The 72089-nt window shown below is 36.6% G+C and overlaps 5 protein-coding genes and 3 pseudogenes across 5 annotated transcripts; 3 read left to right on the top strand and 5 right to left on the bottom strand.

Moving 5' to 3' along the window:
* Positions 1–4786: 4786 nt before the first annotated feature.
* On the bottom strand, positions 4787–7712 carry LOC143558262 (receptor-like protein 6; annotated as a pseudogene).
* A 15471-nt stretch (positions 7713–23183) lies between these two features.
* On the bottom strand, positions 23184–24434 carry LOC143558286 (F-box/FBD/LRR-repeat protein At2g04230-like). The gene has a single exon (XM_077047141.1). It carries the CDS (start codon positions 24432–24434, stop codon positions 23184–23186), a length of 1251 nt encoding a protein of 416 aa, XP_076903256.1.
* Positions 24435–31242: 6808 nt separating this feature from the next.
* On the top strand, positions 31243–31686 carry LOC143558285 (uncharacterized). The gene has a single exon (XM_077047140.1). It carries the CDS (start codon positions 31243–31245, stop codon positions 31684–31686), a length of 444 nt encoding a protein of 147 aa, XP_076903255.1.
* A 3564-nt stretch (positions 31687–35250) lies between these two features.
* LOC143558284 (receptor-like protein 6) lies at positions 35251–38176 on the bottom strand (annotated as a pseudogene).
* A 14983-nt stretch (positions 38177–53159) lies between these two features.
* On the bottom strand, positions 53160–54406 carry LOC143558282 (uncharacterized). Its single transcript, XM_077047139.1, has 2 exons — positions 54306–54406; positions 53160–54180 (listed from the first exon to the last, which is right to left on the bottom strand). Exons 1-2 carry the CDS (start codon positions 54404–54406, stop codon positions 53160–53162), a joined length of 1122 nt encoding a protein of 373 aa, XP_076903254.1.
* A 5249-nt stretch (positions 54407–59655) lies between these two features.
* On the top strand, positions 59656–60561 carry LOC143558281 (uncharacterized). Its single transcript, XM_077047138.1, has one exon. The coding sequence runs from the start codon at positions 59656–59658 to the stop codon at positions 60559–60561; it is 906 nt and encodes a 301-aa protein (XP_076903253.1).
* Positions 60562–61223: 662 nt separating this feature from the next.
* Positions 61224–61682, top strand: LOC143558280 (uncharacterized). The gene has a single exon (XM_077047137.1). It carries the CDS (start codon positions 61224–61226, stop codon positions 61680–61682), a length of 459 nt encoding a protein of 152 aa, XP_076903252.1.
* Positions 61683–65211: 3529 nt separating this feature from the next.
* LOC143558279 (receptor-like protein 6) lies at positions 65212–68137 on the bottom strand (annotated as a pseudogene).
* Between the last annotated feature and the right edge of the window lie 3952 nt (positions 68138–72089).

The raw sequence follows: 72089 nt of genomic DNA, 5'->3' as shown, positions 1-72089 counted from the left end.
TCAAACGGGAGATTCTCAAGTTCTTCAGGGAGCATTTCTCATAAGCTCTTCGTGTTAGACCTACTCTTCGTTGTGATAACATTAAGAAGGCTCCTTTGGACTTTGTAGACGACCTTATTCAACCTTTCTCTAAGGAGGAAATAAAGGAGGCAGAGTTTTCTTGTGGTGCAGATAAAGCTCCTAGTCCCGATGGGTTTAATTTTAATTTTATTCGCAGGTTTTGGAGTTTTTTTGAAGAGGATTTCTCTGGTATTTTCACAGAATTTTTTGATACAGGTGTGATTAATAGAGGTTGCAGTTCTGCCTTTATTACTCTCATCCCAAAATGTAAGAAATCGGTCAGCCTGAAAGATTACAGACCTATCACTTTGGTTGGTATTATTAGTAAAGTGATCTCGAAGGTCTTAGAGGCTCGTTTGAAGAAGGTTATGGATTCAATTATTTCTGATACATAGTTGGGCTTTCTGAGCGGGCGCTTTATCTTAGACCGGCCCTTATTAATTAATGAGATTATGTCAAGAAGAAAGATAAAAAGGATTTTTTTGTTGAAGGTAGATTTTGAGAAAGCATGCGACAATGTAAATTGGGGTTTCTTGATCTCTATTCTGCAGCAGATAGGCTTTCCTGAGAGGTGGTGTAATTAGATAATAGGTGTCTTACATTAGGCAAGATCGGCCCTTCTTGTTAACGGTTCACCTACTTCTAAATTCCAAAGTGAAAAGGGGCTGCGTCAAGGGGATCCTCTATCTTATTTTTTATTTTTGGTTGTTATGGAGGCGCTTTCGTGCAAGATCTATAAGGCCATTGAAGAAGGGGAATTCAAAGGGTTAACTTTGGCAAAGGATGGTCCAGTTGTTTCGCACTTATTTTATGCTGATGATGCCCTAATTTGGGTGAATGGTCTCGTCTCAATGTGGCTAATATGGTGAGGATATTGAGGTGTTTTCATGCGTGTTCTGGCCTTAAGGCTAATATTCATAAGTCCAACCTTTTTGGGCTCGGTACGAGTGGAAATGAATTGGGGGAGATGGCTTCTATGATGGGCTTCAAGTCGGGGTCGTCTCCGTTTGAGTATTTGGGTATTTTAGTGGGAGCGAATATGAATAAAATAAGCAATTGGTGTAAGATTGTTGATGTCTTTGAGGCTCGTTTGGCTCTTTGGAAGGTTGTCGGATTCATGATTGATGACATGGATACCCTTACTCACCCAGGGAAACCTAGAAGTTAAGAAGCAACAATCACAAGCTGTTAGACAAAGAAGCTCAAAGCTTCCTCACCAAAGCTTCTAGATTGACCATGGAAGCTCCTCGCTACAGTAAACCTCATAAAAGTCATCTCTGTTATGATATAAAGCTGAAACATACCATAAATTATAGATGTCGACATGGCAGGACAAAAGCAGAAAACAAGTTACTCTGAAATGGAAAACAAGTTACTCTGAAATGGTATTACTTGTCTGCATGTGTTAAAAGAGGAGTTGACCATTTCCTTTTAAGAAGCTTATGCTTCCCAAAAAAGCTTCTCAATGCCTATAAAAAGAGGACTTCACCCAATGGTAACATTCATTCACACTTATCCTATATCTCTCTACTCCATCTCCATACTTACCCTCTTATAACCTCTTGTATAATATAACTGATTCTCACTCCAGAGGTTGATCGCAGGAGACCCCTTTCTGCGGTGAGACTAACTAGTCATGTTTTCTTTGATCTTAGCAGGTTAGGGAGCTGTGTTAGTTTTTTACTTTTGGACCGCCATACCTTCAATTTTCGTTATACATGTTGTAGATCAATATCCATAAACAAATTTTAATTTACCAAGCTTAAATTTCTTTAAGGCATTTGCCCGGATAGCATGTTATTTCTCCGGTTGCATCCCAAGTTCACTCTCTAACATGAAATAACTTACTTCTTTGTTTAGGAAACTCAACCAATTTGTTGTCTATATTGTTGGCCCAAACTTGATCTTTGATATTGAATTAATAAAGAAATATGATGAACAATAAGATATGATCAACAATCTTTATTGATAACTTGAACTTAGATTGAATGATCTAAACGTTCTGATGCAGCCCCTATATATTTATAGATCACCAAAAGACATGATGATTAGGGTTGCAACCTTTCAAGAACCACAAAACAACATACACGTGTTTTGCAAGTTGCAAACTTTACATATGGACACTCTAACCCCAAGACTTTATACATACTTAAACATACTTTCAACTAATTACATCACGTCCCTTGTACTTATTGATGACGAGTGATTAATATACTACATGTATTGGATTAAAAAGAAAGCCGATAACCTTGTAGATCAATTGACTTCAAAGAAGAAAACTTAGACAAGAAAGGAGGCATGAATGAACTGTTGTCAATGCCTACACCTAAGAGATGCAGTTGTTCAAGACTAGTCAACTTTTGCAGCAAATCCTCAAAGCAAGGGCATTGAAGCTTTAATGGATTCCATGATAGATCTAACAAAGTCAACTGCATCAAGTGGGAGATTTCAATCGGGATTTTTCAGGTGAAGCCAACTGAGATAGAACAAGGCTTCTTAATTTCTTTAGACGAGCAATCTCATGATTTGGACGAAATACAAAACACATTATGATGAAAAGTATTTTGTAGATCCGATAAGTTTCAACCTGAGTAGATTTGCGGATCCAGTCCAAGCTTATGCTTTTATACCATTTGGTGGAGGGCCAAGGTTGTCATGCTCAGGCTACCAAAGCTTAATATTATTGTGTTTGTGCATTATGATGTAACACGATATAACTGGCTGGTGATATAGCCGATGAGCCTATTCTCATGGATCCGTTCCCGTTTCTTTCCAAAGGGATGCCTATAAAAATTTCTCCCGAGTCTGAATACTAGCCACATTGTAAATCTCAACTAGTTTGTTGTACTATTTATTTCCATCTTAATTCTTATATATGAATAGGATTTCAGTTTGCATCAACTGGTCTTAGATCGATGTTTATAGTTTGGAAATAGTATGTTATGTGTTACTCCCTCCATCCCATTAAAAGTTTCCATATTTCCTTTTTTATTTGTCCCATTATAAATGTTCACTTTCAAAATTTATTAGCCAATTCCAAGTTTACCCTTAAACACACACAACCAGCATTAATAAATAATATTGATAGACGCAATTTACAAGGGCATTGTTGTCATTTGGTAAGCGAAAAAGAGTAATCATTTAATCTATATTAACTTTGTATTTTTCAAACCATGACACTTCTAATGGGATGGATGGAGTAATTATTTCGAGATTGAATCATTTTGACGACTAACTAGTGTATTGAATATGTACTTTTCAAATCACCAAAACGACGAAACAATGCTTCGAAACGACAAAACAATGCTCCAAAACGACGAAACACTGCTTTAATTAACAAAACTCAAGTCGTTTGGATCACGTTTCAAGTTAAGTTATACATCAATCGACTCGTATTCTTTTTCTAATCAAAAGCCCTAAAACATTAGTTCGAATAGGAAAAAAAATATAATGTCAAAGTCCTTTTATTTGTGTGTGGGGGGGGGGGGGCATTGGCCAACTTTTTTAAAATTTGGGATCGCCATTTATGATAAAATGAATAAGGATTATTATCAGTCAATTCTATTCATTAAGGATTATTTAAATCTAATAAACCCAAATAAAATTTTTCATTAAATGATCCATTAAATTTAAATCAATGCGTAACCTTGACTCAGTGATCAATTTTTCATACATTAGCTTTTCATTATATAGTTGTTAATTTTTGTCAAACTTATAAACTAGAAAACTAATTAGTTATCATGTTTTATAACAAAATAAATACATTTAATGCATTATTATTATTATTATTATTAATAGACATATACGTGTATATAATATAAACTTACCGGACAAACTCAACAAATATCTACAAAGGATTAGGGATGAGATCGTACCGTACCTATACCCGAAAGTACCTGTACCTAAAATCTGGATACTCATACCCGAATTATATGGTACGGGTACAGGTACTTTGGGTACGGTACTCGCTTTATACTCCTTTGTTGTTTTTTTTTTAAATCTCCACTAAACTAGGTATCGGTAATGGTACGATGCCGACAATCAATTATCTATAATACCAAAACCGTAATACCAGAACTATAACCGTAATGCCGCAACCAAAACATAATACCAAAACTAAAAATGAAACAAATCAACCATAATATAAAATTCATTCAAAATCAAGTTATGAATACCAAAACATGCAAAGTATCAAATTTTTTTTATCAAAATCTATAAACCAAAATTAACTTATACAAAGAAAGTCAACATTCGTTTAATCTTCGCTAGTCATCTTTCCATTTTCCCTTTTTCCTTTTCTTTGTTTATTTTATCCTCAATTTCTATAGAAAAACAAGAGATAAAAATAATACATGTTATTTAATGATATACACAATTACACATACATGAAATAAAAATATACGAATACACAATATATAAATATACACATATAGATTGAGAATGAACTTATTCAACTAATATATATTATGTTTTGCAAATCTCGTTTGAAAGTTAAATCATGAGTGTTGGAAACCTAATAAAAGCCCCTGCATATTATAAACGGGTACCAACACCCGTAATACCCATACATGTACCCGAACGTACTCGTACCTATAATCAATAAATTTGGGTACCCATACCCGTACCCGATACACACGTACAGGTACGGATACAGGTACGGGTACGGGTTTTCAGGAAAAAAATCTCATCCCTTCAAAGGATCATCAAACCTCAATTGTGGATGTTGTTAGTTTCTCCTTGTGTTTCTTATTGGCTTTACCCATCTGTGCTTCCTCATCTCGTATGACTCAATGACCCAATCACCATGCTTACCATAAAGTAAGTTCCCCAAAACAATTCCAATTACAAACCCACTTCCAACTCCTAACAACATGATCACCCAATTAGTTTTATCACCTGGGAAGAAAGACCCACACTCAATGTTCTTCGGTGGAAGCGTTAGTGTCCTTAAAATTTGGCATTTCTTAGATAAAGGTGTTCCACACAAATCGGGATTACCCATGTAGGAGTTGTTCTCAAATGTAATTAATTGTTTCCCTTGAGGTATGGCCCCATGAAGATGATTGAATGACACATTAAAAACTTCAAGGAAACCAAGTTGTGACAATTCGTGAGGAATTTCCCCTGCTAGCTTGTTTTGGGAGAGATCCAAAGATTCAAGATTCTTTAAGATGGGAGGATACGACCTGTAAGATGGTTATTTGAAAGATTAATGGATTGAATCCCATGTAGATAATACAGTGATTCTGGGATCAACCCTTCAAATTTGTTACTAGAGAGATCAATAACTGTGAAGATGTTTAAAATACTAGGGTACTCCATCTTGACACCTTTGTTTGTTAGCGTCATCGAGTACCTCACTAGAAAATTAGACTTTGGGTCAATATGCAGATATATTTCCATAACAGAGGATTTTCTAACATTAAACGATTTCATTGCATTCCATGTTTGAAATAACTTTTGTTGCAGTTGTCCACTAAAACCATTGTTGGAAATGTCTATGATGCGTAACTTAAGGAATGGTGAGCCAATTGTAGCCGGACCTTGAATCACACCAAAAAACTTATTGGATTGTAAAATGAGAACTTGTAGTTTAGCAAGAGTTCCCAACCAAAATGGAAAGACGTCTTTGAAAGAGTTACCTCCAACATCGAGAAATTCTAATTTGGTGCAATTAGTCAATGATTTTGACAGTTGACCTGTAAATTGATTTTCACTCAAATCAATTTTCTTCACCAGACTTCTTTGAGTAAAGGCATTCATCATTGGCCCATGGAAGTTATTTCTTTTTAAATCCAAAACTTACAACAAACTGGCAAAGTTGCCTAAACATGGAGGAAGCATTCCAGTCATGTTGTTAGAAGACAAATCTAACACTTGAAGGGATTTCATTTCACATATCAGTGGTGGTATTTCACCGATTAGTTTATTGTTTGAGACATCGTAAATAACCGTGGTTAGCGGTGGAACTGGAATTCTTCCTTGTAGCTGATTATACGAGATCTTGAATTCTTCCAAACGAACCCATGGGAGAAAATGGGGTTGCCTATGAAATCCAGTGATTAAGTTGTTTGAAAGATCAAGAATCTGTAATGTTTCTTTGGTATTATTCAAAATCCACTCTGGGACAAGGCCGGTAATGTTGTTGTTGCTAAGAGTTAAGATTGCCAATTTTTTTTGGGAGTGCAAAAAGATTGGAAATTCTCTCAAGTTGCATGATGAGAGTCCTAGATAAATCAATTCTGGTAACACGGTCAGATTGGTGTAGTTGGTGTCGACTAATGATACTTTTTTATAACCTAACAACAAAACTCTGAGTTTGGTGAGTCCTACGAACGTACCAAGGTCCAGTCTGCCGCTAAAACTGTTATCTTCTAGGGTAAGCCATTCGAGACATTTGAAATTGGAAAACGAGCTTGAAATTTCTCCTTGTCTATGATAGTTAATTTGGTAAGGTTCATAAAAGAATATGGGATATGACCATAGATAGAATTTTGCCGCATTGTAACAGCACTAAGTTTGGTAAGATTCGAAAGAGAGGGCAGAATTTCATCATATATGTTGACATAAACTAGACTCAACACTTCAAGGTTTGTCAGTCGGCATAACCATTCATGTGTGCGTCCCTTTTCACAAACTTCCAAACCAACAGGGTTTGAAAGACGTCTTGGCAATGTAGGAACTAAGCCCATGAGCTCATCTTCACCAAGTATGAAGAGAGTCAGCCGGGTCATGTTAGAGAGAGAACGTGGGATGCATCCAGAGAAATAGCATGCATAAAGGGACAAGTATACCAAATGGTTTAGTTTGCTTATGGATTGTGGTATACTCCCAACAAAACTTGTGGCTCCCAGATCCAAATGCTCAAGTAAGGTGTTGTTTTGAAATTCAGGTAATGAACCAGTGAGGTTTGGGTTTTCGCTCATATCAAGATATTTGAGATTGGGTAAATGAAATATTTTTGACGGAAACCAATCTCGAAGCCGACAACCTTGAAGATCAATTGACCTCAAAGAAGAAAAGTTAGACAAGAAAGGAGGTATGAATGAATTGATGTCAACACCTGAGAGATGTAGTGTTTCGAGTTTAGTCAAGTTTTGCAGCAAAACCTCAAAACTAGTACTTGGAAGCTTTAGCGGATTCCATGACAGATCCAACAAACTCAACTGCATCAAGTGCGTGATTTTAATCGGGATTTGACCACTGAAGCTCGAATAAGATAGATCAAGGCTTCTTAGTTTCTTTAGACGAGCTATTTCAGATGGAATTTGCGATTCAACAAAGTCGTTCATAGAGAGATTAAGCATTTGAAGATGAACAAGGCTGAAGAGTGAACTATTGGACTTGATAGGTCCACGGAGAGAGCTTTGGCTCAAATCGAGCCCAATCACATGGCCCTTATTGCTACAAACTACACCATCCCACAAGCAACAATCAAAATCATGATCTGATGTGTTGCTTGTGATCTTCCTCCAAGAGTCAAGCTTTTGAAACCTTCCAGCATCAAATGAAGCATAAGGTCGATGTAGAAAGCTTTGCTTAAATTCAAACAATGCTGAACACTCTTTATGATGGCTTAATAATGAACTAATACACGGGCTAATGACTAATAAGTATACAAAGGAGATGATTTGCATGAAACTGAAAGCCATGAAGAAGTAGCTAGGTTTAATTTGATAACTTGATTATTTGTAGAAGTTACAGTTTTGTTTATATAGAGAGACTATTTTGTATATTAAACACTCAATCGTTACAAGATAAGAAATGAACGACGGAGAAAATGTGATGAAAGTAGTGGTGGGCTAGTAATTGATTGTGAACGATCATTCACTTACTTTGCTGAAGATTATTTTGTTATAATTGTAATTATATGTTGTATTTAATTTAGTTGTGGTTATAATACTTTGGTGGACTGATTCCAAACACTCTATGTGACTTCTTCCTCTTGTCTTTCTTGGTGTTTGAATATTATCAATCAAGATATCAATTGCAACTTGCTATCTAAAGTGAAGTGTCCATTTTAGCTCCTACGGATTATTTTTAACAGAACTTTTTTTATAAATAAACCTGGTCAATAAGAAAGTAGATACGATGAGACAATCGTACAAGCCAATCCAGAAAAGTAACCCCCAAAAAGTAAGTACAAAACTAGAAAAGAAAAACACACAGAAACAAATCACTCAAAGCAAAACAAAAAATAAAGTTGAAAATGAGTGAGACGATAGCAAACTCCCATGAACATGTCTCGTTTGTCCTGTTTGATTTGACTCATGATCTTGACCTTCTCGGTTTTCATAACCATCTTGGCCTTGATCTCCCCGGAACTTTTCTTGATCCATAGATGTGTTCTTCGGCTCCCCCGAAATCGACTATCTCTGTGACCCTGTCCCCGACCATTCACTCGGTCGTATGCAAACGCATTCCCACTCCTTTGGCTGCAATCCTGGTCATCTAATCGAGTGAGCATTAGTCATCTTGATCTTCTTAGTAAGCATCCTGTTCAATTCAACAAATCAAACCCTTAGGTCAGAACATAACTCGTTCAACAGAAAAAAACAAAATTCTGAATTAAATCCGCTTGTCCAACTCAATAAAAGAAGCAATCAATGGTGGTGGTCAAACCCTGCTTGGTTTGACTCTTGATAAACCCTAACTCGGTTACATCTAGATGAACCCTAACTCGGTTACATCTTGTTCACCCTCTATAATGCCTAACCACACTCGGTCGTATGAAAAAGCATGGGCGGATCTAGTTAATTGGGTATGGGTTCACAGAAACCCACTGAGTTTCGGATTTTATATAGAATGCCTATATAAAATATGATAGTAAACCCACATATAAATTGTAAGTGAACAAATAAGCAAAGTTGAACCATGGTTTAATGGTAAAAACCTTGCTTTATTATTGTGAGAACCCGGGTTCAATTCCCACTTGCAGTAGATTCTTTAATTTTTTTATAACTGATTACTTAGTCATTGGTATGTGTATCTTACTATCTTATGCTTGGCCCAACAACTTAGCTAGCATGCAAATCGGATTGCTATGTATTACATAGAAAGAGAGATAGGCTTAGCCTTTCTAAAAGAATGTTTTGGTCATTAATTTGAGGAAACAAATATGATCTTTAGTAAAATCCCATTCTTGGTACACTGAATCGACCTGAAACCGTCGAATTGAATCGAGCCATCGAAGCGACACGAGCAGTTAGAATGACCCGAACCGTAATACCAACCCGAACAGTGAACCCATTGAAAAATATTCCTAGATCTGCCACTGTGAAAACACATTACCACTCCTTTGGCTGCAATCCTGGTCATCTAATCGAGTGAGCATCAGTCATCTTGATCTTCTTAGTGAGCACCTGGTTCGATTCAACAAATCAAATCCTTAGGTCAGAAGATAAATCGTTCAAACCAAAAAAAAAAAACAAAACAAAACTCTGAATTAAATCCGCTTGTCCAACTCAATAAAATAAACAATCAATGGTGGTGGTCAAACCGTGCTTGTTTAACCAATAAAGAAATAAAACCTTTTTTTTCCTTAAATTGTCTCCTCACCAATCAAACCAACTTGTTTGATTTAATATTTCTTTTTCTTTCAATCGCAACATACACTTGTGTTTGACTTTTGTGTTTTCCCACTTTTTTCCTTATGATCGTAGAGCTACAAAAGTAAAACATCAAATTCCTTTTTACCTTTTAATAAATCCATACAATCACGTACTTGACCAAACCCTCCGCATCAATCACGACTTTGATTTACGTCTTGCCTCCTTATCAATCACAACTTTGATTGACAAACTCTAAGAGCGTAACCGCTCTGATACCAATTCAAGTCACGGATCGATAATCAACACACGAATTAAACGAATAACCCTCGTTTATATTAATCAAAAAATATAACTCTAAAAACTTATTACAACTTTCTCAAACCCTAACTCGGTTTGACTCTTGATAGACCCTAACTCGGTTATATCTAGATGAACCCTAACTCGGTTACATCTTGTTCACCCTCTATAATGCCTAACCATAACTCGGTTTATACAGGCTAACCTAACTTGCTAGTCAAGACATTACTAAATATTATAAAACCCTAATTCTTGGGTTGGGCCTTACACTTGGGCCAAACAACAATTGACCCAACAGTTTATACTTTGTGCTCGTGCTCTGCATCACTTATTATTTATGGCGAGTCTTCTAGACCAATCATGGGAAAAGACGCCAGAGCTCCGACAACGCGTACATCTCGTGTTTATAGAAATTTTTATATCGTAATATCCATTTCAATGAGAAATTAATATCGTTTTTGTTTCTTTTACATATTCAAACACATGTGCAAATTAATCATGTTTTGTTGTGTAAAAAACGTAAAAATTCCGTCTCCCGAATGGCAGAAAGTTTTCAACAAAATCTCTAGTGAAGCCTTAGTGGCGACAACTTAGATTGGCGGTGTCAATAAGGTATTAGTGACGCATTTGCATTAGCAGTGAATTTTCCGCTACTATTTCTCGAAAACTTTGTTCCATTTGAGGATATTAATTTATAGGGACATTTGAATTCCGTGGAAGTTCATGGAATCTAGTGGGTCAAAAGAGTCATTTTGATAATTTTCTCTAGTTTTGTATATATATGTTTGTATGTATGAATTTTGTTTCATAAACTTGTAGTACATTTAGTCTATTTATTTCAGATAGAACGTGATTTATATTTTTTTTAACATATATTGTTGGAAGTAATTTCAGACTCTAAGTCACAAGTCGGTGAATTTTAGGGACTAATATTGACAAGTTGGTCATAATTGGTTGTGTTTCCTAATTACATTATGTTTCCTAATTGTACTATAATTATAATAGGTAATGTCTTTGATAACAAGTTAGGTTAAGTCTATATAAACATGTCATGGTTAGACATTATAGATTGTAGTGGTGTGAGATGCAACCGAGTTAGGGTTCATCTAAGAGGCACACACGAGATGTAACCGAGTTAGGGTTCATCTATATGTAACCGAGTTAGGGTTCATCTAGATGTAACCGAGTTAGGGTTCATCAAGAGTCAAACCGAGTTAGGGTTTGAGGGTTTGTAATCAGTTTTTAGAGTGATATTTTCTGATTAATATAAACGCGAGTTATTCGTTTAATTTGTGTGTTGATTATCGATAAGGGACTTGAATTACAGTACTTGAATCGGTATCAGAGCCAAGTTCAAGAAATCGATAATCGAGTTAACTTTGATCGGCAGTTAGGCAGATCAACGGTATAGTGATTGGCGGCGATTGATGGCTTGAGAGGAGCTATCAATCGGCGAATATCGGACCAAGTTGGGTTTGTACCGATACATAGGAGCAGCGGTGTGGGTACTGTTACGGCGGCGCAACGATTAGGTTGTTCGTTCAGCAACATCTCAGAAACAAAGGGTTTCTAATCGGGATTCCGCTGTGGGAAAAAAAAATCTTGCATCGGAAACTAGTTTCTATAGTGATATGGTTTTGTAATTAAAGTATATTATTAAAGGTGTGAGAAGTGAAAAGGGCAAAATATTTGTGTGGTGACTACTGCTTCCTATCGTGAGGATAAAACAAAATTTAAAAAGTTTATTTTTTGGTTCACGAGGAGTTCAAGAAGGAAAAAAAAGGTGTTTTATTTTCTTTCTTTTGGTTCAACGGCTTGAACTTATTATTATAGGTTACATAAGACGGTTTGATCATTATTATTGGTTTTTATTTGTGTTGAACAGGACGGTTCAATTCAATGTTCATATTTTATTGGCTTAAACGAGTTAGGTATTAACCAGGGTTTGATATACTTTATTTTACGAGCAAGCGATTTCGGTTCTGAAAAGTTGTTCGGAATTGATTTGTTCATATTGTTCCGACGGACTGGAGCAAGGGGTTGGACAAGCGCGTTTAACTTGGAGTTCGATTTTACAAGGGTTAAACGAGTTATGTTTGGCCAATAGATTTAAACGATGTGCTTGTGGTTTGATTCAGGAACAGGAGATGATCAAGGAAGATTGTTGTCTGCTCGATTAGATGACCGAATCGTAACCAAAGGAGTGGTTATGCGTTTTCATACGACCGAATGAATGGTTGGGGACAGGGTCACAGAGGTAGTCGAGTTCGGGGGAGTCGAAGAACACATCTATGGATCAAGAAAAGTTCCGGGGATATCAAGGCGAAGATGGTTGTGAAAACCGAGAAGGTCAAGTTCATGGGTTAAATCAAACAGGGCAAAAGTGACATGCTCGGAGTTGAATGACCACTTATTTAGAGTCAGAAATTAGGGGGTGACTGTTGGAAGTAATTTCAGACTCTAAGTCACAAGTCGGTGAACTTGAGGGACTAATATTGACAAGCTGGTATAACTGGTTGTGTTTCCTAATTACATTATGTTTCCTAATTGTACTGTAATTATAATAGGTAATGCCTTTGGTAACAAGTTAGGTTAAGTCTATATAAACATGTCATGGTTAGACATTATAGATTGTGGTGGTGTGAGATGCAACCGAGTTAGGGTTCATCCAAGAGGCACACACGAGATGTAACCGAGTTAGGGTTCATCTAGATGTAACCGAGTTAAAGAGTCAAACCGAGTTAGGGTTTGAGGGTTTGTAATCAGTTTTTAGAGTCATATTTTATTATTAATATAAACGCGAGTTATTCGTTTAGTTTGTGTGTTGATTATCGATATGGGACTTGAATTACGGGACTTGATATATCACTTGCATTTTTAAAACTAGTTAGAATCTAAATTAAATCATGTTATCTAAAAGAGTTAAGTACCGGTTTAGTACCTGTGGTTTGGCCAACTACGCAACTTTAATACATATTATTTATTTTGTGCAAATGGCTACCTCAGTTTCTTGCATTTTTAGTTCTTCTTTTCTAACCCCGTCTATTTTTTCCGTTAAGTGAGAGATAATTTGGTAACTTCGTTATTTTCTTTGTCTTTTTCTTTTCTTTTAAACGCTTATATCTTGTAAACCCTAAATCCCGAAATCATAACATCAAAATCCAAATCCTAAATCCCCAAACCCTTTCTCCATATCATCATAGGGTTTAAATTTTTACGATATTTGGGGATTTAGGGTTTGAATTTTAATGTTATGATTTGGAGATTTAGGATTTACAAGATATAAGCATTTAAAAGAAAAGAAAATAACGAAGTTACCAAATTATCCCTAACTTAACGGAAAAATAGACGGGGTTAGAAAAAAGTACTAAAAATGCAAGTTTTTTGAAACTGAGGTAGCCATTTGCACAAAATAAAGAATAGGTACTAAAGTTACGTAGTTGGCCAAACCACAGGCACTAAAATGGCACTTAACTCTATCTAAAAATGATATCTCCAGGAACAGAATACTCAAATCTCATTAAAAATAAACTATATCACTTGCACATATCGCTACTTCCTTGCATAATATGACATTTAAAATTTTAAAATACAAACACCGACTATCTTATATTACCCAAAACCCTTAGAACGACAATAAGCGAGACTTTGGCTGTGAATAACGAAATCCAGTAATTAAAAGTCAATTTTTTCATGACACTACTTATATAATCTTTTCCCCTTATTCATTCTAAGTCTCATCAAAATTTTTGTCACCCAGATCAATCTAAATGGACGGTGAACAACAAATCATTCGATCTAGTAGACAAGAAGAGCCTGATTATGCCGATAGTCTGGAACCCGGCTATTGCTTTTGTCCGACGGACTACGATCTCATCGTCCACTATTTGAAAAAGAAGATACAAACTGGAAACCACCCTAAGTGCCGGTTACACGAGGTCAATCTTTACGACTACCATCCCCAAGAACTGTCTGGTTAGTAACAACTTCCCACCCTTTAATTAACATGTACATATGACCTTAAATAAGAGTATAATTAATCTTGATCGTTTCTTGTTTTGTATTTTTTTTCTTTTAACACAATTAATTTGAATGTTTTCTTGATGACAGAACGATACTTATCGCACGAAAACAAGTGGTACTTTCTGACATCTAGAGATAGAAAATATCCAAAAGGGGACTTACCTAACAGAAAAACCAAGAACTTTGGATCTTGGAAAGCATCACAGAGATATACAACGGTTTATAATAAAGCGAGAGAAGCGGTTGGAAGTAAAAGAAGTTTAGCTTATTATGATGACAAGGGGAAAAAGACGTCATGGCTAATGCATGAGTATACCACCAATGATCCGAATCTCCCTATCGGAAGCGATGGAAACAAGGTATGTATACGTGTGTAATTTCTTAACATGTCCGTCATATGATTCTAGCATGGCCAACTTTCCTTGTTTTTGTAGCTAAGTGATTGTGTGTTGTGCGAAGTTTACAAGAAGGCGCCGGTGATGATCCTAACTGATAACAATAAACAGTCCAGAAAAATTCAGAACAGACGGAATCAAGAACAAAACCAAATTGATGATGAACCTCCAACTAGAAAACGAAGAGTATCGGCAGGTAATTTACCTAATGGACCAGAACACTTCCCAGACTCGACAATAGATGTTGAGATTGCTACACCAGTGAGGTTTATGTCTACAACGTATCAGCAATCACTTAACAACATTGATGGGTGTGATCAGCCATTTCCTCCTCAAACTTTACCGCAACCAGTTAACAACATTGATGGGAGTCGTCGGCCATTTCCTCCTAAGCCATCACAGCAACCTGTTGACAACATTATGCACATGAGAATAAACTCTAACCTTAGGAGGTCAGGTAGAGCAGTTGAAACTTTTGTTCAACAATTTGCAAGAGAACACGCTGGGCCTTATTCGGACAACAACGGTGGTGATAACACGATGGGAACGGATCCATATACACCGACTTCAACAGACAGCCTTGATGACCCTACTGATCCAATGACTTGGGTAAACAACTTTTTCGAAGATCTACCTCCGTGATTCTTGACAGACTTTCCGCATGAAGATCCAACTCTAGTGACTTGGCCAGATAGTACTAATGAAGATCCGTCTTCCGAGACACAGCCATACTTCGGCCTTGATCAAGATATTGGGGTTTCTTGATGAACATGTTTTAAGATATCATTTGTCCAAACGTATTTCTTCATTTTGAAAATGTATTTGCATAACCAGCATCTAATTTGTTGATATACCTATGTCATAAATACTTTTTTAATATGTGTTGATCTATTTCAATTCCTTAGAATGTTTCTCTTCAGATGGGTGGAATATTTGATTTTCTTGTTATTTTATGCTTTTTTACTTGGGAGCCTTCCCTACATATTGTTCGTTTAGCAATAAGGAAAGTGGGAAGCCTAATGTGTGGGAAGTATCCTCATGGTCACGTAATGTGGCTAAACAAGCCTTTGTGTTTCAAGACGTTGCTTGCAATCCAAACCGCACCCAAAGCATTATGTCGATAGTTTGGAATCCAGCTATCGCTTTTGTCCGTATTGAAGTTTAATCATAAACTTAGATAACTTATTAGCATAGTCAGTGCTTAGAATATAATAATAGGTAGTTCGTTCAAAAGTTGTAACTTAACGAAGACAAATTAAAAGATGTGTCACATCCCGTTATTGAACCCACGCGATGGTACCAGCTCCTATAAGAGGCCTCAATGGTCAACACTTTATATTTAATTTCATTTTCGTGTCGATCATCCAATGTGAGCGTTAGATTAAATTAGACGCAATTTAACTCGTGTAGCTCTCGAATAAATATCAATTCATAATCTTCCTTAAAAGTTGTATAGTATGATATTGTTTGGCAATCCTTCACGTAGGTGATAATTCTATCTGTTTTTACTTTGTGCTCGTGCTCTACATGACCACTTATCATTTAATGTGATAAGTGATATATATATATGGTAGGTCTTCTAGACCAATATTGAGATTTGGTTATTATTTTATATAAGGAAAAGACGCCAGAAAAGAAAGTTCTCCCAAAATTCTTTGTAAAGTTGATGTGAGTCGTTTGTTAATAATAAAGAACTCAAAAAGGGTAACAAAGTATATTAATTATATGCTTGAGCTTTTTATAAAGTTGAATATACAATTTTATATTTGTTACGCGTTGGTTAAAGCTTTCCAGTTGAATAGCCTCCACGCCATGGATTCATCTATAAATACCTGAGATTCTTAACATTCTTGCTCATTCTTTTAACACCTTCTCCAAGTCCTCATAACACGAGAGAACGAGTCAATCCAAAACACAAATTTGTTAGCATCAGATCATCATTAATTTTCATAGAAATGGCCAAGGTAGAAACTTGTTCAGTTATTCAATTTGGTTATAACATTCTTGACCTCAATTTGTACAATTGATTGCTTATGCAGCAAAAGATTGTTGTGAAGATGGCAATGAACAACGAGAAGAAAAGCCGTAAGGCTCTGAAGATCGCTGTTGGTGTCCCGGGTAAGATGTTCAAAACATATTACTTATTCTTCCTTTACATAAGGTGAGATTTAAATCATCCGAAAAATTAACTAGACATGATTTGTGAATGGCTAAACAGGTGTGGAATCGGTGTCTTTCGTTGGTTCAGATAAAGATCAGATTGCATTGACCGGTGAGAAAATCGACTCAGTTGAATTAGCAACGTTGTTAAGGAAAAGTGTAGGTTACGCTGAGCTTGTTAGTGTTGGTTCGGTAGAGGAGAAGAAACCTGTTGCTCCTGCCAGTGCTGCCACAGGTCAGACACAAGCGCCCGTGTTGCCACCAATTTATACTCACCATTATAACTACAGTGTGCCGTATCATGTATACGAAGGCCCCTATAACAACGATCCCTCTTGCACAATCATGTGAGATTCATCAACTGATACAACGAGAGATCAAACCAGCTTATTATAAGTAATTTGATTCGGAATTTGTGTAATTGTAACATAATTTTGTCTGCATAAACATAAAATGAGGCTTCATGTCAATATTGTGATGTAACACAATTAACTTTATTTATTACTCTTACTTTCCTTTGGAAATGTCATTTCAAATTTTGTTTTCCAGCATGTTCGAGGAAACCCAACCTAATATTCCGGGATAAAACTAGTTTATTAAAGTGTTAGAGACCGATTTAAGATGGTCAATCTCAAGATTCTGCCTTATGTATTAACCAAACACTCCCGATATATCAGAGAAGTGAACGACACCTTGCTTCCAATTTACTGTATTTTCGTTACCTTGAATTTTAATCAAACAAACCATTTATAGGCTAATCAAATTAAGGAAACTACCAACTCTCCTAATAATAAGACACATTACCTAGAATTGGGAAATAATTTAATCAAACAAAGCAAACTGAAATTAACACTACCATGGTGCATGCATGAGAACATAGTTTGAGTTGCTCCATGAATTAGGAGCGTTGGTAGAATTGTATCATAGCTCAATTGTGTTAGTTAATCCCAATCTCGCTAATTCATTAGGGATTAGTTACTTTGTTAGAAAACTCACTTAGCCTAGAATGTAATCAATAGGTAGTTTGGGCAAAACTTGTAATTTAGCAAATAAAAACTAAGTGATGTGTCGCAAAGTTGAACCCCCTTGTTAAACCGACGCTGTGGTTGCCAAAACATCATTGGCGCCCATATATGAAAGGAATCACCGTCACCACTTCGTAATCATCATAATCACATTCAAATCGTTCAACAATCGTTTCCTTTATAGTATATATGTTTTTTTTTCTGAAATTGGTGGGTTTGCAAATAAATAAGTGGTTTTAGCTAACAGACTTAATATTATGTGATTTTAGGTAAGTTTATATCTCAAAAAATAATTGATTATGGTAACACCTTATCAACCTTTCAAAGTGGTGGTCAATATCATCAAAACTATGAACAGTCTTTCCAAAAAAAGGAAAATTGTTATATATCTCCTCTCATTATTTTACGCAAACTAAATAATGGAAGTTTCAAATATCAAAAATTTACGTGTGTATATATATGTGTGTATGTGTGTGCAGTCATTATAAGCGTTTTACAACTTATTCCAGTGATAAAAGCATGACCAAATTATGTAACTTGGGCAGTTTGTAGTTAGAACAAATATGAGTGGGTTTACTAGACCAATAAAATAGTGGATTAGTTTAATCCATATAACACTTATTATAGGAAAAGAAGCCAGAAAAGAAAGGTCTTAAGGGTCAATGATAAATTCACAAACTTTTTGGTCAATCAAACTTTTATAAAGTTTAATTATGAAAGTCCTGGGGTTAATAATAAAGAATTCAAAAAAGGTAATGCCAAGGCAAACAAAATATTTTAATGTAATTTTTTTTAAATATGAATGTACGATTCATATACTATAAATTATAACTAATATGCTTCAGCTTTTTATAAAGTATAATGATTAGTTATAATATGTATTACGCGTTGGTTAAGCTTTCCATTAGGATGGCCTCCACGCCATGGATTCATCTATAAATACTGGATATTCTTAACGTTCTTCAAGTCCTCATAACTCGAGTGAGCAAGTCGATCTAAAACACACACGTGTTAGCATCAGATCATCATCAAGTTCATAGAAATGGCCAAGGTAGAAACCTATTCAGTTATTCAATTTGGTTATAACATTCTTGACCTCAATTTGTACACTGATTGCTTATGCAGCAAAAGATTGTTGTGAAGATGGCGGTGAACAACGAGAAGAAAAGCCGTAAGGCTCTGAAGATCGCTGTTGGTGTCCCGGGTAAGTTGTTCAAAACATATTACTTAATTTTCCTTACATATTAGTTTAGATTTAAATAATCTGAAAAGTTAACTAGTCAAGATTTGCGAATGGCTAAACAGGTGTGGAATCGATGTCTTTCGTTGGTTCAAATAAAGATCAGATTGCATTAACCGGTGAAGGAATTGACTCAGTTGCATTAGCAACGTTGTTAAGGAAAAGTTTAGGTTACACTGAGCTGGTTAGTGTTGGTTCGGTAGAGGAGAAGAAACCGGCTGCTCCTGCCAGTGCTGTTGCGAGTCAGACACAACCGCCCATGTGTGTGCCGTATCATGTATACGAAGGCCGCTATAACGACGATCCCTCAGCTTGCTCTATCATGTGAGAATTAACTCATCAAAACAAAGAGAATTTCGGTTGCTTACAATACAGATGCTTCATGCTTGAAGAAACATGGATCTACTCCCCTTAACGGGTCCTAGATCCGATGAGCCAACAGGGTAGGATACGGTTAACTGCTGATATGACACGCCTTGATCTTCCTCTCCGGTTGCTCAGATCTGTCATAGAAAAGTGGGGGAGTGGAGGTGACTGCTAAGAGAATGAACTCTTGTTTACAGACACAAAAATATGTGCGAGCCAAGGGTCCAAGAGAAGGCCCTTTTCATGTATGATAAAGGCTCCTTATATAGGGACTCCATGGCTACCATCATGAACCCTAACCTTTATTGGGTCCGGCCCGGTTAGGGGTTACCTCCACAACCCCCCGGCCCAATAATAATTAGTAGACAATAATAATAATAATAATGTAATAAACATAATATATTATGTAATAAATAAAAGGTCGTACCGGGTTTGACGTACCCTACACCTACAAGTCCCCCAGTCCAGTGCTTCTCCTAGGCGTGCAAGCGGTTTGGTGAAGTGTTCGACTTATAAGGAATGCTCAGGAGTGAGGAGTAGTGCTTTTTTGACCCAATGCTTTCTATATGGACCTTTTTGCATGTGCGTCTACTTTGTTTCGGGTTGTAAAAGGTTTTAAATCATGATGGCGATTTTGGCGCGTGGGCCTTTTTATCATAAGATGACACGTGGCCATACGGGTGTATTATAAGGTTCTCATCCTCAATTTGGCGCGTAGCCATGTGGGTTTTTTTACAAGGGTCCCAAACCTTTATGTTTGGCGTTAGCCGTTAGGGCTGGCGTTGGCGTTTAGCCGTTAGCACTGGCGTTGCCGTGGCGTTGGAATTAGCCTGTTATTTGGACGTCCTCCATCCAAAGATGACAAGCTTGTCACTTTCGGCGCGCACATCGGGTATAATAGGATGTCTTCCATCCTCGGGCGAATTATGAGGTGTGCCCAACCTTATATTTGGATGTCTTCCACCGCGCTAATGTAGTGGTGATATACCATGATAGTCCCCCAGTTCATTGCTGCTAAATAATGTTAGTAGCATTGAACTTGTAATAATAAACTTGTTATTAATGTTTTCAATCACATGCGCGGATGAGTATGAACAACTTTTTATATCATGACAAAAATGATATTTGTTGATTTAATATGCTACATGAGATTAAATAATTTCTCATAGTCGTTATTTACTAATAATCGTTTTAAAGATTTGGTAATACTCACGTTTATTAGTAAAGTCTATGACATCTCCATTTCATTTCATAAAACTATTATGCAATATTAGTTTATTAATAAAAATGGAAATTGTGTCAAGACATGACTTGAGTCTCCGCGCGTTTTATAACGGTATGTTGTTTAAAATGTGAAGAGATTCACTTACATTGTTGAGAGGATTCCACGCCTCTGACGCGAGACATCCTTGTTTTGTTTTTGTAGACCATAAAAAATGTCTCAAAACTGGAGGGGTTGATGTGAAACTTTAGGAATTAATTCCCAATCTTCCCACATGCTACGGATCATGTCTAATGAGTGTTAGCTTGAATATTTAATGATTTCATTTGCCTCCTATCGCTTCCCCATCGAATAATTTGATTACACCATCAATATGTCTGACGGCTTGTACAAATTGAATTAAGGCCTTCACTGGAATTTGTGTGTTTGAGAAGATGACGAGGACGACATAACACCATGGAGTGATAACGCAAGTTACCCGCGGTGATCAGTTTTCTTTGTGACCTGCGGAAGCCGAGTTTGACACGCGGTTGTTCGGAGTTCATTCCTCTCGAACATGTAAGTGATCCGCGGTTTGCCTGCAAGGGCTTTCGATTGACCCGCGAATGTTCCGGTTAAGTTTTATACTTGATCCGCGTGGCGGAAGTGACCCGCCGGAACTTGCACGGAACTTTTTTGTTGATCCGCGGAAGCTAGAAGATATTACCGCGGAAGCCATAAATGACCCGCCATTGTTTTGTTTGGAGTTTTTCACGGGTCCACGGAAGCTGAAAACGACCCGCCATTGTCTTCCTCGGAGTTTTTTAGGTGATCCGCGGGAGCTAGAGGATATGACCGCGGAAGCCATAAATGACCCGTCATTGTTTTGATTGGAGCTTTTCACGGGTCCGCGGAAGCTAAAAACGACCCTGCCATTGTCTTCCTCGGAGTTTTTTTAGGTGATCCGCTGTGACGTGTTGACGGAAACCAACATGCAGGCAGCTAGGCGGTTTTTCTTAAGAAGGTATTGTCGTCATTTCTCAGCCTTCTCTTTTATGTGGAAAAGACAAACAACCACTTCTTTCTTTTATACTTGGAAACTTGAATTAATTTTTTAGATTGTGCAAATTGGTCCATAATTAGTCTAGATCTGTACAGAGTAGACTTTGAGTTGCATTAAATTTATTGATAGGTTTAGATCTTGTTTATAGACCATCATATATATGATTCCAAAGATGAGGGACCATTATGAAAGTTGAGAATTAATTCACTTTCTTGGAAATCCTTTTCACGTGCACATGTTGCATTTTTGCGACATGCGATTGTCTAGCCGAAGCTTCTCACTAGGGCCCATGGTGGCCAGATTTGATCCGCGGTTGCTCGTTAGTGATCCGCCAAAGCTTTTTCGCGGCCCGCAGAAGCCAAAAATTGGTCCGCCAGTGCATGCATGAAACCGCGAAAAGCATAATTAACTCATCGGAGTTTGTATGTTGCTAAAGATGACACCTATATCATAAATTTGGCGCGTGGCCATATGTTTTGCATTAATATAAGCACTTGAATCTTTGTGCATTTTTTAATGCAAATTTTATTTACTCAAACTTTTTGTTTTGTTTGATTTTGTTTTGTTGGATATATCAAAATCAATATAGGCACAAAAGTTTGAGATTTTTGAGAAACTTTTTTGGAAAGCCAACACTAATTATCGGTGTTGACCCGCAGGAGCAAGAATGAAGCTCGCGGTAGGGGGTGTTTGACCTGTGATGATAAGTGTTCGTGTTGACTGGTTGTTGTTCACCGGGGCGCAGATGTAGCCATCAAAAGCGGGTGTTGGTCCGCCAACATGCGGTAAGGACCCGCGGTTGACCTACCGGAACTTTGCTTATTGAAGGGTGACTGCTAAATGAAGATCGTAATTGACCTACCGGAACTTTGCTTATAGTCCGCGGAGGTTGTAGCTAACCCGCCGGAGCTCTGCTAATGGCTTGCGCACGATGGACATGACATGCGGGAGTTCGGTTAGCGGTCCGCGGAAGTTGTAGCTAACCCGCCGAAGCTCTGCTAATGGCTCGCGCATGATGGACATGACATGCGGGAGTTCGGTTAGCGGTCCGCGGAAGTTGTAGTTAACCCGCCGGAGCTTTGCTAATGGCTCGCGCATGATGTAAATTACATGTGGGAGATCTGTTAGCGGTCCGCGGAAGTTGTAGTTAACCCGCCGGAGCTTTGCTAATATTGTTGTGTAAACTGTAATACAATAAATTTTTCATAATTATTTAGTTATTACTGTTATTTGCCTTAGAATTTAGTTATTCCAAAGACTAACTTCGTCCAAATTTGGTTTTTAATTATTCCGCTTTAACAGTAGTTTGTTAAAACTCAACTAAATTCGGTTTGATTTATCTCAAAGTTCAAAGTGACTCATTCGGGTAAATTTTCATTCTCGAACTTCTTTGGAACGTGTTCTAATAGAATCACTCGAACAAAAGATGATCTAGCACCCATCAACTGTTAACCCAACCCAAATAATAATTAGCATAATCAATTTCCAAAGGCCAATGCTTATGAAATTCTCCCAAATAAAAGATAACACCTTTGACACTATAGGCACTTAAATGTACGATTAATTTTGATGGAGCATATGAAGATTATAAGTAAAAGAACTATACCACAATTGCTTTGCTTGGGGCGAAACAATCTTACTTAACATAACATAACAATAAGGAAATAGATATCATGTAACAATTATGATATATAAATATTAACAGTAGTAAAAAAGAAATAACTTTCATTAAATTGCAATAGTGAGGTTCACGGTTTACAAATCAATATCTCTAGCTAGTTCAATCATGGAATGTTTGCTAATCACAGTATAATTGTATTGAATGGCCTGCAAACGCATTTATGCGCGTTTGAACATGGAGAATGTAGACGTTGTGCTTTCTGCTCACCAGGATATCTCATAGTGCAATTGGCACCAGGTGACTTGTGTAACAAGTAACGTTTCACATCGAAAACATATCTAAAAGCTTCACCAAACGATCTGCAGTTGCCTTCAAACAACTTCTGCTGATAAAATAAACTAAAATCCACCCCCAAAGTCTTCAAATCCCGAAAGGGTGAACACCGATTCTCCAACTCCTCTAGAAACAACGAGAGCAGATGAACAACAGATGAGTAAATCGTAAGTGATTTCACGTTGCATAAAACCTCAAACACCATTATAAGATCATCAAACAGTGTCCTCTCTTCAAGTTTCTTGCAAAATCCATTGTACTTGATAATCGCCGTTTCAAGAACAGGGAGACCGAGTGTAACTTCAAACCGTGGGAAATTATTCCCCCGAAACTCGAAGTATTCAAGGTTTGGAGTGGTAAGATTACATCGGTTGACATATTTACTGTAGTACACAATTGTTAACTCCAAAAGACACGGAGCGTGTACCTTCAAAGTGTTTCCATCTGTTTGAAGATGACAACAAACCAACTTTAACTTCTTTAACGCGGGAAACCCTGAAAACGGATCAAGATCCGTAATTATCACCCTTTTGAGATACAAATTTGCTAGATTTTTGAACGATCCAGATCTTGGTCCAAAAAACGAGCAACACATGGGTTCGAGGCTGTCAAGCTTCAACCTTTTTAACGAATCCCATGAAGCAAGCGACATGTTCGGCCAACTCGTGTCTTTTCTAGCCCGGATAATATTTGCATCGAGTTCTTCAACACCTTCCTTAACCGCGTAATCAAAAACCTTTTTCAAGATCTTGGCACTGCATATTCCACTGCGTGTGAAGCTTAGTTTAACCAACTGAGTCGACCGACGAACAGATAACGCAGCGTAAACGAATTTATCGAAATCATTGAGTTTTTTAAACCTATAGGAACTGAATTTGAGAAAAGGAACATAAGTCCATTTAGAAGACCATGTTTTCGACAACAACGAGGTTTTAAACGCTTGTTCGGTTTCAAGAGATGAAAGAATTCGAAACTGTAGGTCTTCTGGTAATGCCGTAAGCCTATCCGCCATTGTTGTGTTGGTTTCTTGTTGTTCTTCATGTAATCTTTTCACCAAGGTTTTGGTTTCTTGTTCTTCACGTAATCTTTTGATCGCCATTCTTGTATGTAGTTATGAAAATATGTGATTATAGTCGGAGATGAAGATTAAATCAAGATATATTGATTTGTTTGACGGTGTATTTTGAACTTACCATATATATGTCTTAGGTAAGTAATTAAATTTATTACAACTTACCGACTTACCGTGTATATTTTTATTATATGATTTATGAATGTAAATCATAAAGTAACAAAATAGTTTCAAAATTCAAAATATGAATGAATTTTCAGTTTGTTATGATCGTGTTATTAGTGTTGTGTCAAATATTAATGATTCAAGGAAACCCATCCCGGAAAAGATTAACTCGATGGGCAGCCGACGGAAACCCATCCCGGAAAAGATTCAAGGTCGTTTAACAAAGTTTTTTGTCTCAAAATTGCCGAAGAAGTGCAGCGGTAACAATTTGGCTGATTTCGTTCGACAACATGGGGAGATTTTCGACTTGTATATTGCGAGGAAACGGGATAGATTTGGTAACAGGTTTGGTTTTGTAACCATGTTGGATGTGAAAGACAAACAAGAGATGGTGAGAATTCTTGTGCTATTCGTATGGGTGACTATTGGTTACACTACAAAAAAAATGTCGTATAGTGACATACAAAAAGTGTCATTAAATAACAAAAAAATGCCACTAAAGTCCCGAATAAGAATGTGCGGCAGACAAATAAAGTGTCATTAGAAGCGGTGACGCTAAAGCCTTTTAGAGACACTTTTTAGTTGTGTCGCACAAACTTTTTAAGCTTTTAGTGGCACTTTTTTTTTCCAATAAAAATATATTTTGTGGCAAAAATTTTGCGTCACTAATCATTTGTAGGTAAATTTCATACTAATTTTAGTGATAGAATTTCCATTAATCATTTATAGTATAAAATAAGAATAAAACCATAAAATGTAAAAACAAAATATTGTTACTTTAATTAAAAGTTCAATCGTCTTAAACTTATTCCAAATGTTTACAAACAATTTCCAATAAGTGCCAAACTAAGTTATCAAACATATAAACACAAAACGAACAAATGTTGCAAGATTAACTAGCAAAGCACTCATCGCTTCCAATGTGGTTTCTAGTCAGTCATCTATTGTTACTTTGTCACTTGTTCTCCCTAGAAAAGTAGAAGGCATCCCCAGGTTCATCAGCATGTTTAGCACTTGTCTTAACCGAGTCCCTTCTTACAAGGGTTGCAACACCATCTCTACCACCTTCCATTGTTTCCTATCAATCTGGATTATATAATTCTATGTTCACAAAATAAATTCAATACAATGTAGCTTACGGTAAGATAATTCCTAGAATAAGATCATCTCCTGTATTTTCAAAAACTCTTCACATAAGCATCAAATTGAGCAAAATCAAATATTAAAAATTAGCATCACCAAAATTATATAGAACAATAACTAACTCGTATATTTAGATAAAGGCGCCCAAAGTAAAACTCAGCATATAAACCTTCTAAATGCACTTTGGTTTAGGATTTGAAGTATTACTACAATGACAATTAACACATAATACATAAATAAAATTTTTGAGAAACCATTAACTCATACATTTACAAACCTTGAACTTTCTCTAGCGGGCTTGTCACACAGATTATTAGAGCCGAGAAATATTCATGACGCCTTACGTTGAAGATTAATGTTTGTCATTTTGCCACACTTTGAGGATCATATTCATAATAGCCTCTAGAAGACTTCAGCTTGCTCACACTAAAATCTCCGTAACACCATCAAAAGCAACTAAGCAATAGAAAAAATAATTAAAATTTCATTATCACAAACACCAAAATTTATTAAAATGTTTTAAAACACATTTCGTACACCTAAAACCGATGAGCTACAGTGAAAAGAAGTTTTCTCATCTCGTTCTTTGATAGGCCAAGCTCTTTGCTAAAAGACTATGTGGGCCTTCATCCTTACAAAACAAATATACAAGAATTATATATTTTACTACTTTTTAAACATATACGTTGACATAGTGGTGCGCATGAAACCAAAATAACCAATGTTAATCGAATGAACCAAACCCAAAAGGGAACGTTTGTGTTTATTTTCTTCACACCATTAAGTAAATTTAAGTGTAAAACGATAAAACCTTTAAAAAAAGGGTCACACAAATCATGTTACTAAAAAATTATTACATGGACAAACCCTGAATTGTCGAACCAGTGTTTAAGAAAAAAGATTCTTGCAATTATCATGAGGCCAGATGCAGTAAATAGTATGAAGAGAATGACTATTATATGGCATAACTAATTTGGTTCTAACCTTGATTTATTGTAATGGAGCATGCATTATTTTCATCTAATGATCCTTTCGACCACCACCATAAACTGTCTCAATGCAGCAACCAAAAAACAAAGGCACATAATATGGGGTCTGATTTATACAGCATGTGCATTATTAAAAAAATATATGTCAAACTAAAAATAAATTAAATTAAAAGTCAAAAACTCACCACAAAATTTTTCATAGATGAGAAACTGCAGGATGAATAGTTCTTGCCTACACAAAATAAAATTATACAGTTATCAAATCACCATAGTCAAAACTAGTAAAAAAACATGAACTCCAGTCTTAGGATTTCAAGCAATTACTCGATTAGGGTTGTGAATCTGTCAAGTTAAGGCGATTTGTGATTTAAAGCTAACAATATTAGGATGAAGAATATGTAGCTTAATTAGGATGTGTCGAACCTGTTGAATCAATTAGGATAACGAGACCATTGTGAGACTAAATTAGATTGTGAGGGTCGTCGAATGCCTTACCAATTGATCATGAGAGGACTTCACTGATTCCGGAAAGAAGAGGTCGTTGAAAAAAACTTTGGCGGCTCGGGATTAGGGTTTCTCGAGACATAAGAATGACTTCATCAACTAGTATTCAACTGGGTGATTTACAAAGGAGCGGGACATCAATAATTTTTTGGAGAAACAACGAGGGAAATTTGCAAATTCGAGCGGATATATTCAAATTCGGGTGAAAATATTTTATACTGAATTTTCGAAGGAGATAAATTTTTAATTTTAAAATTTCGTCTTTACTCGTTGGCTTATGTTTATGATCAAAATAACTAGACTTTACTCATCAATTATCACTAACATTTAGTTATCAGAATCATATTTATTTGGATATAAAATGATTTTGAAAATTACTTTAAATATTTCATTGTCAAATTTTTTGGTTATAGTAAAATAATTCTTGTTTTATAATTACTCAATAAGTGATCATAACAATTTCATAAGCATTTTAAATGTCACTAAAAATGTGTCATGATAAATACAAAGTGACGTTAAAAATATAAATTAGTGACACATAATTTAAATGCCTCTAAAACGTTTGTCAAACAAATATAGTATTCTCAAAGTGCCATTAAAAGTCTAAATTAGTGGCACAAAAAACAAAATGTCATTAAAAGTGTGTGTCGCTAAATGGCTTTTTATTTGTAGTGTTAAGAGCAAATGTAGCAAGGTTCACATTGGAATATGGTGAAATTAACATTGGTTACAAGGCTACCAATGACACACACGGTGGTTCTAAAAAGAAAGATGGGACAGATTTTTCTTCCGATAAGGGTATGACTACAATGTTCAATTTGGATGGAAGATCCTTTAAGGAGGCGCTCACCGGAAGGCTTGATTCTGTCAGGAAGTACCGGGTGGTTGTTGTTGAGGACCGGGTTAATGCGTATAAGAGTCTACATGGGAGAGCCTTATTGCGAAGATGATTGATTTGGACACCTTAAAAACATCAAAATCATTCAAAAGGAATTGCATCATGTCGAAGGTAAGGTTCAATATTTAGGTTGTATGATGGTGATGATATCCTATGAGGAAAAGGACTCGGCAACAACAGCGTTTGAAGCGTCCAAAGAGATTATTGGGAAATTAACGTCTGTCTATGTTTGGGAGGGCACTTTGGGTTATGAACGTCTTGCATGGCTAAAGTTACAGGGGTTCTTCAATTGCTTGCAAGTGAAGTTATAGACAAGGTGAGTGAGGTGTTTGGGATGATTCGGACCTATCTTATGAATACATTGGAGTGTTAACAGGCGATGTTAAGCGGATGGCAGAGTAGATTATACTTCAATGGCGCGACAAGAGTTTTCAGGTTTGGGTGTCGGAGGAGAGGGAGACTGGGACGTGTCGGAGGAGGTTGACGGCGAGGGAATGGATGTTGATAATTGTGAAGCAGAGGCTGAGGGTGGAATCAAAGGTGGCGACGGTGATGATCCGGAGGATGGTGTCAAAGCTGACATGGCCGGCCAGAAGGGTAACGGTTCCGTTAGTCCGGAAACGGAAGGCTCTTTAATGCAGAATATTGACCCTTCCGTAATTGTTGGGAATTTAAAGGAAGGTATTAATGAGGAGGTTTTTATTTTCGGAGACAAATTTGATTTTGATAAAGTGGAGGTTCATGAGTTTCTAGAAGACTTAATTTGCAATGTGAACAAACGTAAAAAGAAACAGGTTTTCTCAGGTGTGGGCCGACCCAGCCCAAGCTACTCTAGTAGCTTAGAAAAGAATAAGATAGGGAAAAAGCCCAAAGGTGTTGACCCTTTTGGACTAGATTAACTTCTTGGGCTTAATGAGGAAGGGATTCAAATTCAAGAGGATTATGATGGTGGAGCTCAGAGGATTATGATGAGGGGCATGCTTTGGGAACAGAGGAAGAGGAGGGTCGGTCTTCGGTCGGAAAGGGGTTTCCTTTATCCTCGGGTAACAGTGATTTTAATGCAAAGAGTGTCATTGAGGCGGAGACACAAGCGACAATTGTAGTGGGTGTTAAGCTAGGCGCTCAAGTTGAGGTCTGTGAAGATTTCATTAAGGAGAATATTGCTAAGGAAGGTGTACAAGCAGGTTTGGAATGAATATTTTATCCTTAAATACTAAAGGTGTTGGGGTTGTTGGGAAAGATAATTGGGTTAAAAAGTTAAAGGAGGAAAATGGTGTGTCTGTTATTGCATTGCAGGAGACTTTGTGTAGTCATGTTAATAATTTTAAACCTAATCGATTTTGGGGTAGAAAAAATTTGAATGGGAAGGTGTTGACTCATTAGGCAGATCTGGGTTTGTTGATGGTGTGGGACCCTAGTGTTGTTTTGAAAGATTGCTCTGTTAAATATCAGAACTTCATGCTTGTGTTTGGTCGCCTTAAAGAAGATGACACCAAGTTAAATTTTCTTAATATTTATGCTCCTAAAAAACGGTGGATAAATGTATTCTTTGGAGTGCTTTACTATCTGTTATGAGGGGTAGGGAAGGCCTTTGGTGCCTTTGCGGTGACTTTAATGCTGTTCGAAATGAAGATAAAAAAGAAATTCGAAATTCAATCAGTCGAGTGCTTCGGATTTTAATTCTTTTATTGATGAAGCTTGTCTCATGGAGTACGGGATGAAGGGTAAAAGATTCACTTTTTTGACAGGCGCGGGGAATAAATGTAAAATGAGTAAACTGGATAGATTTCTTGTGTGTGGATATTTTTTAACAGATGGGCTGAGGCTTGTTGTCGAGCACTTCCTAGGAACCTTTCAGATCACTGCCCGATTCTTTTGTCTTTGGTTAATAAAAACTTTGGTGCGAGACCTTTTCGATGGTTCAATTCTTGGCTCGATAGGGATGGATGCGAGGAGATGCTGGTGAATGCTTTGGATCGTTATCAGTCAGCGGGTTCTCGTGATGTTGCTTTATCTAACAAGTTTCGGTTTCTTAGGAATTTAGTTCGGAATTGGAAGGTTAGACAGGACGTCACTGAAGGAGAAGAGTCATGCACTTTGAAGGTGGAGTTAGAGAGTCTTGAAGCTACTATGGAACACAGAGATCTGGTTGAGGAAGAGGAATGGGTCTGGGCTGAGTGTAAAAATGGGTTGGAAGAGTTGGAACTACATAGATTGAAATATTTGAAACAACGGTCTCGTGTTCGTTGGGTTATGCATGGGGATGACAACACAGCTTATTTTCATGGTGTGATTAATGGTAGGAAGGTTGTTAATGCTATTCAGGGGATTTTGGTGGATGGTGTTTGGGTTTAAGCCTAGCTTAGTCAAACGGGAGATTCTCAAGTTCTTCAGGGAGCATTTCTCATAAGCTCTTCGTGTTAGACCTACTCTTCGTTGTGATAACATTAAGAAGGCTCCTTTGAACTTTGTAGACGACCTTATTCAACCTTTCTCTAAGGAGGAAATAAAGGAGGCAGTGTTTTCTTGTGGTGCAGATAAAGCTCCTAGTCCCGATGGGTTTAATTTTAATTTTATTCGCAGGTTTTGGAGTTTTTTTGAAGAGGATTTCTCTGGTATTTTCACAGAATTTTTTTATACAGGTGTGATTAATAGAGGTTGCAGTTCTGCCTTTATTACTCTCATCCCAAAATGTAAGAAATCGGTCAGCCTGAAAGATTACAGACCTATCACTTTGGTTGGTATTATTAGTAAAGTGATCTCGAAGGTCTTAGAGGCTCGTTTGAAGAAGGTTATGGATTCAATTATTTCTGATACTTAGTTGGGCTTTCTGAGCGGGCGCTTTATCTTAGACCGGCCTTATTAATTAATGAGATTATGTCAAGAAGAAAGATAAAAAGGATTTTTTTTGTTGAAGATAGATTTTGAGAAAGCATGCGACAATGTAAATTGGGGTTTCTTGATCTCTATTCTGCAGCAGATAGGCTTTCCTGAGAGGTGGTGTAATTAGATAATAGGTGTCTTACATTCAGCAAGATCGGCCATTCTTGTTAACGGTTCGCCTACTTCTAAATTCCAAAGTGAAAAGGGGCTGCGTCAAGGGGATCCTCTATCTTATTTTTTATTTTTGGTTGTTATGGAGGCGCTTTCGTGCAAGATCTATAAAGCCATTGAAGAAGGGGAATTCAAAGGGTTAACTTTGGCAAAGGATGGTCCAGTTGTTTCGCACTTATTTTATGCTGATGATGCCCTAATTTTGGGTGAATGGTCTCGTCTCAATGTGGCTAATATGGTGAGGATATTGAGGTGTTTTCATGCGTGTTCTGGCCTTAAGGCTAATATTCATAAGTCCAACCTTTTTGGGCTCGGTACGAGTGGAAATGAATTGGCGGAGATGGCTTCTATGATGGGCTTCAAGTCGGGGTCGTCTCCGTTTGAGTATTTGGGTATATTAGTGGGAGCGAATACGAATAAAATAAGCAATTGGTGTAAGATTGTTGATGTCTTTGAGGCTCGTTTGGCTCTTTGGAAGGTTGTCGGATTCATGATTGATGACGTGGATACCCTTACTCACCCATAGGCCAGGGAAACCTAGAAGTTAAGAAGCAACAATCACAAGCTGTTAGACAAAGAAGCTCAAAGCTTCCTCACCAAAGCTTCTAGATTGACCATGGAAGCTCCTCGCTACAGTAAACCTCATAAAAGTCATCTCTGTTATGATATAAAGCTGAAACATACCATAAATTATAGATGTCGACATGGCAGGACAAAAGCAGAAAACAAGTTACTCTGAAATGGTATTACTTGTCTGCATGTGTTAAAAGAGGAGTTGACCATTTCCTTTTAAGAAGCTTATGCTTCCCAAAAAAGCTTCTCAATGCCTATAAAAAGAGGACTTCACCCAACGGTAACATTCATTCACACTTATCCTATATCTCTCTACTCCATCTCCATACTTACCCTCTTATAACCTCTTGTATAATATAACCGATTCTCACTCCAGAGGTTGATCGCAGGAGACCCCTTTCTGCGGTGAGACTAAGTAGTCATGTTTTCTTTGATCTTAGCAGGTTAGGGAGCTGTGTTAGTTTTTTACTTTTGGACCGCCATACCTTCAATTTTCGTTATACATGTTGTAGATCAATATCCATAAACAAATTTTAATTTACCAAGCTTAAATTTCTTTAAGGCATTTGCCCGGATAGCATGTTATTTCTCCGGTTGCATCCCAAGTTCACTCTCTAACATGAAATAACTTACTTCTTTGTTTAGGAAACTCAACCAATTTGTTGTCTATATTGTTGGCCCAAACTTGGTCTTTGATATTGAATTAATAAAGAAATATGATGAACAATAAGATATGATCAACAATCTTTATTGATAACTTGAACTTAGATTGAATGATCTAAACGTTCTGATGCAGCCCCTATATATTTATAGATCACCAAAAGACATGATGATTAGGGTTGCAACCTTTCAAGAACCACAAAACAACATACACGTGTTTTGCAAGTTGCAAACTTTACATATGGACACTCTAACCCAAAGACTTTATACATACTTAAACATACTTTCAACTAATTACATCACGTCCCTTGTACTTATTGATGACGAGTGATTAATATACTACATGTATTGGATTAAAAAGAAAGCCGATAACTCTGTAGATCAATTGACTTCAAAGAAGAAAACTTAGACAAGAAAGGAGGCATGAATGACTGTTGTCAATGCCTACACCTAAGAGATGCAGTTGTTCAAGACTAGTCAACTTTTGCAGCAAATCCTCAAAGCAAGGGCATTGAAGCTTTAATGGATTCCATGATAGATCTAACAAAGTCAACTGCATCAAGTGGGAGATTTCAATCGGGATTTTTCAGGTGAAGCCAACTGAGATAGAACAAGGCTTCTTAATTTCTTTAGACGAGCAATCTCATGATTTGGACGAAATACAAAACACATTATGATGAAAAGTATTTTGTAGATCCGATAAGTTTCAACCTGAGTAGATTTGCGGATCCAGTCCAAGCTTATGCTTTTATACCATTTGGTGGAGGGCCAAGGTTGTCATGCTCAGGCTACCAAAGCTTAATATTATTGTGTTTGTGCATTATGATGTAACACGATATAACTGGCTGGTGATATAGCCGATGAGCCTATTCTCATGGATCCGTTCCCGTTTCTTTCCAAAGGGATGCCTATAAAAATTTCTCCCGAGTCTGAATACTAGCCACATTGTAAATCTCAACTAGTTTGTTGTACTATTTATTTCCATCTTAATTCTTATATATGAACTAGGATTTCAGTTTGCATCAACTGGTCTTAGATCGATGTTTATAGTTTGGAAATAGTATGTTATGTGTTACTCCCTCCATCCCATTAAAAGTTTCCATATTTCCTTTTTTATTTGTCCCATTATAAATGTTCACTTTCAAAATTTATTAGCCAATTCCAAGTTTACCCTTAAACACACACAACCAGCATTAATAAATAATATTGATAGACGCAATTTACAAGGGCATTGTTGTCATTTGGTAAGCGAAAAAGAGTAATCATTTAATCTATATTGAACTTTGTATTTTTCAAACCATGACACTTCTAATGGGATGGATGGAGTAATTATTTTGAGATTGAATCATTTTGACGACTAACTAGTGTATTGAATATGTACTTTTCAAATCACCAAAACGACGAAACAATGCTTCGAAACGACAAAACAATGCTCCAAAACGACGAAACACTGCTTTAACTAACAAAACTCAAGTCGTTTGGATCACGTTTCAAGTTAAGTTATACATCAATCGACTCGTATTCTTTTTCTGATCAAAAGCCCTAAAACATTAGTTCGAATAGGAAAAAAAATATAATGTCAAAGTCCTTTTATTTGTGTGGGGGGGGGGGGGGGGCATTGGGCCAACTTTTTTAAAATTTGGGATCGCCATTTATGATAAAATGAATAAGGATTATTATCAGTCAATTCTATTCATTAAGGATTATTTAAATCTAATAAACCCAAATAAAATTTTTCATTAAATGATCCATTAAATTTAAATCAATGCGTAACCTTGACTCAGTGATCAATTTTTCATACATTAGCTTTTCATTATATAGTTGTTAATTTTTGTCAAACTTATAAACTAGAAAACTAATTAGTTATCATGTTTTATAACAAAATAAATACATTTAATGCATTATTATTATTATTATTAATAGACATATACGTGTATATAATATAAACTTACCGGACAAACTCAACAAATATCTACAAAGGAGTAGGGATGAGATCGGGACCGTACCGTACCTATACCCGAAAGTACCTGTACCTAAAATCAGTAAATCGCATACCCGAATTATTTGGTACGGGTACAGGTACTTTGGGTACGGTACTCGCTTTATACTCCTTTGTTCTTTTTTTTTAAATCTCCACTAAACTAGGTATCGGTAATGGTACGATGCCGACAATCAATTATCTATAATACCAAAACCGTAATACCACAACTATAACCGTAATGCCGCAACCAAAACATAATACCAAAACTAAAAATGAAACAAATCAACCATAATATAAAATTCATTCAAAATCAAGTTATGAATACCAAAACATGCAAAGTATCAAATTTTTTTTATCAAAATCTATAAACCAAAATTAACTTATACAAAGAAAGTCAACATTCGTTTAATCTTCGCTAGTCATCTTTCCATTTTCCCTTTTTCCTTTTCTTTGTTTATTTTATCCTCAATTTCTATAGAAAAACAAGAGATAAAAATAATACATGTTATTTAATGATATACACAATTACACATACATGAAATAAAAATATACGAATACACAATATATAAATATACACATATAGATTGAGAATGAACTTATTCAACTAATATATATTATGTTTTGCAAATCTCGTTTGAAAGTTAAATCATGAGTGTTGGAAACCTAATAAAAGCCCCTACATATTATAAACGGGTACCAACACCCGTAATACCCATACATGTACCCGAACGTACTCGTACCTATAATCAATAAATTTGGGTACCCATACCGGTACCCGATACACACGTACAGGTACGGATACAGGTACGGGTACGGGTTTTCAGGAAAAAAATCTCATCCCTTCAAAGGATCATCAAACCTCAATTGTGGATGTTGTTAGTTTCTCCTTGTGTTTCTTATTGGCTTTACCCATCTGTGCTTCCTCATCTCGTATGACTCAATGACCCAATCACCATGCTTACCATAAAGTAAGTTCCCCAAAACAATTCCAATTACAAACCCACTTCCAACTCCTAACAACATGATCACCCAATTAGTTTTATCACCTGGGAAGAAAGACCCACACTCAATGTTCTTCGGTGGAAGCGTTAGTGTCCTTAAAATTTGGCATTTCTTAGATAAAGGTGTTCCACACAAATCGGGATTACCCATGTAGGAGTTGTTCTCAAATGTAATTAATTGTTTCCCTTGAGGTATGGCCCCATGAAGATGATTGAATGACACATTAAAAACTTCAAGGAAACCAAGTTGTGACAATTCGTGAGGAATTTCCCCTGCTAGCTTGTTTTGGGAGAGATCCAAAGATTCAAGATTCTTTAAGATGGGAGGATACGACCTGTAAGATGGTTATTTGAAAGATTAATGGATTGAATCCCATGTAGATAATACAGTGATTCTGGGATCAACCCTTCAAATTTGTTACTAGAGAGATCAATAACTGTGAAGATGTTTAAAATACTAGGGTACTCCATCTTGACACCTTTGTTTGTTAGCGTCATCGAGTACCTCACTAGAAAATTCGACTTTGGGTCAATATGCAGATATATTTCCATAACAGAGGATTTTCTAACATTAAACGATTTCATTGCATTCCATGTTTGAAATAACTTTTGTTGCAGTTGTCCACTAAAACCATTGTTGGAAATGTCTATGATGCGTAACTTGAGGAATGGTGAGCCAATTGTAGCCGGACCTTGAATCACACTAAAAAACTTATTGGATTGTAAAATGAGAACTTGTAGTTTAGCAAGAGTTCCCAACCAAAATGGAAAGACGTCTTTGAAAGAGTTACCTCCAACATCGAGAAATTCTAATTTGGTGCAATTAGTCAATGATTTTGACAGTTGACCTGTAAATTGATTTTCACTCAAATCAATTTTCTTCACCAGACTTCTTTGAGTAAAGGCATTCATCATTGGCCCATGGAAGTTATTTCTTTTTAAATCCAAAACTTACAACAAACTGGCAAAGTTGCCTAAACATGGAGGAAGCATTCCAGTCATGTTGTTAGAAGACAAATCTAACACTTGAAGGGATTTCATTTCACATATCAGTGGTGGTATTTCACCGATTAGTTTATTGTTTGAGACATCGTAAATAACCGTGGTTAGCGGTGGAACTGGAATTCTTCCTTGTAGCTGATTATACGAGATCTTGAATTCTTCCAAACGAACCCATGGGAGAAAATGGGGTTGCCTATGAAATCCAGTGATTAAGTTGTTTGAAAGATCAAGAATCTGTAATGTTTCTTTGGTATTATTCAAAATCCACTCTGGGACAAGGCCGGTAATGTTGTTGTTGCTAAGAGTTAAGATTGCCAATTTTGTTTGGGAGTGCAAAAAGATTGGAAATTCTCTCGAGTTCCATGATGAGAGTCCTAGATAAATCAATTCTGGTAACACGGTCAGATTGGTGTAGTTGGTGTCGACTAATGATACTTTTTTATAACCTAACAACAAAACCCTGAGTTTGGTGAGTCCTACAAACGTACCAAGGTCCAGTCTGCCGCTAAAACTGTTATCTTCTAGGGTAAGACATTCGAGACATTTGAAATTGGAAAACGAGCTTGAAATTTCTCCTTGTCTATGATAGTTAATTTGGTAAGGTTCATAAAAGAAGATGGGATATGACCATAGATAGAATTTTGCCGCATTGTAACAGCACTAAGTTTGGTAAGATTCGAAAGAGAAGGCAGAATTTCATCATATATGTTGATATAAACTAGACTCAACACTTCAAGGTTTGTCAGTCGGCATAACCATTCATGTATGCGTCCCTTTTCACAAACTTCCAAACCAACAGGGTTTGAAAGACGTCTTGGCAATGTAGGAACTAAGCCCATGAGCTCATCTTCACCAAGTATCAAGAGAGTCAGCCGGGTCATGTTAGAGAGAGAACGTGGGATGCATCCAGAGAAATAGCATGCATAAAGGGACAAGTATACCAAATGGTTTAGTTTGCTTATGGATTGTGGTATACTCCCAACAAAACTTGTGGCTCCCAGATCCAAATGCTCAAGTAAGTTGTTGTTTTGAAATTCAGGTAATGAACCAGTGAGGTTTGGGTTTTCGCTCATATCAAGATATTTGAGATTGGGTAAATGAAATATTTTTGACGGAAACCAATCTCGAAGCCGACAACCTTGAAGATCAATTGACCTCAAAGAAGAAAAGTTAGACAAGAAAGGAGGTATGAATGAATTGATGTCAACACCTGAGAGATGTAGTGTTTCGAGTTTAGTCAAGTTTTGCAGCAAAACCTCAAAACTAGTACTTGGAAGCTTTAGCGGATTCCATGACAGATCCAACAAACTAAACTGCATCAAGTGCGTGATTTTAATCGGGATTTGACCACTGAAGCTCGAATAAGATAGATCAAGGCTTCTTAGTTTCTTAAGACGAGCTATTTCAGATGGAATTTGCGATTCAACAAAGTCGTTCATAGAGAGATTAAGCATTTGAAGATGAACAAGGCTGAAGAGTGAACTATTGGACTTGATAGGTCCGCGGAGAGAGCTTTGGCTCAAATCGAGCCCAATCACATGGCCCTTATTGCTACAAACTACACCATCCCACAAGCAACAATCAAAATCATGATCTGATGTGTTGCTTGTGATCTTCCTCCAAGAGTCAAGCTTTTGAAACCTTCCAGCATCAAATGAAGCATAAGGTCGATGTAGAAAGCTTTGCTTAAATTCAAACAATGCTGAACACTCTTTATGATGGCTTAATAATGAACTAATACACGGGCTAATGACTAATAAGTATACAAAGGAGATGATTTGCATGAAACTGAAAGCCATGAAGAAGTTGCTAGGTTTAATTTGATAACTTGATTATTTGTAGAAGTTACAGTTTTGTTTATATAGAGAGACTATTTTGTATATTAAACACTCAATCGTTACAAGATAAGAAATGAACGACGGAGAAAATGTGATGAAAGTAGTGGTGGGCTAGTAATTGATTGTGAACGATCATTCACTTACTTTGCTGAAGATTATTTTGTTATAATTGTAATTATATGTTGTATTTAATTTAGTTGTGGTTATAATACTTTGGTGGACTGATTCCAAACACTCTATGTGACTTCTTCCTCTTGTCTTTCTTGGTGTTTGAATATTATCAATCAAGATATCAATTGCAACTTGCTATCTAAAGTGAAGTGTCCATTTTAGCTCCTACGGATTATTTTTAACAGAACTTTTTTTATAAATAAACCTGGTCAATAAGAAAGTAGATACGATGAGACAATCGTACAAGCCAATCCAGAAAAGTAACCCCCAAAAAGTAAGTACAAAACTAGAAAAGAAAAACACACGGAAACAAATCACTCAAAGCAAAACAAAAAATAAAGTTGAAAATGAGTGAGACGATAGCAAACTCCCATGAACATGTCTCGTTTGTCCTGTTTGATTTGACTCATGATCTTGACCTTCTCGGTTTTCATAACCATCTTGGCCTTGATCTCCCCGGAACTTTTCTTGATCCATAGATGTGTTCTTCGGCTCCCCCGAAATCGACTATCTCTGTGACCCTGTCCCCAACCATTCACTCGGTCGTATGCAAACGCATTCCCACTCCTTTGGCTGCAATCCTGGTCATCTAATCGAGTGAGCATCAGTCATCTTGATCTTCTTAGTAAGCATCCTATTCAATTCAACAAATCAAACCCTTAGGTCAGAACATAACTCGTTCAACAGAAAAAAACAAAATTCTGAATTAAATCCGCTTGTCCAACTCAATAAAAGAAGCAATCAATGGTGGTGGTCAAACCCTGCTTGTTTAACAAATAAATAAATAAAACCTTTTTTTTCCTTAAATTATCTCCTCACCAATCAAACCAACTTGTTTGATTTAATATTTCTTTTTCTTTCAATCACAGCATACACTTGTGTTTGACTTTTATGTTTTCCCACTTTTTTCCTTGTGATCTTAGAGTACCAAAGTAAAACACCAAATTCCTTTTTACCTTTTAATAAATCCCTGCAATCACGTACTTCACAAAACCCTCCGTATCAATCACGACTTTGATTGACGTCTTGCCTCCTTATCAATCACGACTTTGATTGACAAACTCCAAGAGCGGTTATACCAATTCAAGTCCCGGATTGATAATCAACACACGAATTAAACGAATAACCCTCGTTTATATTAATCAGAAAATATAACTCTAAAAACTGATTACAACTTTCTCAAACCCTAACTCGGTTTGACTCTTGATAAACCCTAACTCGGTTACATCTAGATGAACCTAACTCGGTTACATCTTGTTCACCCTCTATAATGCCTAACCACACTCGGTCGTATGAAAACGCATGGGCGGATCTAGTTAATTGGGTATGGGTTCACGGAAACCCACCGAGTTTCGGATTTTATATAGAATGCCTATATAAAATATGATAGTAAACCCACATATAAATTGTAAGTGAACAAATAAGCAAAGTTGAACCATGGTTTAATGGTAAAAACCTTGCTTTATTATTGTGAGAACCCGGGTTCAATTCCCACTTGCAGTAGATTCTTTAATTTTTTTATAACTGATTACTTAGTCATTGGTATGTGTATCTTACTATCTTATGCTTGGCCCAACAACTTAGCTAGCATGCAAATCGGATTGCTATGTATTACATAGAAAGAGAGATAGGCTTAGCCTTTCTAAAAGAATGTTTTGGTCATTAATTTGAGGAAACAAATATGATCTTTAGTAAAATCCCATTCTTGGTACACTGAATCGACCCGAAACCGTCGAATTGAATCGAGCCATCGAAGCGACACGAGCAGTTAGAACGACCCGAACCGTAATACCGACCCAAACAGTGAACCCATTGAAAAATATTCCTAGATCTGCCACTGTGAAAACACATTACCACTCCTTTGGCTGCAATCCTGGTCATCTAATCGAGTGAGCATCAGTCATCTTGATCTTCTTAGTGAGCACCTGGTTCGATTCAACAAATCAAATCCTTAGGTCAGAAGATAAATCGTTCAAACCAAAAAAAACAAAACAAAACTCTGAATTAAATACGCTTGTCCAACTCAATAAAATAAACAATCAATGGTGGTGGTCAAACCGTGCTTGTTTAACCAATAAAGAAATAAAACCTTTTTTTTCCTTAAATTGCCTCCTCACCAATCAAACCAACTTGTTTGATTTAATATTTCTTTTTCTTTCAATCGCAACATACACTTGTGTTTGACTTTTGTGTTTTCCCACTTTTTTCCTTATGATCGTAGAGCTACAAAAGTAAAACATCAAATTCCTTTTTACCTTCTAATAAATCCATACAATCACGTACTTGACCAAACCCTCCGCATCAATCACGACTTTGATTTACGTCTTGCCTCCTTATCAATCACGACTTTGATTGACAAACTCTAAGAGCGTAACCGCTCTGATACCAATTCAAGTCACGGATCGATAATCAACACACGAATTAAACGAATAACCCTCGTTTATATTAATCAAAAAATATAACTCTAAAAACTTGTTACAACTTTCTCAAACCCTAACTCGGTTTGACTCTTGATAGACCCTAACTCGGTTACATCTAGATGAACCCTAACTCGGTTACATCTTGTTCACCCTCTATAATGCCTAACCATAACTCGGTTTATATAAGCTAACCTAACTTGCTAGTCAAGACATTACTAAATATTATAAAACCCTAATTCTTGGGTTGGGCCTTACACTTGGGCCAAACAACAATTGACCCAACAGTTTATACTTTGTGCTCGTGCTCTGCATCACTTATTATTTATGGCGAGTCTTCTAGACCAATCATGGGAAAAGACGCCAGAGCTCCGACAACGCGTACATCTCGTGTTTATAGAAGTTTTTATATCGTAATATCCATTTCAATGAGAAATTAATATCGTTTTTGTTTCTTTTACATATTCAAACACCTGTGCAAATTAATCGTGTTTTGTTGCGTAAGAAACGTAAAAATTCCGTCTCCCGAATGGCAGAAAGTTTTCAACAAAATCTCTAGTGAAGCCTTAGTGGCGACAACTTAGATTGGCGGTGTCAATAAGGTATTAGTGACGCATTTGCATTAGCAGTGAATTTGCCGCTACTATTTCTCGAAAACTTTGTTCCATTTGAGGATATTAATTTATAGGGACATTTGAATTCCGTGGAAGTTCATGGAATCTAGTGGGTCAAAAGAGTCATTTTGATAATTTTCTCTAGTTTTGTATATATATGTTTGTATGTATGAATTTTGTTTCATAAACTTGTAGTACATTTTGTCTATTTATTTCAGATAGAACGTGATTTATATTTTTTTTAACATATATTGTTGGAAGTAATTTCAGACTCTAAGTCACAAGTTGGTGAATTTGAGGGACTAATATTGACAAGTTGGTCATAATTGGTTTTGTTTCCTAATTACATTATGTTTCCTAATTGTACTATAATTATAATAGGTAATGTCTTTGATAACAAGTTAGGTTAAGTCTATATAAACATGTCATGGTTAGACATTATAGATTGTGGTGGTGTGAGATGCAACCGAGTTAGGGTTCATCTAAGAGGCACACACGAGATGTAACCGAGTTAGGGTTCATCTAGATGTAACCGAGTTAGGGTTCATCTAGATGTAACCGAGTTAGGGTTCATCAAGAGTCAAACCGAGTTAGGGTTTGAGGGTTTGTAATCAGTTTTTAGAGTGATATTTTCTTATTAATATAAACGCGAGTTATTCGTTTAATTTGTGTGTTGATTATCGATAAGGGACTTGAATTACAGGACTTGAATCGATATCAGAGCCAAGTTCAAGAAATCGATAATCGAGTTAACTTTGATCGGCAGTGAGGCAGATCAACGGTATAGTGATTGGCGGCGATTGATGGCTTGAAAGGAGCTATCAATCGGCGAATATCGGACCAAGTTGGGTTTGTACCGATACATAGGAGCAGCGGTGTGGGTACTGTTACGGCGGCGCAACGATTAGGTTGTTCGTTCAGCAACATCTCAGAAACAAAGGGTTTCTAATCGGGATTCTGCTGTGGGAAAAAAAATCTTGCATCGGAAACTAGTTTCTACAGTGATATGGTTTTGTAATTAAAGTATATTATTAAAGGTGTGAGAAGTGAAAAGGGCAAAATATTTGTGTGGTGACTACTGCTTCCTATCGTGAGGATAAAACAAAATTTAAAAAGTTTATTTTTTTGGTTCACGAGGAGTTCAAGAAGGAAAAAAAAGGTGTTTTATTTTCTTTCTTTTGGTTCAACGGCTTGAACTTATTATTATAGGTTACATAAGACGGTTTGATCATTATTATTAGTTTTTATTTGTGTTGAACAGGATGGTTCAATTCAATGTTCATATTTTATTGGCTTAAACGAGTTAGGTATTAACCAGGGTTTGATATACTTTATTTTACGAGCAAGCGATTTCGGTTCTGAAAAGTTGTTCGGAATTGATTTGTTCATATTGTTCCGACGGACTGGAGCAAGGGGTTGGACAAGCGCGTTTAACTTGGAGTTCGATTTTACAAGGGTTAAACGAGTTATGTTTGGCCAGTCTATTGATTTAAACGATGTGCTTGTGGTTTGATTCGGGAACAGGAGATGATCAAGGAAGATTGATGTCTGCTCGATTAGATGACCGGAATCGTAACCAAAGGAGTGGTTATGCGTTTTCATACGACCGAATGAATGGTTGGGGGACAGGGTCACAGAGGTAGTCGGGTTCGGGGGAGTCGAAGAACACATCTATGGATCAAGAAAAGTTCCGGGGATATCAAGGCGTAGATGGTTGTGAAAACCGAGAAGGTCAAGTTCATGGGTTAAATCAAACAGGGCAAAAGAGACATGCTCGGAGTTGAATGACCACTTATTTAGAGTCAGAAATTAGGGGGTGATAGTTGGAAGTAATTTCAGACTCTAAGTCACAAGTCGGTGAACTTGAGGGACTAATATTGACAAGCTGGTATAACTGGTTATGTTTCCTAATTACATTATGTTTCCTAATTGTACTGTAATTATAATAGGTAATGCCTTTGATAACAAGTTAGGTTAAGTCTATATAAACATGTCATGGTTAGACATTATAGATTGTGGTGGTGTGAGATGCAACCGAGTTAGGGTTCATCCAAGAGGCACACACGAGATGTAACCGAGTTAGGGTTCATCTAGATGTAACCGAGTTAAAGAGTCAAACCGAGTTAGGGTTTGAGGGTTTGTAATCAGTTTTTAGAGTCATATTTTATTATTAATATAAACGCGAGTTATTTGTTTAGTTTGTGTGTTGATTATCGATATGGGACTTGAATTACGGGACTTGATATATCACTTGCATTTTTAAAACTAGTTAGAATCTAAATTAAATCATGTTATCTAAAAGAGTTAAGTACCAGTTTAGTACCTGTGGTTTGGCCAACTACGCAACTTTAATACATATTATTTATTTTGTGCAAATGGCTACCTCAGTTTCTTGCATTTTTAGTACTTCTTTTCTAACCCCGTCTATTTTTTCTGTTAAGTGAGAGATAATTTGGTAACTTCGTTATTTTCTTTGTCTTTTTCTTTTCTTTTAAACGCTTATATCTTGTAAACCCTAAATCCCGAAATCATAACATCAAAATCCAAATCCTAAATCCCCCGACCCTTTCTCCATATCATCATACGGTTTAAATTTTTACGATATTTGGGGATTTAGGGTTTGAATTTTAATGTTATGATTTGGAGATTTAGGATTTACAAGATATAAGCATTTAAAAGAAAAGAAAATAACGAAGTTACCAAATTATCCCTAACTTAACGGAAAAATAGACGGGGTTAGAAAAAAGTACTAAAAATGCAAGTATTTTGAAACTGAGGTAGCCATTTGCACAAAATAAAGAATAGGTACTAAAGTTACGTAGTTGGCCAAACCACAGACACTAAAATGACACTTAACTCTATCTAAAAATGATATCTCCAGGAACAGAATACTCAAATCTCATTAAAAATAAACTATATCACTTGCACATATCACTACTTCCTTGCATAATATGACATTTAAAATTTTAAAATACAAACACCGACTATCTTATATTACCCAAAACCCTTAGAACGACAATAAGCGAGACTTTGGCCGTGAATAACGAAATCCAGTAATTAAAAGTCAATTTTTTCATGACACTACTTATATAATCTTTTCCCCTTATTCATTCTAAGTCTCATCAAAATTTTTGTCACCCAGATCAATCTAAATGGACGGTGAACAACAAATCATTCGATCTAGTAGACAAGAAGAGCCTGATTATGCCGATAGTCTGGAACCCGGCTATTGCTTTTGTCCGACGGACTACGATCTCATCGTCCACTATTTGAAAAAGAAGATACAAACTGGAAACCACCCTAAGTGCCGGTTACACGAGGTCAATCTTTACGACTACCATCCCCAAGAACTGTCTAGTTAGTAACAACTTCCCACCCTTTAATTAACATGTACATATGACCTTAAATAAGAGTATAATTAATCTTGATCGTTTCTTGTTTTGTATTTTTTTTCTTTTAACACAATTAATTTGAATGTTTTCTTGATGACAGAACGATACTTATCGCACGAAAACAAGTGGTACTTTCTGACATCTAGAGATAGAAAATATCCAAAAGGGGACTTACCTAACAGAAAAACCAAGAACTTTGGATCTTGGAAAGCATCACAGAGATATACAACGGTTTATAATAAAGCGAGAGAAGCGGTTGGAAGTAAAAGAAGTTTAGCTTATTATGATGACAAGGGGAAAAAGACGTCATGGCTAATGCATGAGTATACCACCAATGATCCGAATCTCCCTATCGGAAGCGATGGAAACAAGGTATGTATACGTGTGTAATTTCTTAACATGTCCGTCATATGATTCTAGCATGGCCAACTTTCCTTGTTTTTGTAGCTAAGTGATTGTGTGTTGTGCGAAGTTTACAAGAAGGCGCCGGTGATGATCCTAACTGAAAACAATAAACAGTCCAGAAAAATTCAGAACAGACGGAATCAAGAACAAAACCAAATTGATGATGAACCTCCAACTAGAAAACGAAGAGTATCGGCAGGTAATTTACCTAATGGACCAGAACACTTCCCAGACTCGACAATAGATGTTGAGATTGCTACACCAGTGAGGTTTATGTCTACAACGTATCAGCAATCACTTAACAACATTGATGGGTGTGATCAGCCATTTCCTCCTCAAACTTTACCGCAACCAGTTAACAACATTGATGGGAGTCGTCGGCCATTTCCTCCTAAGCCATCTCAGCAACCTGTTGACAACATTATGCACATGAGAATAAACTCTAACCTTAGGAGGTCAGGTAGAGCAGTTGAAACTTTTGTTCAACAATTTGCAAGAGAACACGCTGGGCCTTATTCGGACAACAACGGTGGTGATAACACGATGGGAACGGATCCATATACACCGACTTCAACAGACAGCCTTGATGACCCTACTGATCCGATGACTTGGGTAAACAACTTTTTCGAAGATCTACCTCCGTGATTCTTGACAGACTTTCCGCATGAAGATCCAACTCTAGTGACTTGGCCAGATAGTACTAATGAAGATCCGTCTTCCGAGACACAGCCATACTTCGGCCTTGATCAAGATATTGGGGTTTCTTGATGAACATGTATTAAGATATCATTTGTCCAAACGTATTTCTTCATTTTGAAAATGTATTTGCATAACCAGCATCTAATTTGTTGATATACCTATGTCATAAATACTTTTTTAATGGGTGTTGATCTATTTCAATTCCTTAGAATGTTTCTCTTCAGATGGGTGGAATATTTGATTTTCTTGTTATTTTATGCTTTTTTACTTGGGAGCCTTCCCTACATATTGTTCGTTTAGCAATAAGGAAAGTGGGAAGCCTAATGTGTGGGAAGTATCCTCATGGTCACGTAATGTGGCTAAACAAGCCTTTGTGTTTCAAGACGTTGCTTGCAATCCAAACCGCACCCAAAGCATTATGTCGATAGTTTGGAATCCATCTATCGCTTTTGTCCGTATTGAAGTTTAATCATAAACTTAGATAACTTATTAGCATAGTCAGTGCTTAGAATATAATAATAGGTAGTTCGTTCAAAAGTTGTAACTTAACGAAGACAAATTAAAAGATGTGTCACATCCCGTTATTGAACCCACGCGATGGTACCAGCTCCTATAAGAGGCCTCAATGGTCAACACTTTATATTTAATTTCATTTTCGTGTCGATCATCCAATGTGAGCGTTAGATTAAATTAGACGCAATTTAACTCGTGTAGCTCTCGAATAAATATCAATTCATAATCTTCCTTAAAAGTTGTATAGTATGATATTGTTTGGCAATCCTTCACGTAGGTGATAATTCTATCTGTTTTTACTTTGTGCTCGTGCTCTACATGACCACTTATCATTTAATGTGATAAGTGATATATATATATGGTAGGTCTTCTAGACCAATATTGAGATTTGGTTATTATTTTATATAAGGAAAAGACGCCAGAAAAGAAAGTTCTCCCAAAATTCTTTGTAAAGTTGATGTGAGTCGTTTGTTAATAATAAAGAACTCAAAAAGGGTAACAAAGTATATTAATTATATGCTTGAGCTTTTTATAAAGTTGAATATACAATTTTATATTTGTTACGCGTTGGTTAAAGCTTTCCAGTTGAATAGCCTCCACGCCATGGATTCATCTATAAATACCTGAGATTCTTAACATTCTTGCACATTCTTTTAACACCTTCTCCAAGTCCTCATAACACGAGAGAACGAGTCAATCCAAAACACAAATTTGTTAGCATCAGATCATCATTAATTTTCATAGAAATGGCCAAGGTAGAAACTTGTTCAGTTATTCAATTTGGTTATAACATTCTTGACCTCAATTTGTACAATTGATTGCTTATGCAGCAAAAGATTGTTGTGAAGATGGCAATGAACAACGAGAAGAAAAGTCGTAAGGCTCTGAAGATCGCTGTTGGTGTCCCGGGTAAGATGTTCAAAACATATTACTTATTCTTCCTTTACATAAGGTGAGATTTAAATCATCCGAAAAATTAACTAGACATGATTTGTGAATGGCTAAACAGGTGTGGAATCGGTGTCTTTCGTTGGTTCAGATAAAGATCAGATTGCATTGACCGGTGAGAAAATCGACTCAGTTGAATTAGCAACGTTGTTAAGGAAAAGTGTAGGTTACGCTGAGCTTGTTAGTGTTGGTTCGGTAGAGGAGAAGAAACCTGTTGCTCCTGCCAGTGCTGCCACAGGTCAGACACAAGCGCCCGTGTTGCCACCAATTTATACTCACCATTATAACTACAGTGTGCCGTATCATGTATACGAAGGCCCCTATAACAACGATCCCTCTTGCACAATCATGTGAGATTCATCAACTGATACAACGAGAGATCAAACCAGCTTATTATAAGTAATTTGATTCGGAATTTGTGTAATTGTAACATAATTTTGTCTGCATAAACATAAAATGAGGCTTCATGTCAATATTGTGATGTAACACAATTAACTTTATTTATTACTCTTACTTTCCTTTGGAAATGTCATTTCAAATTTTGTTTTCCAGCATGTTCGAGGAAACCCAACCTAATATTCCGGGATAAAACTAGTTTATTAAAGTGTTAGAGACCGATTTAAGATGGTCAATCTCAAGATTCTGCCTTATGTATTAACCAAACACTCCCGATATATCAGAGAAGTGAACGACACCTTGCTTCCAATTTACTGTATTTTCGTTACCTTGAATTTTAATCAAACAAACCATTTATAGGCTAATCAAATTAAGGAAACTACCAACTCTCCTAATAATAAGACACGTTACCTAGAATTGGGAAATAATTTAATCAAACAAAGCAAACTGAAATTAACACTACCATGGTGCATGCATGAGAACATAGTTTGAGTTGCTCCATGAATTAGGAGCGTTGGTAGAATTGTATCATAGCTCAATTGTGTTAGTTAATCCCAATCTCGCTAATTCATTAGGGATTAGTTACTTTGTTAGAAAACTCACTTAGCCTAGAATGTAATCAATAGGTAGTTTGGGCAAAACTTGTAATTTAGCAAATAAAAACTAAGTGATGTGTCGCAAAGTTGCACCCCCTTGTTAAACCGACGCTGTGGTTGCCAAAACATCATTGGCGCCCATATATGAAAGGAATCACCGTCACCACTTCGTAATCATCATAATCACATTCAAATCGTTCAACAATCGTTTCCTTTATAGTATATATGTTTTTTTTTCTGAAATTGGTGGGTTTGCAAATAAATAAGTGGTTTTAGCTAACAGACTTAATATTATGTGATTTTAGGTAAGTTTATATCTCAAAAAATAATTGATTATGGTAACATCTTATCAACCTTTCAAAGTGGTGGTCAATATCATCAAACTATGAACAGTCTTTCCAAAAAAAGGAAAATTGTTATATATCTCCTCTCATTATTTTACGCAAACTAAATAATGGAAGTTTAAAATATCGAAAATTTACGTGTGTATATATATGTGTGTATGTGTGTGCAGTCATTATAAGCGTTTTACAACTTATTCCAGTGATAAAAGCATGACCAAATTATGTAACTTGGGCAGTTTGTAGTTAGAACAAATATGAGTGGGTTTACTAGACCAATAAAATAGTGGATTAGTTTAATCCATATAACACTTATTATAGGAAAAGACGCCAGAAAAGAAAGGTCTTAAGGGTCAATGATAAATTCACAAACTTTTTGGTCAATCAAACTTTTATAAAGTTTAATTATGAAAGTCCTGGGGTTAATAATAAAGAATTCAAAAAAGGTAATGCCAGGGCAAACAAAATATTTTAATGTAATTTTTTTTTAAATATGAATGTACGATTCATATACTATAAATTATAACTAATATGCTTCAGCTTTTTATAAAGTATAATGATTAGTTATAATATGTATTACGCGTTGGTTAAGCTTTCCATTAGGATGGCCTCCACGCCATGGATTCATCTATAAATACTGGATATTCTTAACGTTCTTCAAGTCCTCATAACTCGAGTGAGCAAGTCGATCCAAAACACACACGTGTTAGCATCAGATCATCATCAAGTTCATAGAAATGGCCAAGGTAGAAACCTATTCAGTTATTCAATTTGGTTATAACATTCTTGACCTCAATTTGTACAATGATTGCTTATGCAGCAAAAGATTGTTGTGAAGATGGCGGTGAACAACGAGAAGAAAAGCCGTAAGGCTCTGAAGATCGCTGTTGGTGTCCCGGGTAAGTTTTTCAAAACATATTACTTAATTTTCCTTACATATTAGTTTAGATTTAAATAATCTGAAAAGTTAACTAGTCAAGATTTGCGAATGGCTAAACAGGTGTGGAATCGATGTCTTTCGTTGGTTCAAATAAAGATCAGATTGCATTAACCGGTGAAGGAATTGACTCAGTTGCATTAGCAACGTTGTTAAGGAAAAGTTTAGGTTACACTGAGCTGGTTAGTGTTGGTTCGGTAGAGGAGAAGAAACCGGCTGCTCCTGCCAGTGCTGTTGCGAGTCAGACACAACCGCCCATGTGTGTGCCGTATCATGTATACGAAGGCCGCTATAACGACGATCCCTCAGCTTGCTCTATCATGTGAGAATTAACTCATCAAAACAAAGAGAATTTCGGTTGCTTACAATACAGATGCTTCATGCTTGAAGAAACATGGATCTACTCCCCTTAACGGGTCCTAGATCCGATGAGCCAACAGGGTAGGATACGGTTAACTGCTGATACGACACGCCTTGATCTTCCTCTCCGGTTGCTCAGATCTGTCATAGAAAAGTGGGGGAGTGGAGGTGACTGCTAAGAGAATGAACTCTTGTTTACAGACACAAAAATATGTGCGAGCCAAGGGTCCAAGAGAAGGCCCTTTTCATGTATGATAAAGGCAACTTATATAGGGACTCCATGGCTACCATCATGAACCCTAACCTTTATTGGGTCAGGCCCGGTTAGAGGTTACCTCCACAAACCCCCGGCCCAATAATAATTAGTAGACAATAATAATAATAATAATGTAATAAACATAATATATTATGTAATAAATAAAAGGTCGTACCGGGTTTGACGTACCCTACACCTACAAGTCCCCCAGTCCAGTGCTTCTCCTAGGCGTGCAAGCGGTTTGGTGAAGTGTTGGACTTATAAGGAATGCTCAGGAGTGAGGAGTAGTGCTTTTTTGACCCAATGCTTTCTATATGGACCTTTTTGCATGTGCGTCTACTTTGTTTCGGGTTGTAAAAGGTTTTAAATCATGATGGCGATTTTGGCGCGTGGGCCTTTTTATCATAAGATGACACGTGGCCATACGGGTGTATTATAAGGTTCTCATCCTCAATTTGGGGCGTAGCCATGTGGGTTTTTTTACAAGGGTCCCAAACCTTTATGTTTGGCGTTAGCCTTTAGGGCTGGCGTTGGCGTTTAGCCGTTAGCACTGGCGTTGCCGTGGCGTTGGAATTAGCCTGTTATTTGGACGTCCTCCATCCAAAGATGACAAGCTTGTCACTTCGGCGCGCACATCGGGTATAATAGGATGTCTTCCATCCTCTTGCGAATTATGAGGTGTGCCCAACCTTATATTTGGATGTCTTCCACCGCACTAATGTAGTGGTGATATACCATGATAGTCCCCCGTTCATTGCTGCTAAATAATGTTAGTAGCATTGAACTTGTAATAATAAACTTGTTATTAATGTTTTCAATCACATGCGCGGATGAGTATGAACAACTTTTTATATCATGACAAAAATGATATTTGTTGATTTAATATGCTACATGAGATTAAATAATTTCTCATAGTCGTTATTTACTAATAATCGTTTTAAAGATTTGGTAATACTCACGTTTATTAGTAAAGTCTATGACATCTCCATTTCATTTCATAAAACTATTATGCAATATTAGTTTATTAATAAAAATGGAAATTGTGTCAAGACATGACTTGAGTCTCCGCGCGTTTTATAACGGTATGTTGTTTAAAATATGAAGAGATTCACTTACATTGTTGAGAGGATTCCACGCCTCTGACGCGAGACATCCTTGTTTTGTTTTTGTAGACCATAAAAAATGTCTCAAAACTGGAGGGGTTGATGTGAAACTTTAGGAATTAATTCCCAATCTTCCCACATGCTACGGATCATGTCTAATGAGTGTTAGCTTGAATATTTAATGATTTCATTTGCCTCCTATCGCTTCCCCATCGAATAATTTGATTACACCATCAATATGTCTGACGGCTTGTACAAATTGAATTAAGGCCTTCACTGGAATTTGTGTGTTTGAGAAGATGACGAGGACGACATAACACCATGGAGTGATAACGCAAGTTACCCGCGGTGATCAGTTTTCTTTGTGACCTGCGGAAGCCGAGTTTGACACGCGGTTGTTCGGAGTTCATTCCTCTCGAACATGTAAGTGATCCGCGGTTTGCCTGCAAGGGCTTTCGATTGACCCGCGAATGTTCCGGTTAAGTTTTATACTTGATCCGCGTGGCGGAAGTGACCCGCCGGAACTTGCACGGAACTTTTTTGTTGATCCGCGGAAGCTAGAAGATATTACCGCGGAAGCCATAAATGACCCGCCATTGTTTTGTTTGGAGTTTTTCACGGGTCCACGGAAGCTGAAAACGACCCGCCATTGTCTTCCTCGGAGTTTTTTAGGTGATCCGCGGGAGCTAGAGGATATGACCGCGGAAGCCATAAATGACCCGTCATTGTTTTGATTGGAGCTTTTCACGGGTCCGCGGAAGCTAAAAACTGCCATTGTCTTCCTCGGAGTTTTTTTAGGTGATCCGCGGTGACGTGTTGACGGAAACCAACATGCAGGCAGCTAGGCGGTTTTTCTTAAGAAGGTATTGTCGTCATTTCTCAGCCTTCTCTTTTATGTGGAAAAGACAAACCACTTCTTTCTTTTATACTTGGAAACTTGAATTAATTTTTTAGATTGTGCAAATTGGTCCATAATTAGTCTAGATCTGTACAGAGTAGACTTTGAGTTGCATTAAATTTATTGATAGGTTTAGATCTTGTTTATAGACCATCATATATATGATTCCAAGAGAATTAATTCACTTTCTTGGAAATCCTTTTCACGTGCACATGTTGCCTCCATTCCATATACATGTTCCGGATACATGTATAAATGTTGAATGCTTATATCAGGAAGACACCACCATCTAAGTTTCCAAGTTCATGAGGGTCGGAGTGCCATAAAACTTTCTGTTGGCCTTAAAGTTCTTTGCAACGGATGATTGCCGTTGTGGGGCAGTATGTTCCGCGGTGCTTGCATGCGGGTGACAGAACTTTTACTGGTGGAAGCATAACACGTCCAGAGCAGATAGTGCTCCGAGGTGATCCTAGTTCACATGCGGGAAGAAAGCTCGTGACCCGTGGCAATAGTGTTTTGATCCGGGGGAGAGCATGTATACCGCAGTAGTGATCCGCCAAAGCTTTTTCGTGGCCCGCAGAAGCCAAAAATTGGTCCGCCAGTGCATGCATGAAACCGCGAAAAGCATAATTAACTCGTCGGAGTTTGTATGTTGCTGCAGGGAATGCATGCGGGGTGAGGTTGTCCAGCCGGAGCTTCGCGGGATAGTCCGAGGCTGATGTTATGGAGGTCGCGCGATACTGACTGCGGAAGGCAAAATGACCCGTTTGGAGTCTTGCTCGCGACAACAGCCTATTTATTATGTCTACTAGAGACATGTCCACTTGAGACTAAAGCGCCCGGATGACCCGCCGTTATGTAGTGTGGTTGATATGCCGGAGCTATGTGCGTTTGCTAATCACAGTATAATTGTATTGAATGGCCTGCAAACGCATTTATGCGCGTTTGAACATGGAGAATGTAGACGTTGTGCTTTCTGCTCACCATGATATCTCATAGTGCAATTGGCACCAGGTGACTTGTGTAACAAGTAACCTTTCACATCGAAAACATATCTAAAAGCTTCACCAAACGATCTGCAGTTGCCTTCGAACAACTTCTGCTGATAAAATAAACTAAAATCCACCCCCAAAGTCTTCAAATCCCGAAAGGGTGAACACCGATTCTCCAACTCCTCTAGAAACAACGAGAGCAGATGAACAACAGATGAGTAAATCGTAAGTGATTTCACGTTGCATAAAACCTCAAACACCATTATAAGATCATCAAACAGTGTCCTCTCTTCAAGTTTCTTGCAAAATCCATTGTACTTGATAATCGCCGTTTCAAGAACAGGGAGACCGAGTGTAACTTCAAACCGTGGGAAATTATTCCCCCGAAACTCGAAGTATTCAAGGTTTGGAGTGGTAAGATTACATCGGTTGACATATTTACTGTAGTACACAATTGTTAACTCCAAAAGACACGGAGCGTGTACCTTCAAAGTGTTTCCATCTGTTTGAAGATGACAACAAACCAACTTTAACTTCTTTAACGCGGGAAACCCTGAAAACGGATCAAGATCCGTAATTATCACCCTTTTGAGATACAAATTTGCTAGATTTTTGAACGATCCAGATCTTGGTCCAAAAAACGAGCAACACATGGGTTCGAGGCTGTCAAGCTTCAACCTTTTTAACGAATCCCATGAAGCAAGCGACATGTTCGGCCAACTCGTGTCTTTTCTAGCCCGGATAATATTTGCATCGAGTTCTTCAACACCTTCCTTAACCGCGTAATCAAAAACCTTTTTCAAGATCTTGGCACTGCATATTCCACTGCGTGTGAAGCTTAGTTTAACCAACTGAGTCGACCGACGAACAGATGACGCAGCGTAAACGAATTTATCGAAATCATTGAGTTTTTTAAACCTATAGGAACTGAATTTGAGAAAAGGAACATAAGTCCATTTAGAAGACCATGTTTTCGACAACAACGAGGTTTTAAACGCTTGTTCGGTTTCAAGAGATGAAAGAATTCGAAACTGTAGGTCTTCTGGTAATGCCTTAAGCCTATCATTGTTGTGTTGGTTTCTTGTTGTTCTTCATGTAATCTTTTCACCAAGGTTTTGGTTTCTTGTTCTTCACGTAATCTTTTGATCGCCATTCTTGTATGTAGTTATGAAAATATGTGATTATAGTCGGAGATGAAGATTAAATCAAGATATATTGATTTGTTTGACGGTGTATTTTGAACTTACCATATATATGTCTTAGGTAAGTAATTAAATTTATTACAACTTACCGACTTACCGTGTATATTTTTATTATATGATTTATGAATGTAAATCATAAAGTAACAAAATAGTTTCAAAATTCAAAATATGAATGAATTTTCAGTTTGTTATGATCGTGTTATTAGTGTTGTATCAAATATTAATGATTCAAGGAAACCCATCCCGGAAAAGATTAACTCGATGGGCAGCCGACGGAAACCCATCCCGGAAAAGATTCAAGGTCGTTTAACAAAGTTTTTTGTCTCAAAATTGCCGAAGAAGTGCAGCGGTAACAATTTGGCTGATTTCGTTCGACAACATGGGGAGATTTTCGACTTGTATATTGCGAGGAAACGGGATAGATTTGGTAACAGGTTTGGTTTTGTAACCATGTTGGATGTGAAAGACAAACAAGAGATGGTGAGAATTCTTGTGCTATTCGTATGGGTGACTATTGGTTACACTACAAAAAAAATGTCGTATAGTGACATACAAAAAGTGTCATTAAATAACAAAAAATTGCCACTAAAGTCCCGAATAAGAATGTGCGGCAGACAAATAAAGTGTCATTAGAAGCGGTGACGCTAAAGCCTTTTAGAGGCACTTTTTAGTTGTGTCGCACAAACTTTTTAAGCTTTTAGTGGCACTTTTTTTTTCCAATAAAAATATATTTTGTGGCAAAAATTTTGCGTCACTAATCATTTGTAGGTAAATTTCATACTAATTTTAGTGATAGAATTTCTATTAATCATTTATAGTATAAAATAAGAATAAAACCATAAAATGTAAAAACAAAATATTGTTACTTTAATTAAAAGTTCAATCGTCTTAAACTTATTCCAAATGTTTACAAACAATTTCCAATAAGTGTCAAACTAAGTTATCAAACATATAAACACAAAACGAACAAATGTTGCAAGATTAACTAGCAAAGCACTCATCGCTTCCAATGTGGTTTCTAGTCAGTCATCTATTGTTACTTTGTCACTTGTTCTCCCTAGAAAAGTAGAAGGCATCCCCAGGTTCATCAGCATGTTTAGCACTTGTCTTAACCGAGTCCCTTCTTACAAGGGTTGCAACACCATCTCTACCACCTTCCATTGTTTCCTATCAATCTGGATTATATAATTCTATGTTCACAAAATAAATTCAATACAATGTAGCTTACGGTAAGATAATTCCTAGAGTAAGATCATCTCCTGTATTTTCAAAAACTCTTCACATAAGCATCAAATTGAGCAAAATCAAATATTAAAAATTAGCATCACCAAAATTATATAGAACAATAACTAACTCGTATATTTAGATAAAGGCGCCCAAAGTAAAACTCAGCATATAAACCTTCTAAATGCACTTTGGTTTAGGATTTGAAGTATTACTACAATGACAATTAACACATAATACATAAATAAAATTGTTGAGAAACCATTAACTCATACATTTACAAACCTTGAACTTTCTCTAGCGGGCTTGTCACACAGATTACTAGAGCTGAGAAATATTCATGACGCCGAAGATTAATGTTTGTCATTTTGCCACACTTTGAGGATCATATTCATAATAGCCTCTAGAAGACTTCAGCTTGCTCACACTAAAATCTCCGTAACACCATCAAAAGCAACTAAGCAATAGAAAAAATAATTAAAATTTCATTATCACAAACACCAAAATTTATTAAAATGTTTTAAAACACATTTCGTACACCTAAAACCGATGAGCTACAGTGAAAAGAAGTTTTCTCATCTCGTTCTTTGATAGGCCAAGCTCTTTGCTAAAAGACTATGTGGGCCTTCATCCTTACAAAACAAATATACAAGAATTATATATTTTACTACTTTTTAAACATATACGTTGACATAGTGGTGCGCATGAAACCAAAATAACCAATGTTAATCGAATGAACCAAACCCAAAAGGGAACGTTTGTGTTTATTTTCTTCACACCATTAAGTAAATTTAAGTGTAAAACGATAAAACCTTTAAAAAAGGGTCACACAAATCATGTTACTAAAAAATTATTACATGGACAAACCCTGAATTGTCGAACCAGTGTTTAAGAAAAAGATTCTTGCAATTATCATGAGGCCAGATGCAGTAAATAGTATGAAGAGAATGACTATTATATGGCATAACTAATTTGGTTCTAACCTTGATTTATTGTAATGGAGCATGCATTATTTTCATCTAATGATCCTTTCGACCACCACCATAAACTGTCTCAATGCACCAACCAAAAAACAAAGGCACATAATATGGGGTCTGATTTATACAGCATGTGCATTATTAAAAAAAATATATGTCAAACTAAAAATAAATTAAATTAAAAGTCAAAAACTCACCACAAAATTTTTCATAGATGAGAAACTGCAGGATGAATAGTTCTTGCCTACACAAAATAAAATTATACAGTTATCAAATCACCATAGTCAAAACTAGTAAAAAAACATGAACTCCAGTCTTTGGATTTCAAGCAATTACTCGATTAGGGTTGTGAATCTGTCAAGTTAAGGCGATTTGTGATTTAAAGCTAACACTATTAGGATGAAGAATATGTAGCTTAATTAGGATGCGTCGAACCTGTTGAATCAATTAGGATAACGAGACCATTGTGAGACTAAATTAGATTGTGAGGGTCGTCGAATGCCTTACCAATTGATCATGAGAGGACTTCACTGATTCCGGAAAGAAGAGGTCGTTGAAAAAAACTTTGGCGGCTCGGGATTAGGGTTTCTCGAGACATAAGAATGACTTCATCAACTAGTATTCAACTGGGTGATTTACAAAGGAGCGGGACATCAATAATTTTTTGGAGAAACAACGAGGGAAATTTGCAAATTCGAGCGGATATATTCAAACTCGGGTGAAAATATTTTATACTGAATTTTCGAAGGAGATAAATTTTTAATTTTAAAATTTCGTCTTTACTCGTTGGCTTATGTTTTATGATCAAAATAACTAGACTTTACTCATCAATTATCACTAACATTTAGTTATCAGAATCATATTTATTTGGATATAAAATGATTTTGAAAATTACTTTAAATATTTCATTGTCAAATTTTTTGGTTATAGTAAAATAATTCTCGTTTTATAATTACTCAATAAGTGATCATAACAATTTCATAAGAATTTTAAATGTCACTAAAAATGTGTCATGACAAATACAAAGTGACGTTAAAAATATAAATTAGTGACACATAATTTAAATGCCACTAAAACGTTTGTCAAACAAATATAGTATTCTCAAAGTGCCATTAAAAGTCTAAATTAGTGGCACAGAAAACAAAATGTCATTAAAAGTGTGTGTCGCTAAATGGCTTTTTATTTGCTTTTTATTTGTAGTGTTAAGAGCAAATGTAGCAAGGTTCACATTGGAATATGGTGAAATTAACATTGGTTACAAGGCTACCAATGACACACACGGTGGTTCTAAAAAGAAAGATGGGACAGATTTTTCTTCCGATAAGGGTATGACTACAATGTTCAATTTGGATGGAAGATCCTTTAAGGAGGCGCTCACCGGAAGGCTTGATTCTGTCAGGAAGTACCGGGTGGTTGTTGTTGAGGACCGGGTTAATGCGTATAAGAGTCTACATGGGAGAGCCTTATTGCGAAGATGATTGATTTGGACACCTTAAAAACATCAAAATCATTCAAAAGGAATTGCATCATGTCGAAGGTAAGGTTCAATATTTAGGTTGTATGATGGTGATGATATCCTATGAGGAAAAGGACTCGGCAGCAACAGCGTTTGAAGCGTCCAAAGAGATTATTGGGAAATTAACGTCTGTCTATGTTTGGGAGGGCCAGACTTTGGGTTATGAACGTCTTGCATGGCTAAAGTTACAGGGGTTACCTCTTCAATTGCTTGCAAGTGAAGTTATAGACAAGGTGAGTGAGGTGTTTGGGATGATTCGGACCTATCTTATGAGTACATTGGAGTGTTAACAGGCGATGTTAAGCGGATGGCAGAGTAGATTATACTTCAATGGCGCGACAAGAGTTTTCAGGTTTGGGTGTCGGAGGAGAGGGAGACTGGGACGTGTCGGAGGAGGTTGACGGCGAGGGAATGGATGTTGATAATTGTGTAGCAGAGGCTGAGGGTGGAATCAAAGGTGGCGACGGTGATGATCCGAAGGATGGTGTCGAAGCTGACGTGGCCGGCCAGAAGGGTAACGGTTCCGTTAGTTCGGAAACGGAAGGCTCTTTAATGCAGAATATTGACCCTTCCGTAATTGTTGGGAATTTAAAGGAAGGTATTAATGAGGAGGTTTTTATTTTCGGAGACAAATTTGATTTTGATAAAGTGGAGGTTCATGAGTTTCTAGAAGACTTAATTTGCAATGTGAACAAACGTAAAAAGAAACAGGTTTTCTCAGGTGTGGGCCGACCCAGCCCAAGCTACTCTAGTAGCTTAGAAAAGAATAAGATAGGGAAAAAGCCCAAAGGTGTTTTTGGACTAGATTAACTTCTTGGGCTTAATGAGGAAGGGATTCAAATTCAAGAGGATTATGATGGTGGAGCTCAGAGGATTATGATGAGGGGCATGCTTTGGGAACAGAGGAAGAGGAGGGTCGGTCTTCGGTCGGAAAGGGGTTTCCTTTATCCTCGGGTAACAGTGATTTTAATGCAGAGAGTGTCATTGAGGCGGAGACACAAGCGACAATTGTAGTGGGTGTTAAGCTAGGCGCTCAAGTTGAGGTCTGTGAAGATTTCATTAAGGAGAATATTGCTAAGGAAGGTGTACAAGCAGGTTTGGAATGAATATTTTATCCTTAAATACTAAAGGTGTTGGGGTTGTTGGGAAAGATAATTGGGTTAAAAAGTTAAAGGAGGAAAATGGTGTGTCTGTTATTGCATTGCAGGAGACTTTGTGTATTCATGTTAATAATTTTAAACCTAATCGATTTTGGGGTAGAAAAAATTTGAATGGGAAGGTGTTGACTCATTAGGCAGATCTGGGGTTTGTTGATGGTGTGGGACCCTAGTGTTGTTTTGAAAGATTGCTCTGTTAAATATCAGAACTTCATGCTTGTGTTTGGTCGCCTTAAAGAAGATGACACCAAGTTAAATTTTCTTAATATTTATGCTCCTAAAAAACGGTGGATAAATGTATTCTTTGGAGTGCTTTACTATCTGTTATGAGGGGTAGGGAAGGCCTTTGGTGCCTTTGTGGTGACTTTAATGCTGTTCGAAATGAAGATGAAAAAAGAAATTCGAAATTCAATCAGTCGAGTGCTTCGGATTTTAATTCTTTTATTGATGAAGCTTGTCTCATGGAGTACGGGATGAAGGGTAAAAGATTCACTTTTTTGACAGGCGCGGGGAATAAATGTAAAATGAGTAAACTGGATAGATTTCTTGTGTGTGGATATTTTTTTAGCAGATGGGCTGAGGCTTGTTGTCGAGCACTTCCTAGGAACCTTTCAGATCACTGCCCGATTCTTTTGTCTTTGGTTAATAAAAATTTTGGTGCGAGACCTTTTCATTGGTTCAATTCTTGGCTCGATAGGGATGGATGTGAGGAGATGCTGGTGAATGCTTTGGATCGTTATCAGTCAGTGGGTTCTCGTGATGTTACTTTATCTAACAAGTTTCGGTTTCTTAGGAATTTAGTTCGGAATTGGAAGGCTAAACAGGACGTCTCTGAAGGAGAAGAGTCATGCACTTTGAAGGTGGAGTTAGAGAGTCTTGAAGCTACTATGGAACACAGAGATCTGGTTGAGGAAGAGGAATGGGTCTGGGCTGAGTGTAAAAATGGGTTGGAAGAGTTGGAACTACATAGATTGAAATATTTGAAACAACGGTCTCGTGTTCGTTGGGTTATGCATGGGGATGACAACACAGCTTATTTTCATGGTGTGATTAATGGTAGGAAGGTTGTTAATGCTATTCAGGGGATTTTGGTGGATGGTGTTTGGGTTTTAAGCCTAGCTTTGTCAAACGGGAGATTCTCAAGTTCTTCAGGGAGCATTTCTCATAAGCTCTTCGTGTTAGACCTACTCTTCGTTGTGATAACATTAAGAAGGCTCCTTTGGACTTTGTAGACGACCTTATTCAACCTTTCTCTAAGGAGGAAATAAAGGAGGCAGTGTTTTCTTGTGGTGCAGATAAAGCTCCTAGTCCCGATGGGTTTAATTTTAATTTTATTCGCAGGTTTTGGAGTTTTTTTGAAGAGGATTTCTCTGGTATTTTCACAGAATTTTTTGATACAGGTGTGATTAATAGAGGTTGCAGTTCTGCCTTTATTACTCTCATCCCAAAATGTAAGAAATCGGTCAGCCTGAAAGATTACAGACCTATCACTTTGGTTGGTATTATTAGTAAAGTGATCTCGAAGGTCTTAGAGGCTCGTTTGAAGAAGGTTATGGATTCAATTATTTCTGATACTTAGTTGGGCTTTCTGAGCGGGCGCTTTATCTTAGACCGGCCCTTATTAATTAATGAGATTATGTCAAGAAGAAAGATAAAAAGGATTTTTTTGTTGAAGGTAGATTTTGAGAAAGCATGCGACAATGTAAATTGGGGTTTCTTGATCTCTATTCTGCAGCAGATAGGCTTTCCTGAAAGGTGGTGTAATTAGATAATAGGTGTCTTACATTAGGCAAGATCGGCCATTCTTGTTAACGGTTCGCCTACTTCTAAATTCCAAAGTGAAAAGGGGCTGCGTCAAGGGGATCCTCTATCTTATTTTTTATTTTTGGTTGTTATGGAGGCGCTTTCGTGCAAGATCTATAAGGCCATTGAAGAAGGGGAATTCAAAGGGTTAACTTTGGCAAAGGATGGTCCAGTTGTTTCGCACTTATTTTATGCTGATGATGCCCTAATTTTGGGTGAATGGTCTCATCTCAATGTGGCTAATATGGTGAGGATATTGAGGTGTTTTCATGCGTGTTCTGGCCTTAAGGCTAATATTCATAAGTCCAACCTTTTTGGGCTCGGTACGAGTGGAAATGAATTGGCGGAGATGGCTTCTATGATGGGCTTCAAGTCGGGGTCGTCTCCGTTTGAGTATTTGGGTATTTTAGTGGGAGCGAATATGAATAAAATAAGCAATTGGTGTAAGATTGTTGATGTCTTTGAGGCTCGTTTGGCTCTTTGGAAGGTTGTCGGATTCATGATTGATGACGTGGATACCCTTACTCACCCAGGGAAACCTAGAAGTTAAGAAGCAACAATCACAAGCTGTTAGACAAAGAAGCTCAAAGCTTCCTCACCAAAGCTTCTAGATTGACCATGGAAGCTCCTCGCTACAGTAAACCTCATAAAAGTCATCTCTGTTATGATATAAAGCTGAAACATACCATAAATTATAGATGTCGACATGGCAGGACAAAAGCAGAAAACAAGTTACTCTGAAATGGTATTACTTGTCTGCATGTGTTAAAAGAGGAGTTGACCATTTCCTTTTAAGAAGCTTATGCTTCCCAAAAAAGCTTCTCAATGCCTATAAAAAGAGGACTTCACCTAACGGTAACATTCATTCACACTTATCCTATATCTCTCTACTCCATCTCCATACTTACCCTCTTATAACCTCTTGTATAATATAACCGATTCTCACTCCAGAGGTTGATCGCAGGAGACCCCTTTCTGCGGTGAGACTAAGTAGTCATGTTTTCTTTGATCTTAGCAGGTTAGGGAGCTGTGTTAGTTTTTTACTTTTGGACCGCCATACCTTCAATTTTCGTTATACATGTTGTAGATCAATATCCATAAACAAATTTTAATTTACCAAGCTTAAATTTCTTTAAGGCATTTGCCCGGATAGCATGTTATTTCTCCGGTTGCATCCCAAGTTCACTCTCTAACATGAAATAACTTACTTCTTTGTTTAGGAAACTCAACCAATTTGTTGTCTATATTGTTGGCCCAAACTTGATCTTTGATATTGAATTAATAAAGAAATATGATGAACAATAAGATATGATCAACAATCTTTATTGATAACTTGAACTTAGATTGAATGATCTAAACGTTCTGATGCAGCCCCTATATATTTACAGATCACCAAAAGACATGATGATTAGGGTTGCAACCTTTCAAGAACCACAAAACAACATACACGTGTTTTGCAAGTTGCAAACTTTACATATGGACACTCTAACCCCAAGACTTTATACATACTTAAACATACTTTCAACTAATTACATCACGTCCCTTGTACTTATTGATGACGAGTGATTAATATACTACATGTATTGGATTAAAAAGAAAGCCGATAACCTTGTAGATCAATTGACTTCAAAGAAGAAAACTTAGACAAGAAAGGAGGCATGAATGAACTGTTGTCAATGCCTACACCTAAGAGATGCAGTTGTTCAAGACTAGTCAACTTTTGCAGCAAATCCTCAAAGCAAGGGCATTGAAGCTTTAATGGATTCCATGATAGATCTAACAAAGTCAACTGCATCAAGTGGGAGATTTCAATCGGGATTTTTCAGGTGAAGCCAACTGAGATAGAACAAGGCTTCTTAATTTCTTTAGACGAGCAATCTCATGATTTGGACGAAATACAAAACACATTATGATGAAAAGTATTTTGTAGATCCGATAAGTTTCAACCAAAGTAGATTTGCGGATCCAGTCCAAGCTTATGCTTTTATACCATTTGGTGGAGGGCCAAGGTTGTCATGCTCAGGCTACCAAAGCTTAATATTATTGTGTTTGTGCATTATGATGTAACACGATATAACTGGCTGGTGATATAGCCGATGAGCCTATTCTCATGGATCCGTTCCCGTTTCTTTCCAAAGGGATGCCTATAAAAATTTCTCCCGAGTCTGAATACTAGCCACATTGTAAATCTCAACTAGTTTGTTGTACTATTTATTTCCATCTTAATTCTTATATATGAACTAGGATTTCAGTTTGCATCAACTGGTCTTAGATCGATGTTTATAGTTTGGAAATAGTATGTTATGTGTTACTCCCTCCATCCCATTAAAAGTTTCCATATTTCCTTTTTTATTTGTCCCATTATAAATGTTCACTTTCAAAATTTATTAGCCAATTCCAAGTTTACCCTTAAACACACACAACCAGCATTAATAAATAATATTGATAGACGCAATTTACAAGGGCATTGTTGTCATTTGGTAAGCGAAAAAGAGTAATCATTTAATCTATATTGAACTTTGTATTTTTCAAACCATGACACTTCTAATGGGATGGATGGAGTAATTATTTTGAGATTGAATCATTTTGACGACTAACTAGTGTATTGAATATGTACTTTTCAAATCACCAAAACGACGAAACAATGCTTCGAAACGACAAAACAATGCTCCAAAACGACGAAACACTGCTTTAATTAACAAAACTCAAGTCGTTTGGATCACGTTTCAAGTTAAGTTATACATCAATCGACTCGTATTCTTTTTCTAATCAAAAGCCCTAAAACATTAGTTCGAATAGGAAAAAAAATATAATGTCAAAGTCCTTTTATTTGTGTGGGGGGGGGGGCATTGGGCCAACTTTTTTAAAATTTGGGATCGCCATTTATGATAAAATGAATAAGGATTATTATCAGTCAATTCTATTCATTAAGGATTATTTAAATCTAATAAACCCAAATAAAATTTTTCATTAAATGATCCATTAAATTTAAATCAATGCGTAACCTTGACTCAGTGATCAATTTTTCATACATTAGCTTTTCATTATATAGTTGTTAATTTTTGTCAAACTTATAAACTAGAAAACTAATTAGTTATCATGTTTTATAACAAAATAAATACATTTAATGCATTATTATTATTAATAGACATATACGTGTATATAATATAAACTTACCGGACAAACTCAACAAATATCTACAAAGGATTAGGGATGAGATCGGGACCGTACCGTACCTATACCCGAAAGTACCTGTACCTAAAATCTGGATACTCATACCTGAATTATATGGTACGGGTACAGGTACTTTGGGTACGGTACTCGCTTTATACTCCTTTGTTCTTTTTTTTAAATCTCCACTAAACTAGGTATCGGTAATGGTACGATGCCGACAATCAATTATCTATAATACCAAAACCGTAATACCACAACTATAACCGTAATGCCGCAACCAAAACATAATACCAAAACTAAAAATGAAACAAATCAACCATAATATAAAATTCATTCAAAATCAAGTTATGAATACCAAAACATGCAAAGTATCAAATTTTTTTTATCAAAATCTATAAACCAAAATTAACTTATACAAAGAAAGTCAACATTCGTTTAATCTTCGCTAGTCATCTTTCCATTTTCCCTTTTTCCTTTTCTTTGTTTATTTTATCCTCAATTTCTATAGAAAAACAAGAGATAAAAATAATACATGTTATTTAATGATATACACAATTACACATACATGAAATAAAAATATACGAATACACAATATATAAATATACACATATAGATTGAGAATGAACTTATTCAACTAATATATATTATGTTTTGCAAATCTCGTTTGAAAGTTAAATATGAGTGTTGGAAACCTAATAAAAGCCCCTACATATTATAAACGGGTACCAACACCCGTAATACCCATACATGTACCCGAACGTACTCGTACCTATAATCAATAAATTTGGGTACCCATACCCGTACCCGATACACACGTACAGGTATGGATACAGGTACGGGTATGGGTTTTCAGGAAAAAAATCTCATCCTTTCAAAGGATCATCAAACCTCAATTGTGGATGTTGTTAGTTTCTCCTTGTGTTTCTTATTGGCTTTACCCATCTGTGCTTCCTCATCTCGTATGACTCAATGACCCAATCACCATGCTTACCATAAAGTAAGTTCCCCAAAACAATTCCAATTACAAACCCACTTCCAACTCCTAACAACATGATCACCCAATTAGTTTTATCACCTGGGAAGAAAGACCCACACTCAATGTTCTTCGGTGGAAGCGTTAGTGTCCTTAAAATTTGGCATTTCTTAGATAAAGGTGTTCCACACAAATCGGGATTACCCATGTAGGAGTTGTTCTCAAATGTAATTAATTGTTTCCCTTGAGGTATGGCCCCATGAAGATGATTGAATGACACATTAAAAATTTCAAGGAAACCAAGTTATGACAATTCGTGAGGAATTTCCCCACCTAGCTTGTTTTGGGAGAGATCCAAAGATTCAAGATTCTTTAAGATGGGAGGATACGACCTGTAAGATGGTTATTTGAAAGATTAATGGATTGAATCCCATGTAGATAATACAGTGATTCTGGGATCAACCCTTCAAATTTGTTACTAGAGAGATCAATAACTGTGAAGATGTTTAAAATACTAGGGTACTCCATCTTGACACCTTTGTTTGTTAGTGTCATCGAGTACCTCACTAGAAAATTCGACTTTGGGTCAATATGCAGATATATTTCCATAACAGAGGATTTTCTAACATTAAACGATTTCATTGCATTCCATGTTTGAAATAACTTTTGTTGCAGTTGTCCACTAAAACCATTGTTGGAAATGTCTATGATGCGTAACTTGAGGAATGGTGAGCCAATTGTAGCCGGACCTTGAATCACACCAAAAAACTTATTGGATTGTAAAATGAGAACTTGTAGTTTAGCAAGAGTTCCCAACCAAAATGGAAAGACGTCTTTGAAAGAGTTACCTCCAACATCGAGAAATTCTAATTTGGTGCAATTAGTCAATGATTTTGACAGTTGACCTGTAAATTGATTTTCACTCAAATCAATTTTCTTCACCAGACTTCTTTGAGTAAAGGCATTCATCATTGGCCCATGGAAGTTATTTCTTTTTAAATCCAAAACTTACAACAAACTGGCAAAGTTGCCTAAACATGGAGGAAGCATTCCAGTCATGTTGTTAGAAGACAAATCTAACACTTGAAGGGATTTCATTTCACATATCAGTGGTGGTATTTCACCGATTAGTTTATTGTTTGAGACATCGTAAATAACCGTGGTTAGCGGTGGAACTGGAATTCTTCCTTGTAGCTGATTATACGAGATCTTGAATTCTTCCAAACGAACCCATGGGAGAAAATGGGGTTGCCTATGAAATCCAGTGATTAAGTTGTTTGAAAGATCAAGAATCTGTAATGTTTCTTTGGTATTATTCAAAATCCACTCTGGGACAAGGCCGGTAATGTTGTTGTTGCTAAGAGTTAAGATTGCCAATTTTGTTTGGGAGTGCAAAAAGATTGGAAATTCTCTCGAGTTGCATGATGAGAGTCCTAGATAAATCAATTCTGGTAACACGGTCAGATTGGTGTAGTTGGTGTCGACTAATGATACTTTTTTATAACCTAACAACAAAACTCTGAGTTTGGTGAGTCCTACAAACGTACCAAGGTCCAGTCTGCCGCTAAAACTGTTATCTTCTAGGGTAAGCCATTCGAGACATTTGAAATTGGAAAACGAGCTTGAAATTTCTCCTTGTCTATGATAGTTAATTTGGTAAGGTTCATAAAAGAAGATGGGATATGACCATAGATAGAATTTTGCCGCATTGTAACAGCACTAAGTTTGGTAAGATTCGAAAGAGAGGGCAGAATTTCATCATATATGTTGATATAAACTAGACTCAACACTTCAAGGTTTGTCAGTCGGCATAACCATTCATGTATGCGTCCCTTTTCACAAACTTCCAAACCAACAGGGTTTGAAAGACGTCTTGGCAATGTAGGAACTAAGCCCATGAGCTCATCTTCACCAAGTATCAAGAGAGTCAGCCGGGTCATGTTAGAGAGAGAACGTGGGATGCATCCAGAGAAATAGCATGCATAAAGGGACAAGTATACCAAATGGTTTAGTTTGCTTATGGATTGTGGTATACTCCCAACAAAACTTGTGGCTCCCAGATCCAAATGCTCAAGTAAGGTGTTGTTTTGAAATTCAGGTAATGAACCAGTGAGGTTTGGGTTTTCGCTCATATCAAGATATTTGAGATTGGGTAAATGAAATATTTTTGACGGAAACCAATCTCGAAGCCGACAACCTTGAAGATCAATTGACCTCAAAGAAGAAAAGTTAGACAAGAAAGGAGGTATGAATGAATTGATGTCAACACCTGAGAGATGTAGTGTTTCGAGTTTAGTCAAGTTTTGCAGCAAAACCTCAAAACTAGTACTTGGAAGCTTTAGCGGATTCCATGACAGATCCAACAAACTCAACTGCATCAAGTGCGTGATTTTAATCGGGATTTGACCACTGAAGCTCGAATAAGATAGATCAAGGCTTCTTAGTTTCTTAAGACGAGCTATTTCAGATGGAATTTGCGATTCAACAAAGTCGTTCATAGAGAGATTAAGCATTTGAAGATGAACAAGGCTGAAGAGTGAACTATTGGACTTGATAGGTCCACGGAGAGAGCTTTGGCTCAAATCGAGCCCAATCACATGGCCCTTATTGCTACAAACTACACCATCCCACAAGCAACAATCAAAATCATGATCTGATGTGTTGCTTGTGATCTTCCTCCAAGAGTCAAGCTTTTGAAACCTTCCAGCATCAAATGAAGCATAAGGTCGATGTAGAAAGCTTTGCTTAAATTCAAACAATGCTGAACACTCTTTATGATGGCTTAATAATGAACTAATACACGGGCTAATGACTAATAAGTATACAAAGGAGATGATTTGCATGAAACTGAAAGCCATGAAGAAGTAGCTAGGTTTAATTTGATAATTTATTTAATTGTAGAAGTTACAGTTTTGTTTATATAGAGAGACTATTTTGTATATTAAACACTCAATCGTTACAAGATAAGAAATGAACGACGGAGAAAATGTGATGAAAGTAGTGGTGGGCTAGTAATTGATTGTGAACGATCATTCACTTACTTTGCTGAAGATTATTTTGTTATAATTGTAATTATATGTTGTATTTAATTTAGTTGTGGTTATAATACTTTGGTGGACTGATTCCAAACACTCTATGTGACTTCTTCCTCTTTTCTTTCTTGGTGTTTGAATATTATCAATCAAGATATCAATTGCAACTTGCTATCTAAAGTGAAGTGTCCATTTTAGCAACTATGGATTATTTTTAACAGAACTTTTTTTATAAATAAACCTGGTCAATAAGAAAGTAGATACGATGAGACAATCGTACAAGCAAATCCAGAAAAGTAACCTCCAAAAAGTAAGTACAAAACTAGAAAAGAAAACCACACAGAAACAAATCACTCAAAGCAAAACAAAAAATAAAGTTGAAAATGAGTGAGACGATAGCAAACTCCCATGAACATGTCTCGTTTGTCCTGTTTGATTTGACTCATGATCTTGACCTTCTCGGTTTTCATAACCATCTTGGCCTTGATCTCCCCGGAACTTTTCTTGATCCATAGATGTGTTCTTCGGCTCCCCCGAAATCGACTATCTCTGTGACCCTGTCCCCGACCATTCACTCGGTCGTATGCAAACGCATTCCCACTCCTTTGGCTGCAATCCTGGTCATCTAATCGAGTGAGCATCAGTCATCTTGATCTTCTTAGTAAGCATCCTGTTCAATTCAACAAATCAAACCCTTAGGTCAGAACATAACTAGTTCGACAGAAAAAAACAAAATTCTGAATTAAATCCGCTTGTCCAACTCAATAAAAGAAGCAATCAATGGTGGTGGTCAAACCCTGCTTGTTTAACAAATAAATAAATAAAACCTTTTTTTTCCTTAAATTATCTCCTCACCAATCAAACCAACTTGTTTGATTTAATATTTCTTTTTCTTTCAATCACAGCATACACTTGTGTTTGACTTTTGTGTTTTCCCACTTTTTTCCTTGTGATCTTAGAGTACAAAAGCAAAACACCAAATTCCTTTTTACCTTTTAATAAATCCCTGCAATCACGTACTTCACCAAACCCTCCGTATCAATCACGACTTTGATTGACGTCTTGCCTCCTTATCAATCACGACTTTGATTGACAAACTCCAAGAGCGGTTATACCAATTCAAGTCCCGGATTGATAATCAACACACGAATTAAACGAATAACCCTCGTTTATATTAATCAGAAAATATAACTCTAAAAACTGATTACAACTTTCTCAAACCCTAACTCGGTTTGACTCTTGATAAACCCTAACTCGGTTACATCTAGATGAACCCTAACTCGGTTACATCTTGTTCACCCTCTATAATGCCTAACCACACTCGGTCGTATGAAAACGCATGGGCGGATCTAGTTAATTGGGTATGGGTTCACGGAAACCCACTGAGTTTCGGATTTTATATAGAATGCCTATATAAAATATGATAGTAAACCCACATATAAATTGTAAGTGAACAAATAAGCAAAGTTGAACCATGGTTTAATGGTAAAAACCTTGCTTTATTATTGTGAGAACCCGGGTTCAATTCCCACTTGCAGTAGATTCTTTAATTTTTTTATAACTGATTACTTAGTCATTGGTATGTGTATCTTACTATCTTATGCTTGGCCCAACAACTTAGCTAGCATGCAAATCGGATTGCTATGTATTACATAGAAAGAGAGATAGGCTTAGCCTTTCTAAAAGAATGTTTTGGTCATTAATTTGAGGAAAAAAATATGATCTTTAGTAAAATCCCATTCTTGGTACACTGAATCGACCCGAAACCGTCGAATTGAATCGAGCCATCGAAGCGACACGAGCAGTTAGAACGACCCGAACCGTAATACCGACCCGAACAGTGAACCCATTGAAAAATATTCCTAGATCTGCCACTGTGAAAACACATTACCACTCCTTTGGCTGCAATCCTGGTCATCTAATCGAGTGAGCATCAGTCATCTTGATCTTCTTAGTGAGCACCTGGTTCTATTCAACAAATCAAATCCTTAGGTCAGAAGATAAATCGTTCAAACCAAAAAAAAAACAAAACAAAACTCTGAATTAAATCCGCTTGTCCAACTCAATAAAATAAACAATCAATGGTGGTGGTCAAACCGTGCTTGTTTAACCAATAAAGAAATAAAACCTTTTTTTTCCTTAAATTGTCTCCTCACCAATCAAACCAACTTGTTTGATTTAATATTTCTTTTTCTTTCAATCGCAACATACACTTGTGTTTGACTTTTGTGTTTTCCCACTTTTTTCCTTATGATCGTAGAGCTACAAAAGTAAAACATCAAATTCCTTTTTACCTTTTAATAAATCCATACAATCACGTACTTGACCAAACCCTCCGCATCAATCACGACTTTGATTTACGTCTTGCCTCCTTATCAATCACGACTTTGATTGACAAACTCTAAGAGCGTAACCGCTCTGATACCAATTCAAGTCACGGATCGATAATCAACACACGAATTAAACGAATAACCCTCGTTTAAATTAATCAAAAAATATAACTCTAAAAACTTATTACAACTTTCTCAAACCCTAACTCGGTTTGACTCTTGATAGACCCTAACTCGGTTACATCTAGATGAACCCTAACTCGGTTACATCTTGTTCACCCTCTATAATGCCTAACCATAACTCGGTTTATATAGGCTAACCTAACTTGCTAGTCAAGACATTACTAAATATTATAAAACCCTAATTCTTGGGTTGGGCCTTACACTTGGGCCAAACAACAATTGACCCAACAATTTATACTTTGTGCTCGTGCTCTGCATCACTTATTATTTATGGCGAGTCTTCTAGACCAATCATGGGAAAAGACGCCAGAGCTCCGACAACGCGTACATCTCGTGTTTATAGAAATTTTTATATCGTAATATCCATTTCAATGAGAAATTAATATCGTTTTTGTTTCTTTTACATATTCAAACACCTGTGCAAATTAATCGTGTTTTGTTGCGTAAGAAACGTAAAAATTCCGTCTCCCGAATGGCATAAAGTTTTCAACAAAATCTCTAGTGAAGCCTTAGTGGCGACAACTTAGATTGGCGGTGTCAATAAGGTATTAGTGACGCATTTGCATTAGCAGTGAATTTGCCGCTACTATTTCTCGAAAACTTTGTTCCATTTGAGGATATTAATTTATAGGGACATTTGAATTCCGTGGAAGTTCATGGAATCTAGTGGGTCAAAAGAGTCATTTTGATAATTTTCTCTAGTTTTGTATATATATGTTTGTATGTATGAATTTTGTTTCATAAACTTGTAGTACATTTTGTCTATTTATTTCAGATAGAACGTGATTTATATTTTTTTTAACATATATTGTTGGAAGTAATTTCAGACTCTAAGTCACAAGTCGGTGAATTTGAGGGACTAATATTGACAAGTTGGTCATAATTGGTTGTGTTTCCTAACTACATTATGTTTCCTAATTGTACTATAATTATAATAGGTAATGTCTTTGATAACAAGTTAGGTTAAGTCTATATAAACATGTCATGGTTAGACATTATAGATTGTGGTGGTGTGAGATGCAACCGAGTTAGGGTTCATCTAAGAGGCACACACGAGATGTAACCGAGTTAGGGTTCATCTAGATGTAACCGAGTTAGGGTTCATCTAGATGTAACTGAGTTAGGGTTCATCAAGAGTCAAACCGAGTTAGGGTTTGAGGGTTTGTAATCAGTTTTTAGAGTGATATTTTCTGATTAATATAAACGCGAGTTATTCGTTTAATTTGTGTGTTGATTATCGATAAGGGACTTGAATTACAGGACTT

Source organism: Bidens hawaiensis, unplaced genomic scaffold (assembly GCF_021521415.1).
Source record: "Bidens hawaiensis isolate Kalapana, Puna unplaced genomic scaffold, B.hawaiensis_p1.1 tig00019386_1, whole genome shotgun sequence".
Lineage (NCBI taxonomy): Eukaryota > Viridiplantae > Streptophyta > Magnoliopsida > Asterales > Asteraceae > Bidens > Bidens hawaiensis.
Note: the sequence above shows the minus strand (reverse complement) of the source record. Positions and strands in the feature narration are given on the sequence as shown.

Excerpts from the sequence above, each read along its gene's own strand:
- LOC143558285 (XM_077047140.1), top strand. The coding sequence starts at position 31,243 with ATGGAGGCGCTTTCGTGCAAGATCTATAAAGCCATTGAAGAAGGGGAA.
- LOC143558286 (XM_077047141.1), bottom strand. The coding sequence starts at position 24,434 with ATGGCGATCAAAAGATTACGTGAAGAACAAGAAACCAAAACCTTGGTG.
- LOC143558280 (XM_077047137.1), top strand. The coding sequence starts at position 61,224 with ATGGAGGCGCTTTCGTGCAAGATCTATAAGGCCATTGAAGAAGGGGAA.
- LOC143558281 (XM_077047138.1), top strand. The coding sequence starts at position 59,656 with ATGAGGGGTAGGGAAGGCCTTTGGTGCCTTTGTGGTGACTTTAATGCT.
- LOC143558282 (XM_077047139.1), bottom strand. The coding sequence starts at position 54,406 with ATGGCGATCAAAAGATTACGTGAAGAACAAGAAACCAAAACCTTGGTG. Across the intron at positions 54,181-54,305 it reads ACAACAATGATAGGCTTAAG|TTCCTATAGGTTTAAAAAAC; the intron begins GCATTACCAGAA and ends TCTCAAATTCAG.